The sequence below is a fragment of the Aplidium turbinatum genome, chromosome 6, assembly GCF_918807975.1.
Source record: "Aplidium turbinatum chromosome 6, kaAplTurb1.1, whole genome shotgun sequence".
Taxonomy (NCBI): Eukaryota; Metazoa; Chordata; class Ascidiacea; order Aplousobranchia; family Polyclinidae; genus Aplidium; species Aplidium turbinatum.
Genome location: NC_137477.1, coordinates 10,458,952 through 10,522,258, shown reverse-complemented (window position 1 = coordinate 10,522,258; position 63,307 = coordinate 10,458,952). Strand labels below are relative to the sequence as shown.

At 37.0% G+C, this 63,307-nt stretch overlaps 3 protein-coding genes across 6 annotated transcripts in view; all 3 read right to left on the bottom strand.

Annotated features, from left to right (window-relative positions):
* Positions 1–4,163: 4,163 nt before the first annotated feature.
* On the bottom strand, positions 4,164–21,017 carry LOC145771640 (serine hydrolase-like protein). Of its 2 annotated transcripts, XR_014289248.1 has the most exons (12): positions 20,805–21,017; positions 15,011–15,160; positions 14,283–14,396; positions 12,716–12,757; positions 11,803–11,822; positions 10,860–10,934; positions 9,360–9,466; positions 8,784–8,863; positions 7,365–7,479; positions 6,935–7,022; positions 6,210–6,675; positions 4,164–4,978 (listed from the first exon to the last, which is right to left on the bottom strand). XR_014289248.1 is itself a non-coding variant. In XM_082583365.1 (11 exons), the coding sequence occupies exons 1-11, from the start codon at positions 20,842–20,844 to the stop codon at positions 6,529–6,531; spliced, it is 978 nt and encodes a 325-aa protein (XP_082439491.1). In that variant the 5' UTR covers positions 20,845–21,017; the 3' UTR covers positions 5,582–6,528. The 2 variants fall into 2 exon arrangements, 1 of the variants encoding a protein (XP_082439491.1); XM_082583365.1 differs by lacking the exon at positions 4,164–4,978 and having other exon boundaries at positions 5,582–6,675.
* Positions 21,018–24,626: 3,609 nt separating this feature from the next.
* LOC145771639 (serine hydrolase-like protein) lies at positions 24,627–42,661 on the bottom strand. 3 transcript variants are annotated; one of them, XM_082583362.1, is made up of 12 exons: positions 41,734–42,250; positions 40,975–41,033; positions 39,130–39,279; positions 36,797–36,910; positions 36,152–36,193; positions 35,906–35,925; positions 35,006–35,080; positions 34,285–34,391; positions 27,994–28,073; positions 27,363–27,477; positions 27,135–27,222; positions 24,629–26,283 (listed from the first exon to the last, which is right to left on the bottom strand). In XM_082583362.1, exons 1-12 carry the CDS (start codon positions 41,898–41,900, stop codon positions 26,140–26,142), a joined length of 1,161 nt encoding a protein of 386 aa, XP_082439488.1. In that variant the 5' UTR covers positions 41,901–42,250; the 3' UTR covers positions 24,629–26,139. The 3 variants fall into 3 exon arrangements, with proteins under 3 accessions (XP_082439489.1, XP_082439488.1, XP_082439490.1); XM_082583364.1 differs by lacking the exon at positions 41,734–42,250 and adding an exon at positions 42,522–42,661 and having other exon boundaries at positions 25,486–26,283; XM_082583363.1 differs by lacking the exon at positions 35,006–35,080 and having other exon boundaries at positions 24,627–26,283; positions 41,734–42,252.
* Positions 42,662–56,879: 14,218 nt separating this feature from the next.
* Positions 56,880–63,307, bottom strand: part of LOC145772357 (sodium- and chloride-dependent GABA transporter 2-like) — a 13,985-nt gene continuing 7,557 nt past the window's right edge. Inside the window, exons 7-12 of the mRNA XM_082584237.1 lie at positions 60,639–60,732; positions 60,212–60,355; positions 59,409–59,546; positions 58,787–58,993; positions 57,725–57,898; positions 56,880–57,037 (exon numbers count right to left, since the gene is read on the bottom strand). Of these exons, the coding sequence (XP_082440363.1) occupies positions 56,960–57,037; positions 57,725–57,898; positions 58,787–58,993; positions 59,409–59,546; positions 60,212–60,355; positions 60,639–60,732 (835 nt within the window). The 3' untranslated portion in view covers positions 56,880–56,959. The remainder of the gene's footprint in view (positions 57,038–57,724; positions 57,899–58,786; positions 58,994–59,408; positions 59,547–60,211; positions 60,356–60,638; positions 60,733–63,307) is intronic.

Below are 63,307 nucleotides of genomic sequence, written 5' to 3'. Positions count from 1 at the left end.
AACCGCTAGCTAACGCAAACGCATAGCATGTCACTGTGTTTTGGTCGAGTTTTGTTTATAATAATTAATGGTAGGTCGAACGTAGCGATAACTCCGAGTGTGGCAATAAAAGCAATCCTAGTGTGACGACATAATTACGTCATCCATTTGCGTGACATTTTGCTGAATTTACGTTGCTGCTGATGAAACACGCTTTCGCCCTCACGGCCAAAAAAATAGTTAGGCGCCTATGCCATCAAATGTTAAATTTTGTCAAGAAAGGGAGTACCGGTAGCTATGGCGAAATGAAGAGGAAAGTAGGCTAGCTGATCCACATAGTCACAGGCAAAGTACTAACTATTATTTATAGAATGTTATAATAATAATTAATAATGCACTGCATCCATCGCAGAATACGTTGCTTCGTAGCGCTTTACAAAGCAGACAGTGTCAATGCAGCCGTATAGAGGCGCAACTGAGTACATTATTACCCGAATTTATTGCGTTACTCAGTGCCAAGCAGAAGTTAGATTCAGTACCATTTTTAAAAAGTCTTTGGTATGACCCGACAGGGTATTGAATCCATGCCTGCCAATTCAGAGGCATAGCCTACGCATTAACCACTAAGCCGATATAACAACATGAAATACATGCCTCTAGTGGATGTTCCAGTATATAATAAATGGTTATTCATACTTCCAAACAATGTTGAGTTAATTTACTGACAAGAAAAACTTAAAGCAGAAATCTATTTGACATTTCAACAGAAAACAATTTCTTGTCTTGCGGAGCCGGAGTACATAGTCGTCACTTATAACGGTGTTGCCAGATGGCTGATCAACGATGCCAGATAGCAACGGATGATCTCCCCACAACCGGCAGCGCTGAGCAAATTTTTAAAACTTACCCTCTTTTCAGTATTTGCCAGTTTTCGTTTTCTTTCCGGAGCTAGGAAATTTCTTTATTGTGACAATCTTGTCTCCAACCAAGAAAATTTATATTGTTTTTTAGTACTATCTGGCAACACTTCTTTGGACAAAGTCAGTTCAACTTTTGGGGGTTCCCCTAAATAACTACGAATGACTAAACAACAACTGTGAACAACTAAATATACAGTGAGGGGCGGTCGAAACCTGTACCACTTTTGCTTATTTGATGCATATCTTCCATGTTTTAAATATTTTTCTCTAAAAATTGGTATTGGAATGCCTTTTGACGAAACCTACTTCACAACAAAAGCACAAGTTATTATTGTAACAATTGTAGCTTATAATTTGCACAAACATAAACACGCGCTGAAGTGCCGTATCGGCCCCAACATGGAGGGAGCGATAAGACCAGTGTAGGGACCCACAAAACACAGTTGCTTTATGAACAACAGAACATAAAAAATTTTCAAACAAATCGCTATGCTATATTAAAGGCACAGTTCTAAGAACTGATAGAGCAGGGGTTTCCAACCTTTTTTGCTGTTCGTATACCCCTTTGTCAGGTCAGAGCATTCTTCGTACCCCAAAAAAATTCTGATTGAATTTTTCAGGTATATATTGCTAAATTAAATTGCTTTTATAGTTCAATTAAACGTTAAACCGATATTTCACACAAACATGCAAAAATTACCAAAAAAAATTAAATGTCATTTATTTCGTTTGTCACTTCTTTTCTTAGTGAGATATTTGTTGCTGCTTTAATGACAAAATTCGCTCAAGCGATGGTTCGATTTTACTCAAGGCAACATGTAGATCATCTTGCAGTTGTAGACGATTTCTGTACTTATTCTTCATATAGGCTACATCATGGTCGAAAAGCCACTTTCACAGTAATAAGTTGTAGAGAAGAAAACTGTCATGGCTTCCATAGCAAGACTTGGGAAGGATTTATAGCAACACACCAAAAATCTTCTAGCTTTGATTTGTCAAATTTCAATTTTTGGCAGCTTTTTATTTCGATGATGTTCTCCTGCAAATTATCCTCATCCGATATTTTTTTAAATCAAAGAGAAATTAATTTATAATCCAATGCTGGAATTAATTCAATTCACCAGTAAAAAAAGTAACCATCCAAAGAATCAACCAGCATCTTTAATCATTTTTGACATTTTGCAGTCAGGGCCTCCGAGAGAAGTCAGCACTGGTCGGAAACAATACGAAAAATGGGCCCCACAATATTTTTTAGCAAATATACCACTATAATTTGTATCTTGCGTTGCATGTTCGTGTTAAGCTGAAATTAGCCTACTTTCCTCAGCATGAAAAGAACTTCCTTGAATGTAACAATCATCAATAATAATCACTGGATTAGCCTACACTTGAAGCAAAAAATGCCATTGAGGCAAACTATTTTGTCTAGAAAGCTTTGTAAACACACAATAGGCCTACAAGCAACGAAAATAGTTCAACCAAGCATTTAATTCAGGAGTGTCCAAACTTTTTCCCACGCGAGCCAGATTTGATAATAAGTGTTCGCGGGCCAACAGCCACAATAATTTTTCTGAAAACTGCAAGTTGAATTTATATGATTTTTGTGTGTCTGCAGGCCAAAAATAACACATTAGGCTACAACAACAGGCGCGGGCCATACAAAAACGTCTCGTGGGCCGGAGTTGGCCCACGGGCCGGACTTTGGACATCCTTGATTTAATTCAACCTTTTCTGGACTTTTTGCGATGCAAAGTTACGGATCACAGCATCAAATGGTAAAATTTTGCGGCGTCTGAATTGATGCACAACATGTAGGCTATAGTTAGGCTTTTCAATCGGTTTTGAGTCATGGGCCTACTGGAGCGAAAACAATTCTTTACAAATTTCAGTAATTGCTAAATCCACGTTCTCAAAGCGCAACCGTTGGAGGTAGCTATCGGAACACAAAAAAATCATAACAAAACTATTTGGAAAAACCTTTCGAAAGTTGCGATCAATGATTCCTTGTGTAGAGATTATGGGGTGGTTCCTTCTGGTTTGCAGCTGAAGTTTGCTCTGTGGCTTTCTGTCAAAAGTACTAACTCCTCCAAAATGTCTTGAAAAATGCCGTTGTTGTAACCTACAAATGGTTTAAATTTGTCCCACATGCCGCAACTGCACAACAGACATACGATGAAATTTTCATGGAACTTCAAACTTATCGACGATAAGGTTGAGTTTGTTGATCAATTCCAACAACTATCCAATCCTTTGCAATGTACGGTAGAACGCGCATTGAGAGGTTGAACTGTTGCATGGAAACCAGGTAGGCTATTAGGAAACCCTCTGTTACCAGTCAAGTCAAGGTAGTTGTTTCTATGCTAATATTTATGATAGAAGTGAATGACTGGTCAAAATCTTTACAAAACTTACGGTACCATCGTTTGATATAAGATCAATATCAGACTGGATTGGACCATAGACTTACTAGTAGGCTACCGTAAGTCATCTGTGGTTGGACTCTATGATTGGAACATAGAGTCATCTATGATTGGACAGTCTGCCAGATCTCTCAAAAGAGGTTACCAGTTTTTTATTGAAGATTATTTGCATAAAATTTTTTAGACTCGATGCCAGATGCAATGACCTTAATCCGTCCCTTGCTTGAAAGCGAAATTGAAGCCTTTGCAGCATGCTCTGCTTCAAATCCACCATTTTCTACTTCTTGAAACATCATGATGCATCAAATGAAGATCTGCAGATTGATACTGCATTCGGAAAAGTAAACCATGACTGTTTTTAAAGTGCGCAACCTTAAAAAAGCTTTCATAATGTAGGCTAACTTAGGCTATATATTTTTGAATGAACATATGTCTAATTTCAACTGCGGTGGTCCACCATCTACATCTCAGTTGGTTTAGTGCTTGACTTTACGAATGAAGATACTCTAAGCGGTGCAGGTTCGAATCTCGGGGTAAGGAAATGCGCTTAAGCAAGGCATTTCAAGGACTGCTCTGGTTATGAGCTAATTCACAGACCACACTTCAACAAAAGAAAAACCTCGCTCTGCCAACCTCGATGACCTGCGACAATAGTTCAAAAACTCTACAAATATGCGAAACTACCAGGATTAAGCTTTCTCAGTCCAAGTAGGCTAGTCCTCAATAGGCTACAGAATATCTGTATTTTCGATCCGCTTCTGCGCATAGTCTTAAGCACAAATGGAAGTGGCCACTTGATTGTGTTTTCAGATGTAGCTGACGAAAAAACTGTTCATGGTTGTCTTCAAATGCCATAAGCAAAAAGTGGTGTCAACACAATATGAGGCAATTTTCAGAATAGAGGGGGTGAAGAAAAATTAAAAAAAAATTGTCTTAGAGTTCTTAGAGGAAGGGTCTCAAATACGCGGCGACGTTTGCATTTTTTAACTTTTAAATTTTCAGTTTGAACAATTAAAATTCACTTAATGAGGTAAAACTTACTCTGAAATTGCTAAAAAGGTCTGAAAATGCCCATCAATCTCCACTTCACTTCTAAGCGCTAGCCTATTGTCCGGCCATTTTATTAGGCTACTTGCGAGAAACTCGTATCTTCACATCACAATGCCTATTGACTTGTGCGACTATCGCAATAGCAACCTTGGTATCCTACTTGGGGCGGTCTGCTTCCGCGCTTTTTGAGAGTCGGTTGCAAAATTTCATTGAACGATGATGAACCGTTTTATCGGCATCCACAACGCACTGTTACAAAATAATTGAAACTGCAAGAGCACAATAAACACAGCAGGACCAGAGACTTAAAAAAAATGGCCTGCTACATCCACGGCTGCGGAAAGCTATAATTTTAGGATGGCGATGCAACCTGGGGAAGGTTCACCAGCTTAGGTTGCGGAGGCCAGGGTATGGAGTCGAGGTGCCAGTGGAAGAAGTATGGATCGAAAATTCGAGAGCTGTTGGACCCGTCCGCAAAATTTAGAATGGCGGAACGGGCCAGGAAGGCAGGTTTAACTTTTCGTAATGCAAACAGGTATTGCGTCTCTTGGGTTAATTCACAAGCATTCAGTTGGCCCTTTGAGAGCAGTTTGAGTTTGAGACCCTTGCCTTAGAGCAGGTGTTCCTAACCGGGGGTAAATTTCACCTACCGAGGGGGTAAATTTACTGAATCATAAATTAAAGCAAACTTCGTTTTTTTTAGTTATTAAAAAACTGGTAGTGTTGCACTAAATTTTGATTCAAATTTATGCTTAATGTAAGTTTTCGTCTTTTTCTTTTATCTCCACGCAAGTAGACTATCAGTTTCATTTCAGCAGCGTAGGCTATGTGTGCTTCAGTTTCACTGTAGGCTACACAACCTAATTAGACCACAAAGACGAGATTCGAGTTAGTGAGGCAAGAATTAGTCTTCAGCTAGACGAGTCAACTTACGTGTCGAACTGTGCATATTTTTTTGGTTTATTGTCGATATGTGCATGCTGCTGAGTTGAAAGAGGAATTCTTGATGTGCGAAAGTTTAGAGATGACTACCAAAGCGGTAAATGTTCTGGAAAAAATGGATAATTTCTTTCAACAAAATTATATATCCTGGAATCATGTGAGTTCAATTTGTACAGACGGTGCCCTTTCTATGCTCGTTGCTAAGTCTGGCTTTACAACTCTTGTGAAAAAACGAGCACCGAACATCATTTCTACTCACTGTGCCCTTCATCGACATGCACTGGCAAGTAAAACCCTTCCAGAATATTTGAAAGCAGTATTGAAGCATGGAGTTGAATGTGTGAATTTTATCAGGGCACGTGCTTTTAATCATCGTCTTTTCAAAGTGGTTTGTGATCAGATGGGATCAGAACACTCTGTTCTCCTTTATCACACCGAAGTTCGGTGGCTCTCTAGGGGTTTTGTTTTGTCTCGAGTTTTCGAACTGCATGGTGAAATCGAAATTTTTCTTCGAGAACGCAAATCCCCGTCGAGTAAGCACTTTGGCGCCAACAAATTTATTGGTGCATTATTGGCTTACTTGGCAGACATTTTTTCAAGTTTGAACCAACTCAATATGCAAATGCAAGGCAAAAGTGATACCATTATAGATGTAGCCTACATGGTAAAATTTAGGGCTTTCAGACAAAGTTAGATCTGTGGAGTAAGAGTTCAAAAAGGAATTTACGCAAATTTTCCAACATTTGATGATTGGAAAGTCAATAGAAGTCGTAACGAGATTTCTGACCTCGAAGTCTGGACACGGACATCACAAGGGGCCACCAAAACGGTGGGGGTAGATTTTACTTTTTTCATTCAGCAAGGGGAAAACGAGAAAAAAAAAGTTAAGAACCTCTGCCTTAGAGTATAAACCAAGCATAGTCCTGTCACAATAAACTTATTCAAGATAATGAAGCATCACTAAAGTGGACACTGGGATTTCTTCAACGGATGCAATAAGTGATAGTTAGATTTCAAACTTATGAGCAAAGAAGTAACAAAATGAATTCAACTAATACTCTTTGAAATTATGAAGAAAACAAAAGATTGCGATGTAGCCTAACAAATAAAACATTAACGATGTTGGCTTGTTGCGTCATCAATTTGCGAAAGAAAAAAAGAAAATATTAAAAAGAAAAGCAAAAAATGAATTTGAGATTGGCTCATTCCGTCAAACATCACAATCGTGAGAAAGTCGATGGCTGTTTTTGTAATAATCCTGATCTTGGAGGTCGGTTAAGCATGGTTGTTATGTGCTCGATCACTTTGTCTGGTTGGCACAAATGTACGAAGTGCATACCATCCACAGTGACACAACGGTAGTACTGCAACATATCGCAGAAAAAGCAAGTTTAGTTTGTTTTCAGCAAAATCTTTTCTTGGAAATATGATTGTATTTTAATTCAGTGAGCCTTGTAACTTCCTTAAACAACATTCCAGTCGAGAGATTATTCTTAACATTATGCAAATTACAGGGTTTTGCTGGAGCGTGCATCTTGCTTTATCACACTCTTGCTCGTACTCTACACAAGTCACCAATGAGATACTAAACGTTAATCTTCAACCATCGTGTATAATTCTTACCTCGCTTGACTTAAACCCGTTTTCAAATATTTTATTTGTAACCTCTTTCCTATAGTCAGAAAATGTAGTCATTATTCCACGTTTTGCGCTGAAATAAATACACATAAAAAATAGTTAGGCCTACAATGAGAATGTGTTATATAACAACGTAATCTACGGTAAACATGCCTTATTCTCAGCGCTTTGGTAGGCAAACACTTGCAGCACAGCAGTATAGATTTGGAGACCCAGTTGAGTGCACTATTTACTTAAAAGTTAGGGCTTCGTATTTTCTCAATGCGGTGTGGTACACAAAAGCAAAATTTAGTGTGTCATATTTATGATGCTTCAATGTAAGCCAACGGGGCATCGAACCAACATCCACTGACTATAAGACGAGTTCTTCTTGGCGGGCGTGGTTATGAGTTTCTACTTATTGTAGGCTACTCACATCACGTGCAATGTTTCTGCGCGAACCTTCGACATAAAATGAAATATCTCGGGTGTAGCTTGAGCAAAGGGTTCCCAGAAAGTGTGTCGGATGTCCCTGACCAACTTGCAGGTGCCTAGAAAGTACACAGTGCAGTTGTTAACAATAAACGGAACACGACTTGTATGCCTGAACATGTGGAAAGATGCTAGCAGCTAGATAGTCATCCACTGTCTAGTGCCGGACAATTTAGATACTGTCTCACTGTGGTGCCCGGATGATTGAGGCGTTATTCTGAGTAAAGTGGTTACTGGTTATTGCTTATATACTTGGGAGTGTTTTTCACTCGAAATGTAGTCTAATGCAGTCATTTGAGTTATTCTAATCAAAGTGAAGAAGCCAAGCTTCGTTGCACTTTCTTCTTGTTTATTTTAAATGATTTAAAATCTGTATGCTAATTATTAGCGGTGGGTTAGCGCAGCGGGAAGCTTTCAAATCATGCAATCCTGGTTCGACTCCCTGCTTTTGCTTGTTGTTGACAAACACCGCTTACCTCTACCCAGGGTGTAATAAATTGAGTGGACATAGTTGCTGAAAAAAAAGGCGGCCGAGAGAAAGGAACTGGCCACCCAATCTCCATAGTGCCGAAGGTTTAGTATAATGAGAAGTGATCAAAAGTGAGAAAAACTAACTGAAAAAGGTGATCAGGTACTATGACATTTCCTCAAATGGGCGATCAACCTAACACAGAAAGCAATCATTTAAAAAATAAATCAATAGTTTTTTTTACAAGTCTAAACCTTAAACCATTTGACCAGGTTAACACTCACAATAGCATTTCAAAAAAAAATTTAATATAATTTACGACTCCTAATGGAAGAAAACCGGTTCCACAACATAAATTATATTAAATTTTTTTTTGAAATGCTATTGTGAGTGTTAACCTGGTCAAATGGTTTAAGGTTTAGACTTGTAAAAAAAACTATTGGTTTATAATGAGAAGCTTATCTTCTGATACCCCGATGCTTAAATTCAAGTATGAGACTCATCTTTACGTTTACTTATTCAATCACTCAGCAAATCGACATAAAACCTTAAGTTGAACAGATGCATGCAGTCAAAAAAACACAAACTTTTGAAAATTTATCTCGGAGTTGGTAAATACTTTCATGAAATAAATTGTAACCAGGCATGTAGCAAAAAATCACATGACAATTGACACCAATAATCCTATATGAACTATAGCATTAATTAGCAAGCAACTGATAAAGCAAAAGGTCGACAGACCCTGCTTTAACGATATATTTCAAAAGAAAAAGTAAATAATGTCAAGATAAAGTTGTAATAAATCCGTTTTTTTTTTACTTGAAAAAATAAAAGATACCCAGCTCTGCTAACTCTGTTTGAAATGCGACAACATAAAATTAAAACTGAAAATACCATTTTCGAGCCAGACAAGTCCTCTTTCAAGAAGGATATCTGCACTCGGGCCATCCAGTGACGTATTTGCCTGCAACAACCTGAAACAGAATACCATTAGTTGTAACTTTTATGTGGTTATGAACCATGGACAAGCAAAACATAGTAACCTTAGCGGGTAACTATCAGGAATTAAATCTGCAATATACATAAAATGAAAATTGTAAGATAAATTTGACTTTGCACTAGTAATAACTGTAACGACACTCTGGACTGAAATGCACAAACTGAACAAATGATACAAGGATGGTTACGAGTAAATTATACGGTGGGAAACAGATCACATGAGGTGTAAACTACAGGCATTAGACAAAAAATTAGAACACACACAAAAGGAACGACGAGCCACAGGCGAATACCTGCCTGTCGAGAGATGGATTGATACGTTTGATTCTTAAGGCTACCGTGATCTTAGTCTAAAAATCATGGAAGATGAAAATTCACACAGTCGTCTACTATTCGTCACACTGCGTCAAAGAAAAAATATAGCAATGAAATGGTTAAACCAGGTAGACGAATATTACGAAGCAATGTTACCTTTTCTTTATTTCTTCATAAGAATACGTTTTAGGAGCTATATCAACCTCTTTCTGAAACTTAGCATGTTTTTCTATGCACAATCGTAGTCTGAGAGAAATGCTCATCTGCAAACAATGCAAGGATACATAAAACAATCTTTAAACCAATACCTTTTTTGCAGTCAAAGTTAGGATATTACTGCAGTACTGCGCCGTTATTGTTCTGCATGTAACATTGCACTTGGCTGGGTTACGCACTATGCTACAGAATACAGTTAATAATTCATTTGTTATACAATGCATGGGGATATGTGAAATAAATACAAATTGAGGACAGCTGAATCATCTCGTCAGTGCCACGTCATATCTTGACTACATGGTTTTGATTCTCAATCATCACCGTCGTCGCTTAAACACGCAGGGCTGAGCCAACATTGAAGAAACGCAAACCTCCTGCTCCATTCAGTGGATAAAGGATGATAAGGCCTGTTTTATGTTCTTCATAGTTACCTTCGCAAAAAGAAAAAAACACTTTCCATCGGAGCTAGCCTGAATAGGAAGCCCGAAAAAACAGCAGTAGGGAGTTAGCTTCAATTGCACTTTCCCTTTTTAGTCTGCCCAATTAATCGCGATAATGTCTTTGCCTTTCAGCTGGACTGAAAAGTGAAGCGGTTGGCAGGTATGTGTGTCTATCAGCCAAACGGGAATGGTCAAAGGACAATAAACTTGAGTAGAGAAAGGGGTTTAGCTTCAGTGCCGGTCAACCGATAAACACATACAGTTGCTGAGTGTAAAAGCTTAGCTATTTACTACCTGCAGAAACGGGAAGTTTGCCCAATTACGTGGGGCACATGCATATGGTTGCAGTGCTCCATTGATGGCAGTGTTGAACTGTTGATGTTGTGACTGTGAGCACTGTGGCACCAAACAATCAAACATACATGCCGTTCACAATACGTTGCAGAGGTAAATAAACGAGAGCCGCTGTATAGTGTGTTAGCCCCTGCACCCCAACTTGAGTAGACGTTCTCACAGCATCGGCTCAATGGTGAGAACATCTGCGCGACGTTCAAAAGGACGTGGGTTCGACACCGCTCCAGAGCACGAGGCTGTGTCTCGGCAAAAACACTTAATGGCATGCTAAAATAAGGGGTGAGGTGGCTCGAAGACTATACGTCATTTCGCTGCTTTCTGTTGTATCGCATCTGTAATCGCAGTATTATGTATGTTATCGCAATGGGCGCAAATAAAAGCATGATTATTATTATTATTATTTCAATAATGCAGCGAGAGATAACAGCACTTGGTACACTAGTGACACCAAGAGAAGGTAGTAGATAAGCGATATATCTTATGTTACCGAAAGATACTTTGGCTCAGGACAAAAAAGCATAGATTTCCGATTTCGTAACGTAGTGTTGTTAACCCTTGTAAGAACTTTGCTACTTTGTGCCTTGTTTGCTAGCGGTTGGTTGTTACGCAAATGGCGGTAGTAAATCTATATCTCGTTGTCTCTCACCTCCACACCAAGGAATGCCCCAGTACTATCAAGCAGCAACAGTTTGTCAACTCTTTCAGGAAAGGTGCCTGCAAACTAAAATTCATGAACCAAATTAACAAAAACGCTTTTTGCTGATTGGGATGGAATAGTTAATTACAGCATTTGATTGAAGCGACAAAATGAATGGCCACAAATCAAACTTGTTTACATTGATTTTCGGTCTGCAAACGTTGAATAAATATGAAAGACAATTGGTGCGGAATGCCCTAGCAAATACTTTGCCAAAAATAGCGACAAGCAACTTTAAAATTTAAGTATATTGATGCTTTAGAAAGCAAGTTAATTACAGAATGCATAAATGAAACCACTTTTTTAAAACTATAAAGTAATATTGTGAAAACATTTGAAGTATATTTCTCAATTTGCTAGGCTACATAAATAGTATAGCATGCATAATTGAATAGCGAAGTAGCAAACCCAAGAACAATGCGAAAGAAATTATTGAAGGCAACGCGTAAATGATTAACACAAGAGAGTAATCACACGAAAGTTGACATGCACAAATAGTAACACGAGGTGCCTAGAACAAGACATTAATAAGGAGATTTAAGCGCTTTGAAAAAGTCACTCGTAATGTATTTACCATACAATGATCGTTTCTACACATTATCATCATCCTCAAGCAAACTATCGACATCAAACAGGAAAAACTTCACGGGTGTTTTTTAAACTAACAACCCTCATATATTTTCTGCCAAGGTGGTTTTAAATTACAGGGAGTGAATTCCCTTTGACTTCATGACTTTAAACACCATTTGATTCTTCCAACCTTCACGCATGTTAATTTATATTCCATGAAATATTAAAAGGTGTTGAAGTGAAAACTGGATCGTAGCCAAAAACTGTCAATATTAATATGTCAACAAATGTGCAATGACAAGAGGATAATATCCATACTCACCAAAGTTGCGAAATGGCTAGCTGTAAAAATAAAGCTGTTAAGAAGAACCTGCATCTTGTCACTACTTAGTATAAAATGGTGTGCATCAAAAAGTCTATTTCATAAACCAGTCAGCTATACATGCAACTACTTACTGGCAAGGCACTTTCTGGCATAGTTGACAGAGAAAATTAGACTCTTAGCTATTACCATTTCTATGAAAGGCAAAACACCACTAGTATATTTGAAGCTTAGGTTCAAAATAGAGTTACAAACAACAAACAATAAATTCCGAAAAAAGAACCCAGCTGCTTAGTGGCAAACATGGAGGCTACGCTACACCATTATGCTGAGTAAAACGCAATGCTCGTTACTCTTGTGAATACTCAGCCTTGTGTTGACAGCCACAATGATGTTTCTTTCTACAAAAACGCTACCGGTTTATATTATACAGACATTAACCCAAACAGACATTTTAGCACTGATTGATTGAATCTTTATTCTCAGACTGGGAAAGCTTTCTTGAAGAACTTAATCCTGGCAGTTTCGTATACTTGTAGAGGCTTTGAATCACTGACACAGACCCGTTCACCGAGATTGACAGAGTGAAGTTTCCGGTTGTTGAAGTCTTGTTGCCGGGGAACTATTCTATCCATTAGATGCCGCTGAATGGAGAGCAGTCCTTAACGTGCGTTGCTCAAGCGCACACCCCGAGAGTCGAACCAGCACCGCTTGATCTTGAAGCTTCTTCGTTCCAAAAGTGACGCGCTAACCAATTGAGCTACCGGGGCGGACATAATATATGTATAATATATAAGAAGTAAAGGAAAATCACAGCATTGTTTACAAATCTAATCAACAACTCAGGTCAGTCTGCAAATGTATCATATCAGCAAAAAACATATTTAGCTTACTACAGCACTATTTGACTTACACATGCTGTGGGTAATGATGCTGAAATATCCCCATGAAAAATCTGCAAAAAAAGTGTGCCAAAGTTACCAAATTGTGTATCAACTAATCATCAACACCATCATCCTACTGCAATTCACCATGCACCTGTGGTCAGGCCAAAGTCTCAAGGAGTCTGTAGCAGAAGTTGGCAGTAGCGTGCTACTTTTATAGCGCCGCTACCTTTTTGGTAGAAGTAGCAGCTGCAGTAGCGACGCTACTTTTTTTAAATGTAGTGGTAGCAGAAAGGCGCTTCATGTCTTTCAGTTGCACTCCTGCTACTTGGCAATTTAAAGTAAACTAAATGAGTAAATGACTCGTTTCCGGAGATTTTGATACGTGAAACAATACGTGAAAAAATCACAGTACAAATCATTCGACCATTGCGGGAAACATCAAGCCATGTTGATACCGACAAGTGTGACACCAATAGTCCAATACCAGTCGCGATTCCTAAGATGAATCTTTTTGTATGTTCGTCGTCGTTCGTATGAAGCAGAAAGTTTGTGGTCAGCCAAATAGAAGGACTTGGAGCCATCTTTTCGTCAGATCGTCAAGTGACCGGAGGCCTGTTATTCCATTGGGAGGGGAATAGATGGCACACCCAAAAATGATGTGGTTTGTTGATGTCATCGCATGAAACGTTAGTCCAGAAAGAAAAGTCCATTGTGGAGGCCTTTTTCAGACAAAAGCAAGTCCTTGAGCTTTCCTAATGCCAATTTATAAGTTGCTTTATTAAATACAAACCCCCATTCCTTCCAGTGCTGCGGTAAAGAGATTTTTCTCTGTTGGAAAAGACGTGCTGATGCAGGGCTGAAGCCAAAGTGGGCAAGACTCAGCGACTCGTATCAAGAAGGCAGTATTACCGTAGACCAATATATAGCATGCTTTGGTATGAATATCAGTTTTTAAGTTTGATTTCTATCAGCGTTCTGCATTTTTGTTCTACATTCCTTTAATGGTTTAATTTTGGGTGTCAGATGGGTCATCCTCTTTTGTTCTGATGAAGTCAATTATTTTTCTTACTATAATAAACTGCTACGCAAGAGGATAGACATTGTTCTCACTTTTCAGGTCATCCTTACCACTATCGTGCTCGGGATGTCGCTGTACTAACTACAGCTCTGCATGGACGACTTACTACTAACTGCGTCGCAACTGGTCTGTTGGTAGGGTATCGTGAATCTTATCCTAGTTGTTTGCATATTACTCCTAAATTATTAAAAATTAGGCGGTACTATAATATATTTCAGTACCGTACATAGCAATGTATTTATAAATATGCATTGGTTTAACATTAGTATATATGAAAAAAATGCTTAAGCAAAGGTTGGCTATGATTAAAGTCATAGTTGCTTTTGTTGAAGTCTTTAATGAAGTTTCATGCCAAAGTATAAAAGTGACTTTTAGCAAGGGCATTTTTATTTATTCAATCGGTATCAATTATAATTTGTATACAGCAAAATAGTCTACTTCACAATCACCAAAAACTTCTGTGTTGTAAGAAATGGGAAATGAGTAATTAACCATATTTTAATTCTTAAACTCACAATCAGCAATTTTGTGTATCACAGCAACACTGTCACAAGCAACATAAATAGATCCAATGGGAATCCCTGATGATCGCCCATATCCAGGTAAGTCAATAAAAGCATAAAATCTATCTGTCAAAAAATATGCAAAACATAAATTATATATATGTACAATTGTACATACTATATCAACCAACATAAAAGTAGGCCTAATTACGGAAGAAAATCTATCCTTAGCATAAATTAAAATTTCTGCTTGTAATTTAAAGAATTCTATTTAAAATTGTCAAACAGCTAATTTATCAAATTAAAAAAATGACAAGCATGTATTGTAGTTACATCTCTCTAACAAGCTTAAATAACTAAAACAAAGTAAAGTGATGCGAAAATAGGTGGAACGCTACAGAAGTTACCAAGGTTACTAAAAAATCTACACTATACAGTAATTCTAAATGCTTTTTGTTGCACAAAAAAGTAAAATTTGAAATTACAACCATATAAATTACAGTAGAAAATTACCTATTACTGTATACTGAAAATGGCAGAGCTCATAAACCCAGTTTAATTCCACTGAACCATTAGATTTTTAACGTAAATGTTGGAAAACCTTCCTACTGCCACACCAGAGATGCTCAATAGCCTATACTTATGGATACAGGACTTTAAAATTATGCATTTTAATGGAAAATTATTAAATCAATCGTCTGGAAACCCTGGTGACTTTTGGATGCTACACTGGTATTTACCTTGGGGCAACATTGGTATTAAGGTATCAAATGTATTGCAGTTGTCCAGCCAACCATGAAGACATAGCACAGGAGGATTACAAGGTTCTCCATATGTTTTGCCTGCAACAACTCCCCATGGAACAGGGATCTCAATCTCTGTTGTGATTCCTGCATAAAGATTGACATTTTGTAATTAACAGTGTTCTGAAAGAACTTTTATTAAACCAAGCATGTAACTAAAACAATTTCTTAAATAATGACTTTCAAATTATTTTGGTCATATTTTGATAGTTTCTCACTATTGAAAACCAGTGGTATAGCAGTACCATCTGCTACACTTGGAGATTTAAAAAAATTGTACCCCGACCCCCTCAGAAATAAGGTATATATGGTAGACTGATTCCAATTTTTACCGTATGATCAATTCAATTGCCAGTACTAGCCGTTACCAAATAATCAATTCACAAATTTCCTTGGTTTATCGAGTATTCATATGGTTTATCAGCTGACTTTGGTGACCTTTTGGTCTTTCGCTGCCATCCTTGTTGTGCGAATTATTTGTGTTTATTGTGTTTTTGCTTTTTGTGTCTTTCTTTTTCGCCAACAAAACAAAAAATAAACTGAACTTATCGAGTTACCTACTGCAACACTATTATGATAACTATAGTATAAACAAAACATTTTCCTTGCTTTAAAAAGTAATGCATCAATGATCTTCATTTATATACAAGATTTTGCAATTTGCACTTATTGGTCAATGGTCAAACTGAAGTTACAGTGTGACCTCATTCTATCAATCAAAGTAATCTCCACAAACTTCTGAATTTTTATAGTACCGGTAAGAAAAATTCAGTATAAACCAGGAGTTATTAGCATTCTGTAGTGTTACAAAGTGAACTGACATGGCAGGAAAGAAAATAGAAAAAACATATTTTTATCACACCCAAAACAATGTTGGATATAAATGACTTAGCTTTCTGGATACATTTCTACTATTTCAACTTTTAGAAAAATCTATGAGAACTGGTATTTGCATTTTGCCACCCCCCAAAATCCTGCGACCCTTGGATATGTCTATGTCACTCTCTGAAGAAGCAGATGTGGCAGACCTGTACAGAAAAATATTTTGAAACTGATATAAACAAGAAAATTGATTTTTATTTGATTTTCACCAAACAAGGGCGTTTTCAACAGATGTAGTGGATGCTTTCAACAATGTGAGATAGGTATATAGCTATTTCTGAAGGTGGGAAAGCCAAATTTGCTGATTCATCTTCACTACAGCATGTAGCATCTTCAATCCCACAGCTCAACAAGTCGTCTATGTCACTGTACTGGCATCGTAATGCGAACAACGAACTTGTGCGTTTTTCCTATGCCAGATTACACCAAATCGATAAACAATTCTACTTTTGCTGTAGCGAATTTGTTGTGACTAGACGGAATGGTACAAAGTCAATCATTAAAGTAGTTTCAATTATCCGATTTCATACGCATTTTGAAACCGGTAAGGCTGCACAACCGGTTATTCTATATTCGGTATTCTATTTTGCCCATCCCTATCTGACAAGCTGTCACTCCGTTTTATCTTTGTTTTTGAAGTCATTCTTTTGAAGTTTGACTTTTGTAAATCTAGCAATTATTTCATAATGTCATTGCACAAATCTCACTACAGTCTAATTCTGAAAATAATGGAAACTAATTAAGCCAGGTAGCATTGTCAAGTAAGAGTTGAGTTATAAATATGCAATAAGTTTATATGATATGATGACTGTTCATCTTGTTTGATCACAATGACATACCAGTAATTCAAGTTTTACAATTGTAATTGTGTGTCACAATGCTCTAATTAAGTTTCATATTGCTTTTATTCTGTGAAGATTTGCGACCGACTAGAAATCGAGCCATGGCCGCTGGTTGAAAACCACTGGTACATTACTGACTTTAGCAGTCTGTTGTGTTGTATCCAGGCCTCGAAATTCGTTTTTGTTGACGGCGGACAAACGTGTCTGATCTAAGCAGCTATCTCGGCAGACAAATTAAGTCTCACGGCGGACACACCAGTTTTAGCGTTGATCGTCATGTTTAATCACTTTATCTTGATAATTCTTCGCCATTTGAGAACTACTGTATAGCTACGGTTGAAAAGGCTTTTTAAAATTTCAGTGAAGTCACTCTGAAAGGCTTTCATCAGACCAACGATGTGCGCTCGAAGAGTCAAAGCGCCGTGTAGATGCTTAATACGGTACGACGCATAACTGATTAACTTCCACCGAACGAGGTCGCGTGGCTTCTTGCATCACAATGCTCTGGGCACGAGTCGGAGAACTTCTACACTAATGCCACTATTTTCTGCTGTGCAAAGTTTCATTGGGATTTTTTCTTAAGGTTTATTTTTGCGTGTCTTGTGAGCGAAATTTACTTTTCCTTGGGCGTTTTCTTTCTTACTGTAATACCAAAACTTAACAAATTTTGCTGCATCTTGCTGTAATATAGCCTAATCGTATAATCTAATTTTGTAACCTACCTTGCGTGTTATCAATATTACTCGATCAAAGCCAGACATTGTGACGTAAGACTTGAACTAAGTTGCATGTGATTGGTGTAATGTAGAAGTACCGGTATTCCCATCGATTCTTAGCGAAGAATTTGCCTTTGTTACGCTGATTCAATGTCATCTATCGTTGAAGCAACGTAAAACTCGAAAGTTTTCCTTCTTGAATCTGAATGGAAGCTAGGAGATACAGTATTCACATTTTCTAGATGCGCGGGAAATTATATTCTTGCAACAATTGTTTGTGCTATGCAATGACGATTTGTATCCGTAGTTCCTGTGTTATTTCTCGGCGGACAAATATGACCGATCTAGAGGGTACTTCCCGCCAGGGCCGGATTTAGCTGATGGGGGGCCCGGGGCACTTTTAGATCGGGGGGCCCCCGTGCAAAAAAAATTTTCAAGCCTACGGCGCGAAAAACCATCTCTACGTCTACAGTAGCATCAGTCCAGTACTGCACAGCATTTTGCAGAAACTTTAAAGGCCAAAAGGGAAAAAATAACACAAAATCACATTTTTTTCCACATAGGGGGGCCCTTCAAAAGTCGGGGGGCCCGGGGCAACTGCCCCCTCTGCCCCCCCCTAAATCCGGGCCTGCTTCCCGCGGACATCACATGCTGTGACGGCAGACATGTCCGCCGTGAATTTCGAAGCCTGTGTATCTATTTCAATTTCATAGCTTTACTGACTAGTGACTACAACAGCATTACTGACAGAGGTTGAAAAGCAACTGATTACATATCTATATATATATAGTTTCGGGAGAGAGTTTGCTTTTTTATACCAAAGACAGGCAAGACACAACAATACCACAGGGTTGAGCATTACAACAGTATATTATATATTTTTTACATATTTACAAAATAGTTTAACATTCAAACGTTTTCGGCTTAACCTAAGCCCTCATCAGGAATCTGAAAATATTGATAAAATGCAATAAATTTCAACTTCTTGAAGGTAACTAGCTAACTAATTGTAAGCATCAAGAAATACGCAGCGGTTTGTATGCAAAGCTATATATGCAAAGCTAAATTGTTGATGTCAAAATGTCGAAATATTTCAACTAAAGTGCCTTTGCAATTGCATCCTTTGAAATACCGGTACCATCCTTACACACATGCTCTATAATATAAAGCGAAGTCATACGAGGGGCGAGGGCACATATAAAAAGGATTAATTATGATCCCATAAACTTAGCTTTTGTTTGTGGACTATGGTTGACAAAACAGACATTCAGACAATTTATGACAATCAAAGAACAAAGGTGCAAAAGGCAATTTTACAAGCTTTGGACAATAAAGTGACACCAGTGAAACATGATTCAGCAGCAATGATTGTCTTGTATAGCAAATATAGGCACAATTTATTTGAAGCAAAGGCAATATCAATGAATTAGGCAAAATATTTAGAATGGAAATATATCTATATCAAATTTTGTCATGAAAGTCTATAGCAAATATAGAGGAAAGTAGCCTAGGTACATAATCCAAATAGACAGACAATCGATAACAACTTAATAACATTGAATTGCATATTTCAAAATTAATACAGAAATGAAATAGATACATAATTTCAAACGTTTTCGGCAAAACTTTCTGCCCTCTTCAGGAAAATATCTTAATTCATCTAAACCAGCGGTTCTTAAACTGGGGGGCGCGAAAGGTTCACAAGGGGGGGCGCGAGCGTTGTCAAACTATGTGACTAAACGTCGCGTAATGAAATTTTGGGGTCGTAATGAAATAATTTAATTTAGTCTAGTGCCGGTAGGTTGTAGTCTTGCCATGATGTCAATTGACCGCAACCGTCGGTATGAAATGTCGAACGATAAAATATAACCAATTGTAACAATTGATGCTACGCTATCATTGCTGTAACGTGCTGACCAAAAGTAACTTTACCGCTCGCAGTATGATTTCAAAGTAGCCTAGCAACTAGTTTCTGAAGGAACCTAGACTAAGTTTGAAGCAGTTAGTAGTTACTGTACAAGATTAATTGAGTATGGATCAGTGGTTAGGTTCCGTAGATTCATGTAGTAACAATGTTAATTAATTTGTAATAAAAGTTTATCTACGGAAAACCTGAAAGCCTCCAAATTAAAAAGGGATATTAACGTGGATGTCCCCATAATAGGGTCGCATAGAAATATATTTTTCAAAATGGGGTCGCAGAACAAAAAAGTTTGAGAAGTCCTGGTATAAGGTAACGGTAGCCTGTCATCGAAGTAGCCTATAATTAACTTTTCGATTTTGTTAATTTTAGCATTGATTTAAATATTAAATTTTAGTAAGTATGATATGATACTCGAAATATATTGACATAAAAATGAGAGAAAAAAAGAGAAAATATGATGAACAGTATCTGAAGTATGGCTTTATAGATGCCACAGCGAATGGTGAAGTCGTACCACAATGTGTGATGTGTTTTGAAAATCTGAGGAACGATGCATTGCGACCATGTGGTTTGAAGCGTCATCTTGAGACAAAACACCCTGGTCATAAAGATAAACCTTTGGCTTTTTTTCAAAGCAAGAAAGACTCATTTAAAAAAATGAAAACTGCGAGTAGCGAGTGCTTTCGCAAATCGTCATCTGCGGAAGTAGTAGTACAAGGAGTGGGTAGCGTGGCGATACCCACACTTCTTCCGTTTTCGTCCACTTATCTGTGCGAAAGTGGCTTTTCTACACTTTTGAACATAAAAACAAAACATCGAAACAAACTTATTGATTGTGAAGCCGATCTGAGGTGTGCATTATCAGCTACAAAGCCTCGAATTAAACTTTTGGTTTCCGAAAAACAATTACATCCCTCACATTGATGAAAGCTAAATCTAAATTCCTGCAGTCATTACACTTTAATGTTTGCTAATTTTGTAGTTTGGTGGGACGCAAGTTTGGATGGCACGTCAAAGGGGGCGCGGCTCAAAAAGTTTAAGAACCCCTGATCTAAACAAAACAATTATTGGTGAAATGTTAATAATTAACATTTCACGAATAATTGTTTTGTTTAGATGAATTGTTATAGATGAATTAAGATATTTTCCTGAAGAGGGCAGAAAGTTTTGCCGAAAACGTTTGAAATTATGTATCTATTTCATTTCTGTATTAATTTTGAATTATGCAATTCAATGTTATTAAGTTGTTATCGATTGTCTGTCTATGGTTTTTAAAAAGTACCTCTCTACCAAAGCTATACTAATCCAAATAGAGAAAGAAGTAACTATTGAGTGTGTTTCACAGAATTTGATAACAACATACACACCTCTGGAAGATGTTCCTGTATGTAATAATTGGTTATCCATAATTCCGAACAATGTTGAATTAATTTCCTCACAAGAAATAATTAAATTAGACAAGAGTTTGGCATAACAATCAATGAAGCAAATGTTCTCCTGGTGACAGTGTTGAGCGGAGTGTGATTTTTGACTCTATGAAACCAGACTACCCAAAAAAAATTTATTATTTGAAAATCTAAATCCACTCCACTCTAAAATCAAATTCTGAATTAACGTGATGCCACATACTAGCCAATGCATGTAACACGAAATAGCTGAAGAGTACAAAAATCTTTGTCCACTTCAGTTACTCAGTAGCAAGTAATGGTTTTAGTGGCGTGCAGCCGGCACTAATAATAGTTCAGTTCAGTTGTTTTTATTTCTGACCATCATATCAAAACAATACACGTCAGCATAGCAGAAGCAAATAACTAAGCATTATGCTCAGTCGAAAATCATGGGATAATTTTTATTTTTTCTGGACTTATTTAATTTAGGCTAACAAAAATGCAAAATTGCTGAACTAAACTCCGCAAAAATGAATCTTCGAATCCACTCCATTTTCTAAAAATCTGGATAACTCTGGCTCTGCTCCACTTCAACCCCTATGCTACCTGGCAATCGTTCATCACTCATAACAGTGTTGTCAGATGCCACAAGATAATTTCTCCACAGCCGGGTGACGCCGAGCAAATTTCCAAAGCAATTTATTAAGCTTAACCTTTTGTTAATTATCAACAACATTGTATCAATCTGAGTGTGACCTCTAAAAAAACGTAATTCTTTTCAGGATTATTTTCATTTCAATTTTCCGGAGCCAAGTAATTTCTCAAATTTTTGCAACCAAGAAAGTTTTTTAATAATGTTGTTCATCTGGCAGTTTTAACATTTTATTTTAGTTTCAACTGTTGGGGTTCCCCTAAGCAAGGATAAATGTACCTCTTTACTTCGCAGTCTGCATTTTCGGTAGTCGGACCCAGGGTTGCCAGACTGAAATTTGTAAAAAAGGCCAAACTCACCAAGAAAAAAGGCCAACTTAAGGCCAAATATGTAGAAAAAAGGCCAAAAATCAGCCAAATTTCAACAAGATAAAATAAACATTGTAATCACGGTTGCCAGACTATGAAAAGTTCTTAATGCAAAATAATACAAAAAAAAAAAAAGCCAAAACAAGGAAAATATTAGATAAAAAAGGCCAAATGGATAGGTTATTTACCTGTTTATATTAAAAATAATGAAATATACATAATTGCATATATTTAACAAATTTACTTAAATTTTATTGGATTATTGAAGAATTTCTTCTAAATAGTTGGTTCATTCATTTTCAATTCCATTCAATTCAATTTATTTTTCATTGCTGGCGCAAACATGTAGAAAACGGCAAAGTAAACTCACGAATTTAGCACCAACAAAAGGGAAAGATGGCAAAACCAAAAGGTTTAAAATATGCAAAAACAGTGTTGGGATGTCACTATCTTTAATTTGCACAGCCACAAAACCTGGAAATGAGATAGAAAAGATAAAATTTTTTATGTGAAACGGTACAAAATAGGGCTACAATTACAATCAACACTTGCCAGTGCAACAAGGCGATTTTAAACACGAGCTGAAGTTAAACAAAACAAGCCCAAACCCTCTCTTTAACAAAAGAAGAAATAGGCCGAATTATTTCTGATGAAATATACAAATTATCATTGTTGCAGGCCCGTAGCCAGCTGGGGGCCTTCGACCCCCCTGAAAAAAATTTCGCCCCCCCTGGCAAAATCCCAACGTTCTCGAGCAACAGCTACAATTATATTGATTTTTCCCATCTTTCCCGTTTTTTCGGCCCCCCCTAAAAAAGTTGGCCTCCCTTGCTCTGCGGCTTGGCTACGGCCCTGCACTTTTGTGCAATTCAATCATATTTGGAGTTCAGTTCAGTTTATTTTTTGTTTTGTAGGCGAAAAAGAAAGACACAAAAAGCAAAAACACAATAAACACAAATCATTCGCACAACAAGGATGGCAGCGAAAGACCAAAAGGTCACCAAAGTCAGCTGCCACCCAAACATTTAAACAAAAGACCCAAAATTAAGAACATTAACACATACGGTATATAATACATAGCACAATACCAGCACTTTAATTTGTAAAAATTAACAATGGAATTAACAATACATTAACAATGGAATAACACAGGGCAACATAAAAAAAACATTCTGTAGAGAAATAAGCGGATGATACGTTTCAGGAGTGATCATTGTACAAATTCTTTAATAAACATTTATATTTAAAAACATTGTAAGACTTTTCTTTTATTTCTTTTGGTACTTGATTTCATAGTTTCACTCCATTAAAACATAGCATCTTCTTACCAGAGTTTGACGTTGTAGAAGGCAAATATAAATCATTTTTTTGGTTCTGACGGGTTTTATGATGGTGAATTTCATTTACAAAAATAAAGCAGCCAGCAAAGGCCCGGGGCAGCATTTTGTGCACATATTTGTACATAAATTTTGCAGTTTCTAATTTAATAATATCGTCAATTCTGAGCACATTAAATTGGTGATAAAGAACAGTTGTATTTGTTGACCTCGGCAAAAATAAGCAGGATTGAATGAACTTGTTTTGTAACACTTGTAGTGGAGCAAGCAATGTAGAGTTTGCTCTTCCCCAATTTATAATCGAGTATTGGATCTTGGTTGAAACAAAGCATAATATAAAGCCCGTAATACTGTTAAAGGGGCAATGTATCTCAGCTTAAATGCTATGCCGCAGACCTTTGCAAGCTGCTTTCTAAGATTAATAATATGACTATCCCATGTCAATCGCTCATCCAAAGTTACACCTAGATAGTTTATACATTTCTTCTTTTCGATGGATCGGCCACTGATTACCAGACTAAGATTTTCTGCTGCACTTTTTTTGTTGCAGAGGATCATATAAGTAGTTTTACTATAATTTAATGAAAGTTTATTGGATTTTATCCACACATCAATTTTTTCTATTTCTCTATTGACATTTTTTTTGGAGAGATGACAGGCATTTATCTGACATATGAAAGTTTGAGTCATCAGCAAAAAGTGTAGTTGAAAACAAAGACTTCAAGTACTGAGTGCACTTGAAGTCTTTGCAACACATTTTGTGGTCCAACAGGTGAGAACGAATTCTTATGACAACTTCCAATAGTTGAATTTGTGTTGTTTGTAGGCTTTGTTTTTACAGAAGGAATTAGTGAAAATATTACCATGATGATAATGATACTTCACCACATCACTAAAGTGATCAATTGGGCGAATAGAATAATAGATGCATGACACGCTATGGTTAAACTTAGATCAATTTCTGCTATTTTTTCTAAATCAGTAACTTCATGCACAAATTTAGTGAGACAATTTTAGGAGTTTGGTATTTTATTTAGTTTTCATCTGTAGAAATGTTGCTTAGCTTTGGCAATATATTCACCTTGCACATTACGTGAACACGTTACGTTTCTGTATAGGCTAGGCTACTACTTTTGAGCGTTGACATTATAATTCCAAAATAATATCTATAATATTCATATTTATCGATATTTTATGACTTGTACCGGATTTTAATAAATTGTAGCAAAAATAATTCTGAAAGTATCCCAAAAGGTAGCAATTATAAAAGGATTGTAACGGATGAGTTTTAATCCGCTACAGTGGTGACATCTGGCACCACTGCTGGCTGCCTTGGCGGGTGAGAGCAGTCTGACTCGGCGCCGGCGTCACATTACGACTATTGAACAAGCATAGAACATGTATTGAACAATGGTGAATATGGTTTCATCTGGTAAGGTTACGATATAAGTTATGAGAAATATTGATTATTATGCATTTTGAAGAGTAAATATTAAAAAGGCCAAACGTATAATTTCCAAGAGACTTCAAAAAAGGCCAAATTCGAGAAATTTGGCCTTAAAAAGGCCAATCTGGCCACTCTGGTCGGACCACCAGACAACTCTGCAAGTGCTTCAACTCAGCAAATGCATTTCAGCTACTGCCAAAGTCAGCAAATGAAATTTTCAGCTAGTATCGGACTTGCTTGGTCATCGCTTGCCAAACTGAATTTGCTAACTTGTGACATGCCAAGTATGTGACATGGCAAACTCAAGTTCATTATTTACCAACTTCGGCCACTTGCTGAAATGTTGTTTGCTCAACTGGCATGTGCTCAGTTGGCAACTGCTGACTTGTAAGAGACTCACATTTTCCGAGTTTTGCTGTGGAAATTACAACCCTTCTTGGGCTGCGTCACTACACTACTAGACCAATTGAATTGGAGTAGGCTAGGTTTCCAGACAGCAAAATCAGTCACTTTCAAATTGATTCAACGTCTGCAGAAGTATCAATAGTAAAAATGACGGATATTGCTGTCTGAATTACCGTATCTCTGTTTTCAAAGTAGGCTATGCAATTGATTGGTTTATGTAGCCTAAGCTTAAACCCATCATGTTGCAAATGATATAATGCACACATGTCTATTTTCAACTATGTACGGAGTCTTCTATCCGCTTCTATAGCTCGTCAGTTGGTTAAGCGCCTGACTTCATTGGCAAACTAAGAAACTACACAAAGCAAACAAATCTGGCAACACTGATACGAATCAATAAACTGATGCAAACTTAACATGAATAATAAGTCGGGTCATGATTCTATCGCTTTTATGGGGGTTTTTGCGAGATGTAGGGATTTTTCGACTACAGTATTGCAATCTGAAACCAGACAAATTCTTTGTTTAAAATTTAATCGACAGGAAAAATTTGAAGAGGTGGTGTAGGCTTAAGACGGTCATGCAGAGGATTATTTTTACACAGTAGGCTATAGACTACAACACTTGTTCAAATTGAAAATCGGAAATTCGTTTCAGACAACCCTGGCAAGTTGTCTGCAAATTATATAGTCAGAACAATTTGCGATTTTTTTAAAACTGAAACAAGAGTACAAAATATAAAAATTAGAAAGCGACAAATAGTTGCAAATATGAACAAAAATAGGTGCTTAATGATGATTTTATTTTGCGCTGTTGTGATAACATATTACGAATTACAGATGCAACACATTAAACAACTGAAACCAGCGAGAGTGGAACCATTCTACAGGACACACACAGTCTTGTCAGCTGCTTCCAATGTTGTAATGTTAATATACATTATTATGAAAACAAGATGATTGCATATCCAGAGACATAAGCAGGGGCGTAGTCCGGAGGGGGCAGCTACACCCCTGGACGAAAGACTAATGTTTATTGGAAGTCATGTGGTTATTAAAGAAGGCAATTAATTAGGCTACAACTTTCTCAGCGGTTAATGTTATCATCAGCTGGAGGTGGTCGATGAATGTTCTTTTAGTAACCCTGATCTTGGTGGTCGTTTAAGCATGGTTGTGATGTGTTCGATGACATTGTCTGGATTGCACAAATGCACATGATGCATACCTTCTACGTTAATATAAGAGTGGTGCTGGAAAATATTAACAATTTGCAGTAAAACAGCATTAACACTGTAATTAATTTAACAGACTAATAAAAATAATAACTTTTTTTAGATAAGGCTGTATCTTCACAGTTGCAGATATCCGTTGCCCCCCGCACTTTCCAAAGCAGACAGTGTCTGTGCGGTCTGATGTCATCCGTCTATTTTTTATTGAAATGGGTGATATGGACCATTAAATGTATTCACTCACACAACGATGTCATTTTACTTACAAGCCAGGCATGCAGTGTAAAATGACATAACACAATAAATTTATGATGTCGATAAACTTAGTCACTATCGCAAGTGTAAGCAGGGTAACCAGGTGAAAACCTTATTGTGCCCAACGTTTGTAGCCAGACCATTGCGCTCACTGCTTCATGACCCTGCTATCCTTGAAGTTTTTAAAACAAACAACGCAAATGTTGTTTTCATTTTTTTTTGCTTTTCTGTGACGTAGCAGATGGCGTCATGTCAAGAGAAGAGTTTACTTGTAGATTTCTTTGCATTTTTCTTTGGGTAATATGAGCCACATGTCTAAAACAAACACACATCCAAACAAAAAACTACGCCTACAAAACTACGCCTTGCACTACATAGGGAAAATTACGTTAACACTACGTACTTCGGTCAAAAAAAAAACAAGACAAAAAGACTAAACTATGTAAGAAATTTCTGAAAACCGAAAAAAATGCTCTTATTGCCAAACGAACAAACTTAAGCTAATCACGATTTTGCAAGCTGTTCCTTCAGCAACACTTGACCTTTACATGCAATGAGCTATTTAACAAGGGAGTTATCAACATATCACCCGATTTTACCTTAAACATAACACTCACCTCAGACGAATTAAAACCATCTTGAATAACTTTGGCTGCCAACTCTTTTATTTCATCCGTTAAGCGCTGAAATGGCCCCTCGCTTGCACTGAAACGAATTGACATAGGATAGTAAGTCATATTTCATATACACATAGGCTACGGTACTTCGGAAATACCTTTATATGCAGTGAAAGATTCAAAAACTAGCTAGTCGTCCATAACAGCTTTCCAAGATTAGATACTCACACTAAATGCAACGTTTCGGCGCGAATGTTGGACATGAATATTATACCAGAAGATACACTTATAACTGTCGGGTTGCGGAAGATATGCCTGATGTCCCTCGCATACTTATAAGTACCTTGAAAATGCAAAAAAAAAGTTTGTCATAAAACTATATTAAAAAAAATCTGGCAACACTGAAGCCGGAGTTGGCGTGTTATAAACCGAGGAGTGGGAGTCGTATGTTTTTCGCCCGACCCCACAGTCCTGCTCTGAATAGAAGGTTAGTTGGCATGTTTTAGTTCAATTCAATCCTGGCTGAAAGAAGTTTAATGTGGTGCTAACTTCTTAACTTTTACAAGTACATCAGATGACGAAATTTGATTCCTTCTTTAATGAAAAAACGTCTGCAAATCAAACGTGGCTTTAACTTGATGAATCGATCCTTGATAAGTGACGCAAGATTTTTGATTACGGTACGCCTAAAATGGGCAGCAAGGATACAGTAAGATAAGATTGCAGTGAGCAGTAAGATAAACCAAGTTCTGTACTTCATAAAAATGCTCATCCACATCACTATTTTTTTATCAGACGAAATACGGTTAAAATTAAGAACAAGCATGCACGTCGAACGGGCAATGTTTTAAGTTATTACCATCTTCTTGCTTGATGACCCCTCGTTCCAGCAGTATATCTGCACTTTGACTAGTCAACGACGCATTCGCTTTCAATAACCTGAAACAAACCTCCAGTTACAGTTCGATTTATTGTTTGCATGCATCATAACAACGTTTCTTTACAACAAGTGTGAATTTGCCGCTTTATGAGAATAATGGGGTCTCTAGAAAATGCATAAACACTAGGGTGGTCCAAAAAAAAAATTTTTGGAAATGTTAATGTCTCACCCTAAAATATTGTTACCATTAATGAGAAAATGACATAAGTGAATTTTCATAAAGATTGGTTGATATTTAGAGGTTGCTACCGAGGTTCAAAGTTTTGTCGTTTGGAGAGGATATGATACAAATATGATATAATATGGTACAGTACCATGGTATATTGCAAGAAAAATACAGTTTAATAATGACTCTAGTCTATAGTCTGTTTATAAACTCATGTGTCTACATATACAAAATGTGCGACTTTGTATGAGGTAAAGGTGAGTCCCATACTTGAATCCAAGCATCGGGGGATGAGAAGATAAGGTGCTGATTATACTAAGCCTTTGACACTAATGACAGTAGGGTGGCCAGTTCCTTTCTCTCGGCCGCCTTTTCTTCGGCAACTACGCCCACTCAATATATTACACCCTGGGTAGAGGTGGGCAGTGTTTGTCAACAACCAGCATAAGCAGGGAGTCGAACCAGGTTTGCATAATTGGAAAGCGAGCGCATTACCCGCTGCGCTATCCCACCGCTGCGACTTTGTATACTTGTGTTTAAAATTCAGAAACTAAATTGACATTCAATAACAACTTTAGAAGACAGTAAATGAACTACATGTACAAATGTACATGATGTAAACTAATATACATAGTACATAAGCTACACACAGAAATTATTGCGCGAGGGTCTTTCTACTACAGTCTGGTCTAGTACTGTCAGTCCTACTACAGTCAGTTCTATTACAGTACAGCCAGGTTTTCTACTACAGTCTTCTACAACAGTCTATCGGTGACTGGCGACGACACGCAAAAGATACTGTTTTTGTTCTTCGTCACATGTGTGTAATGTGTTGTATTCCGTGATCAACGCCACTCCGCGCTCGGCAATGTCATTTACAACCTTCATTACACTCACAATTGCTCTCGCTCTTTGATACGAGTCATTGATTTCTCAGTTATCTGGGTCTATCTCCAAAAATGATGAAGACAAACTCAGAGCCTTAAAAATCGGTTTGTATTTGATGTAACAAAATCAATGAATGACCATTTTATTTGAAACCCAAAGACTTGTTGTATTTGGCCTGCTGTCATCATATTCACGAGATAGTTCTCGAGGCAATATTTTCAAGCGCGATGTGTCGCTCGACTGGTCCGAACATTCTACTCTTCAAGCATTTTCAAATGAAAGGGTCATTCATTGCTAAAGATGATGTACAATGTGCGTGAACTGTCGAAGAGGCTTTAAACTTAAAGCATGTAACACTTGTAACAGACGTAGCAGATGCCATAATAACCTTCGTTAATGAAAATTGTTAATACAGCAACATTGTGACGACTACAGAGAGATCCTTGAGTTGACCATCATATTCTTGGGTAGAGTTCCTCTTCGTGCCATCAAAATTATGGCTCCTGGTGCCCTTCATTGTGCCAGGTGAATGGCGAAAGCCATCTATGCACTCAAAGTTTGGATGTACTGAAAACAGTACACGTTGACTAAAAGGGAGGATGTCACTTTGCGCAATATCTGTGTGTTTGTTGTGAGACTGTACGTGAAAGCTTGGGTTTGTCGCCCCATCGCCGATTCTTGCACCATCTCGCATTCCTCAACAACTCGATCAGTACAAGGATATTCATTCAAAGATGGCGAAGGCTGCAGTGAACAAGATGTTGCGTCATTTGTGGTACCTGGGAGAGGAGCTTATCGCGTTGGCATTCTTTGAGAATTCTGTATCATCAGACACTAAACGGAAGATGGTGACCGCAGTAAAGACATGTGACGAAGGTGTAGAGCCTAGTAAAAAAGCTGTAATTGGCCAAAGAAATTGCACACAAAAGTTTGGAAGATTTTGTTACATCAAATACAAACCGATTTTTAAGGCTCTGAATTTGTCTTCATCATTTTTGGAGATAGACCCAGATAACTGGGAAACCAAAGACGCGTATCAAAGAGCGAGAGCAATTGTGAGTGAAAGGAAGGTTGTAAATGACATTGCCGAGCGCGGAGTGGCGTTGATCACGGAATACAACACATTACACACATGTGACCAAGAACAAAAACAGTATCTTTTGCGTGGCGCCGCCGATCACCGATATCCAGATTGTAGTAGAAAGACCCTCGTCCCTCGCGCAATAATTCCTATATGTATGTACTAAACAATAAAAACTATTCATACTATAAAAAGTGCTCAATGCCAAGCAAAAAGCCAAGCAGAGCAAATTAAATCAAATATAGTTATTAGTATCTAAACCCTTGACAGCCTGTTTCACCCTAAAAGGAGGATCATCAGAAGGTCCTTATTCAAAAAGAATCTATTTGAATAAGGACCTTCTGATGATCCCCCTTTTAGGGTGAAACAGGCTGCCAAGTGTTTAGAGAGTAATAATTATGTATGTACTATATATATATATTAGTTTACATCATGTACAGTTGTACATGTAGTTTATTTACTGTCTTCTAAACTTGTTATTGAATGTCAAATTTAGTCTCTGCATTTTAAACACAAGTAGGTACTGTAGACACATGAGCTTATAAACAGACTATAGAGTAGACCTCCCCAATCCCCGGACTTTCTTTTGTTTTCATCTATATTGTGACTTTTCTGCATGGGTTTTCAATGCTGATTTCAAAAATATGCATAAAATTTTTTTTTGATCAACGTCTGGGAAGTTATTTGCTGTTGCTTAGCAACAACTTTTCAAAAAAATTACAAAAATCCCCTTTAAAACCCCTTTACTTTTAACCTAGTATGCTGATATCTAGATTATCTGAAAGCATTTCTTCTGCTGAAGAATTAAAAAAAAAATTTATTAAAATTGGACAATCGGTACCAGAGTTATGACCGTTTAAGTACCCAGATTATGCAGTCACGCATGACTGATTTTTGTTAATTTACTGCCAAATGATACTAGAAAAATGGTGAAAGTTGCTGTCAAGGGGTTTTTGGGGGTAAGGAGTTCAAAAAATATATTAAAAAGTGTCTCAGAGCAACAGAAAAAAAGTTATTAAAAAATTGATACGAACAGTCATGCATGAATGATTTTGTTGCTGTCGCTTCATTCCTGCAACGAGATGTATTCCTTAGGCACCACAAACGTTAAATGCCTGGAGTCATATACATTATATAACATGGAACCGATCATCTCAATGTAGCTAACATCTGGGTAACCATTGCACTTGATGTTAAAATACACGCTTCATTGCTCGGAAAGAGCTCTGATCAAGTGCAAGATGGTCACGGTCCGCCACAATTTCAATAGCATCTCTCACCCAGCATAATGTAGTCTATGTATCTAAATCATGTGGCAAAAAATGGATTAAGTCAGCTGAACTTAACGATAACCTTCTGTAATGCATTTCAGGTATCACTATTGATCAGTTAGCATTTTCTACTTGTATCTTGTATGAATATAACGTATTGTATACACTTCTACTGTCTAATATTCCATGTGTATTGTGTATTCATGTATCCATCATGGAGCTGAGGAAGAGTAAAATGAACAATGGTGGTTTGCTTGGTAACATTTTAAGGAAGGACAATTTAGACCAACTACTGGAGATGTTCTTCAGAAATACATATATCATCTTCAATTAAATCCTCGTAACCACCAGAGTGGGAAGCTCGCAGCTTGGGATACAGCAGTATGTCTAGCAAAAGTATGGCAGCCTGCTTGCATTCCACTGATGACAAAACAAAATATCCAAAACAAAATTATTCGTTTGGTTGATGAATACAAGAAATACAAACATGCCAAAAAGGAATCTGCTGCCTTAATTAAATTTCGAGAAACACTGACAACACGATTTATGATATCTGCTAAGAATGCCAAAAATCTTATTAACAAAAACAAAACATTGCTACCAGAAGGTAAGGCAGAAGGTATACAGTTTCTTAAATTACTTGAAACAAACCAACCAGCATCTCTTGGACCTTTTGATAGAAAGAGGTTGAAACGCTTCAAGAATTATGCATTGAAGAATCGAATAAAGTATGATGTATGTTTGTTCCCAGTATGTTTAACAGCCCAATGATTTTTAAAGTAACATACCTATTAATTTTTGATACGGATGCATAAACAAGACATTTTTTACAGATAAATGCAGAATCTCAGCCATCTACCTCAGGACTTCATTTACTCTCCTCGTCATCTTCTGATATCATCTTCCCAATAAATTAAGTCGAATCTGCACTGAGAATCTGCATTTATCTGTAAAAAATGTCTTGTTTATGCATCCGTATCAAAAATTAATCGGAATGTTACTTTAAAAATCATTGGGCTGTTAAGCATACTGGGAATAAACATATACAATATACATCATACTTTATTACCTTTATTCGATTCTTCAATGCATAATTCTTGAAGCATTTCAACCTCTTTCTATCAAGGGGTCCAAGAGATGCTGGTTGGTTTGTTTCAAGTAATTAAGAAACTGTATACCTTCTGCCTTACCTTCTGGTAGCAATGTTTTGTTTTTGTTAATAAGATTTTTGGCATTCTTAGCAGATATCATAAATCGTGTTGTCAGTGTTTCTCGAAATTTAATTAAGGCAGCAGATTCCTTTTTGGCATGTTTGTATTTCTTGTATTCATCAACCAAACGAATAATTTTGTTTTGGATATTTTGTTTTGTCATCAGTGGAATGCAAGCAGGCTGCCATACTTTTGCTAGACATACTGCTGTATCCCAAGCTGCGAGCTTCCCACTCTGGTGGTTACGAGGATTTAATTGAAGATGATATATGTATTTCTGAAGAACATCTCCAGTAGTTGGTCTAAATTGTCCTTCCTTAAAATGTTTTAAAGGCTGCAAATTACCAAGCAAACCACCATTGTTCATTTTACTCTTCCTCAGCTCCATGATGGATACATGAATACACACGGAATATTAGACAGTAGAGGTGTATACAATACGTTATATAATCATACAAGATACAAGTAGAAAATGCTAACTGATCAATAGTGAAACCTGAAATGCATTACAGAAGGTTATCGTTAAGTTCAGCTGACTTAATCCATTTTTTGCCACATGATTTAGATACATAGACTACATTATGCTGGGTGAGAGATGCTATTGAAATTGTGGCGGACCATGACCATCTTGCACTTGATCAGAGCTATTTCCGAGCAATGAAGCGTGTATTTTAACATCAAGTGCAATGGGTACCCAGATGTTAGCTACATTGAGATGATCGGTTCCATGTTATACTGTATATGACTCCAGGCATTTAACGTTTGTGGTGCCTAAGGAATACATCTCGTTGTAGGAATGAAGCGACAGCGACAAAATCATTCATGCATGACTGTTCGTATCAATTTTTTAATAACTTTTTTTCTGTTGCTCTGAGACACTTTTTAATGTATTTTTTGAACTCCTTACCCCCAAAAACCCCTTGACAGCAACTTTCACCATTTTTCTAGTATCATTTGGCAATAAATTAACAAAAATCAGTCATGCGTGACTGCATAATCTGGGTACTGAAACGGTCATAACTCTGGTACCGATTGTCCAATTTTAATAAATTTTTTTTTTAATTCTTCAGCAGAAGAAATGCTTTCAGATAATCTAGATATCAGCATACTAGGTTAAAAGTAAAGGGGTTTTAAAGGGGATTTTTGTAATTTTTTTGAAAAGTTGTTGCTAAGCAACAGCGAATAACTTCCCAGACGTTGATCGAAAAAAATTTTTATGCATATTTTTGAAATCAGCATTGAAAACCCATGCAGAAAAGTCACAATATAGATGAAAACAAAAGAAAGTCCGGGGATTGGGGAGGTCTACTATAGAGTCATTATTAAACTGTATTTTTCTTGCAATATAACATGGCACTGTACCGTATTTTCTACTGTACCGTATCATATCCTCTCCAAACGTTAAAAACTATAGGGGTAAACGACAAAACTTTGAACCTCGGCAGCAACCTCTAAATATCAACCAATCTTTATGAAAATTCACATATGTCATTTTCTCATTAATGGTAACAATATTTTAGGGTGAGACATTAACATTTCCAACAAATTTTTTTTTTGGACCACCCTAATAAACACTAAACAGAGATCACATACCTTTGTTTAGCTTCCTCATAGGAATACGATGACGCAGATCTACCAAGCTCTTTCTCAAACTTGGCATAGCTTTCAATAGAGGATCTCAACATTACAGCATCACCACCCTAACAACAAGCCACATGAAATTTAGTTGTTTTACCACCTGACAAAGTTCTATGTTGCTAGCTATGTGACCAGATAAAGACAATACATGTTCCACGTTCGGTTCAACCTTGTTTCGAAGTCAGTTTGAATACAAAAATTTCAGTTGCATATTTCTAAAGTTTCTTACTAAAAAGAGCATGAATATATACTGAAAAGTTTGGGTGTTCATCAGAACAATTATCGTTTCTATCACTAGTTGCAACGTTCATCTGATGAAAATGAAACTGAAAGCCACAACAAACAGGTTGATTTAAACGTCAGTGAAGCAATAAATCAACCTGTTTGTTGTTGCTTTAACTTTCATCAGATGAACGTTGCAACTAGTGCTAGAAACGATAAAAAGAGCATGTTGATCGATGATCATACGATGCAATATCAGCAATGTCTGATAATACGGGTGAAAAAACCTGGAGCGCACCATGCGGTAAAGGTAAACATTGCATGAACGAGACAAAAGAACTTGTACTTCTTACTTTTCAAACTTATTTCAACACAAAACTTTACTAGAGCAACGTGCTATCTCAGCAAACCAAGTTATATTGATTCAACGTCTGCGGGATGTGAACTTTCTTACCGGAGGTAAGACATAGATCCCAGCGCAATCCAGTAAAATCAGTTTGTCAACTTTTTCAGGAAAGGTGCCCGCATACTAAACGAAAATGCAAATTTGATAGCTATCTCACTACAAGACAAATTATGAATAATAGTCAATAGATAACCGTAGTTTTATAAAAAAAAAATATTGTGAGTAGAATGTTGCTCATGGTAGCTCCAAGCTGCAAGTTTTCGTCTGACTCTCTTCAGGAGCAATCGTTAGAATAAAACAAGCCTAAAAATGGTGAAGTATTTATAGTAGAAGAAAAACGAAAGGCATAAACCAATTTGTTTTGGCGGCATAAGATTGGACCGAGAGTCTTTATAAAGATTGCTTCCAGTGCTGCGAGGTGGAACGAGGAACGACCTTCGGCAAGACTTGAAAACATTTCTAGTCTAAAGTTCAAAGCACATTATATTATCCAGCAAGTGTTGTCCTAGTGAGAGTCACTGGATATGTTTTTGTCATTTAGTTTTGCGAGCACGATTTGATTGATTTCTTGTTGTATATATTGTTTCCTTCTCTAATTATTTTACGGAACATGTTCGATTCTTTCCTCCAAGCGTTGAGACGTGCGGCCTCCGTACCGACTCTCACAGTGGCACTTAAAACTGATAAATCATGTCACTAAATTTTATGGCAGACAAGCGGTCTTTATTGGTAGAACGAAAAATTTCGTTGGAGGTGAAGAATATTGACGGTAAAGAAACATTGATTGACGGTTTAATAAAATTAGTCTACTTCACTTCCTTGAAGCCACATGGGCTTAAAGTAATTATCCCAATCACTGGTATAACTTTCAGTATCAAATGCGGATTATTTATTTTTGTAGTATAATGAACAACAACTGTCACAAAACAAAGAATAAACAATTCTTACCAGCGCACTGAGATTGCCTCCTGAAATATGCAACAGTTAAACATAAAAAGTTTGTCATTGCTTTCCACCACAAAGTATGAGCAGCTACAAACTTGTATTGAAAAATTATTATGATCAACAAGTTTATTATGTACAAAATACACTAAAAAGCAAGGTAAAACATTAATTTCTGCTACGAAATATTGTAGCAGTAGAGAGTAAAACGTTTCAAATATCATTTTTTGCTAAGGAAGATGCTGGACTTACCTAAACTGTGGGAAAGCAAACTGAAAAATGGCCAAGAAAAATCTGTAGAAAAAAATTGAAATTTGTTCATATTCAATCCACGAAATCGAAATTTTATCGATGATATGACATAGTGATTACTGATCACACATAGCATCATCCAAATTTGTCTTCATAAAAATCAATCAGGAGACATGAACGTCAGAAAAATGTATTCTAGCAAATTGGTTAAGTATCTCTGAACACTGCGTATGTGTAATCGGCGTTGTAAAAATCCTGCAAGTCCATTAGTAAGTAATGAAACTCCTGCAGTGATGATATACTACAGTTTTACTTTTAGTGTGTGCACCTTTTCCAAGGCCATCGGCCTGTGTGAACTTTAATGCAAAACTAAACCAATAGCGACTAACTATTTCTCAAAAATAGTTATGTAAGATATTTTAGGTTGATGCATAGACTGCTTGATTGACCATTACACAATTTGTTTAAAGGTCAACTAAAGATTTATTGCAAACCAAACATGGCAACTATATATACAATTACAATACAAAATCAAAGGGCTCAAAATAAGTGGATTTGGCAATAACCCAGAGAAATTACACACAAAATTTAACAAAGAAAACAATATGCATTGCCAAAGACATAATTGGTGCACAATTTACTCACAGTCAGCTATTCTATGAATGAGTGCCAAGAAGTCATAAGACGAATAGAAGGCGCCAACTGGTATCCCTGATGATCGTCCATGTCCAGGTAAGTCAAGAAAAACATAGAATCTGTCTGAATAATACAATTTACCAGCTACAGCTCTAACTAGAACATTTCAACGCAACAAAACTACAAAAATTACCAGGCTAGCAGTACAAAATTTGTTGAAAAAAGAAAAATTGAATAATGAAGAAGAGTGAATAAATAGATTGAATTCTGATAGCATTCTAACCAGTGTTCTAACCTTGTCAGATGTCAGAAGTTGACAGCCTCTACTATGCTGCCAAAAATAAGCAAGAGGCATTTTCTTTAGTAAAACTATATTCTTTTCAATTGGATTTTTCAACGTTGTGTGTGCCAAATGAAAAGGACTTTTAGAAATATGCTGTGTGTGCCAAACCAAAAACATTTTTGGAAATACAGATGACTACGCATAATTCGGACACTGGATAACCGCTTTATTTGGCCAAAATGCCCGGGAACGGAACAAAAGTAAAAATTTGCACATAAAAAACTCCTGCTAATTTGGATAGTTCTCCGCTTAATTCGGACATAGGACACAGTATTTGAAGAATTACTGTACCTACTATTTCAACCCTATATGTGTGTGTTACACAGTAATATATTTGTTGAATCGCTTGGTATCGAAATACTGTAGGGGAGAGTGGGGCTAGTCGAAAAGATTTTTTTTTAAAGCAAAATTTAAAACAATTGGTGCATAACCTGACAACTTGAAGCGGCTTAAATTATCACCTAAGGTGTCCTCTATCATACAACCAAAAATAAGTATTGAGTCAATTAAGCTTTTAATAAAAATTTAAAATAAACAAACATACAATTGATTTTTCAACTAACCCCATGCCTGGGGTTAGTTGAAAAACGTCAGTTTGATGCCCACCAATGAACTGGATACAATTTTTTCAACCAATAAACATTTACATGGGGTTGTAAGCAAATATGTTAACTTGCTTTAAAATCAAAATGCAATGAATTCTACATCAAATCATCGTAAAAACATTTTTTAATAAACGCATTGTTAAAACTTGTGATGCTGCATATATAGCACTTTCCAAGTTATTCAAATTAAAATTTTACAATGTATGTCTGCTTAAAACAAGTACATTGGAGATTATACTACTTATTATCATACCACGACGATGTACTCGTATCATACTACATAGTCATACCGTTATCAAAACGTTTTCCAACTAACCCCACCCACTATTTTCCAACTAGCCCCATTAACATATGACAAACTATTTTCTTAAAATATTGAAGCATGGTGCGTTGGACTAAAATTTGTTTATTTCTTAGTGTTGTAGAACACCTACAGCTGACACACACCAAAAAACTTCTGCCTATCTTTAACGATATCGACGCATAAGATGATTTTCAATACGCCAAAAATTTTACTTCGAAAGTAAGAAAATACAAAATTGTCAGCCAAACAGGTATACCTTGACTCAACCAATCGAAACTAACATGGATTATGTGTTTTTATAAACTACTTCACATGTTGGCAGTAAATATTTAAAAAAGTTATCGAGAGTTAAAAAAATGACCACTTTTCAACTAACCCCGCCTTCCAACTAACCCCACTCTCCCCTACAATACAACTAATCAGAAGATATAATTCTTGTGAGTTTTATGCGATTTGTGTCAATTACTGCAGTATAGCGCAGCTGCAATTCATTTATTACACAACAGAACGGTATTTTTAACGCGTTGTCTGCCTTTACCCCTGGGTTTTTTTTTTCGGTCATTTATCGGTCATTGACTAATTTTTTAGCAAAATGTCCGAAAAAAATATAGTCAATTCGGTCAAAATGTCCGAAAAAATATATAGTCAATTGACTCAAGTTATAGTCGATTGACTATATATAACCAAAAATGACTAAAAATGACCGAAATAAATAAAAAATGACCGAATTTTTTCAAGTCATTTCGGACAAGTGACCGAAAAGTCTCAGCGAAAAAAAAAACCCAGCTTTATCCATACCATGAAACAAACAATTGATTTTCCGCTTAATTCGGACAAAGCCGTTTCTCCGCTTAATTCGGCCAAAAGTGAGCGGAAACAAAGTGTCTGAATTAAGCGAAGTTGACTGTATAGTGTATAGTGTATTATGCTGCTTAAACTTCACATAAAACTGTACATTGAGTTGGATCATGTTATTTGATCTTTTCTCTGCCGTACTTTGTTTATGAAGCCAAGCATCATGTTACTTAGACTTGCAGTAAAAAGAAAAATATTCCATTACATAAGAAATCGTGCAGTGAATGATCGTCACCTTTAGGTAATAATGGTATTAAGGTATCAAATGTATTGCAGTTGTCCAGCCAACCATGAAGACATAGCACAGGAGGATTACAAGATTCTCCATATGTTTTACCTGCAACAACTCCCCATGGAACAGGGATCTCAATTTCTTTGGTTATACCTGGGCAAGGAATTTTTGTAAAATTAAACTTACATTGATATTTACTACATTACAACATACTAATGCAAATTCCTCAAAATTTTATATAAGTATAATAATTTATATAAGTATATACTAAGTAAATAATTTATATTTACTTGTTGTAGGCTACTAGTCATGTTCAACATAAAACCGAACTTGTGTTTTACTGTAAACGTACTGATAACACTGCCAACATCACACACTTTAAAAGATAAACATGTAAAAGTAAATCTGCCATGAATCCCTAACTAGAGTTAAATTATTTTTTCTACACCCAGCAAAATAATGACAAGTCATGTTAGGTAACACTGTAGCCTAGTTAAAAACAATTATATAGCTGTTTGCACTGAAAATATCCAACAAAAATTATATATATACAGACGAAATCGGTTAATAGTATATCATACTGCTTAAACGTATCAATCATTTATTTGAATCAAAACCTGAAATCCCAAACCAAATCCAATCTAATGTTAAGTAAAAACATCGGTTAACCGTATACCGCTTAAAAGAATAAGTCGGATAAAAGCATCAGGATTTGCTTCTAGTTTGCCTACTTCATTCATTTAATCGTATAATAATTGTACCCAGTTAGCGAAAAGAGAATGTCTCTTTTTTGCTTCGCATAATTGTCTGCAATGTTCAAAGGCGAAATGAAGCAAAGGTGAGACAGACGCAAGCGATCAAAACAAAGACAAGTGTCTGTAATCCAAGGCCATAATCTTATGTGCTAGACATTGCACTACAAAGAACCAATTTTCGCACAGCTGGGCTTCATTAAAACAGAAGAGCACACAAAAGGAATAATCACACTTCCCAATAAAGAAGTTTAAATGCTTTTGATGTCATCGGTCGGCGACTGGCCTTGCAAGGAAAGGACATGGACAAATTATTTCGGCTTGAGAGGGAAGTGTTGAAAAGAATGTCTAAAAGTTTAAACCAGAAAACTGTGGAGAATTTTTTTTTAAATTGCTGAAAAAAAGTAACCTATTGTTGTGAAATGCAGTGCGTAATTTCATTTGTTGCAGTATTGTTCAGTTGAAGAACATTGCAAATTAATTATTTTACCAGACATGGCAAAACACTTGAAAAAAAACCCTTTGCGATTTCAAAACAAACAATGAGTGTGAGCTGTGTTTTTCCACCATACCACTATTTTCGTAGGCCCTTTTCCATACTCAAAACTACACAGCTGGTACAGAGCTAAAAATAGCCCGCTTGATTCAAAATCTTCAACGTCAAAGTTCGCGTTGTGACGTCACAGAGATCGGTGATATGAAAGATTGCCGATTTGCAGTCCGATTGCTGCAGTTTGCAGAAAAATGCTTTGATGGTTCTCCCAGTCAGCAAAGCTGATCTTTTTTACATTGTTTCAACGTCTGCAGACAATAAATCAATGTAAAAAAGACCAGTTTTGCTGGCTGGGACATACAGCGTAGTGGTATGTTAACACAGAACTAGGAAATTCTTTAAAGTTTAACCAGAATTGTAAACAGTTGTAGGAAGTATCAGTGGTAATGTGCGTTGCAGCCTAGTCAGCACAGACATCTTCTCAACATTACGCCCATTCACAATAAACCTTTTTTTAGTAAATTGGTTAAACGAATCAATCGTATAATCGTATCAAAATGTCTGACAAATAGGTGATTCGATTAACCGATTTCGTCTGTATACCTCTAATAGATGTTCCAACATACAATGAATTATCAGCCATAGTTGCAAAGTACAATGATCTGAAAAATAAAAAATCAGATAAGCAAAACTTCTCAAGCTTGCAAAAAAAAAACACTTTGAAAATGGATCAAGATATTCTGGCTTGACCAACTTGGCTTAGGACAATTTTTGAAATGCTTGCTGAACATGAGTTTAGTTACTGGTATCCATATTTTGGGATCTTTACCTCTTGAATAAATTGAGTATATAACTACTTCACAAAGTACAACAATTTTTATTTCAGAATATGCATCAAATACCTACATCCAGGGGTGCCGAAAGTGGGGGGAGGGCAAGAGGGGGCAATGGTGCCCTTTTAAGATCATGTAAGCTACTGCACATTTTGCAATACGATATAACAATTTCAGCTATTCACTTTTAGCCTAATTATAATCTTTCATTTCTGCCTCAAAATATTATTCACCACACAAAATTCTGTATATATCCCAATAGGCTAGCCTACATCATTATAGCATAGCATGATGCCCTTCCGTGCCATTGTTCTTTGTATACCGGACACTTGTATTATTACTCGATGACGAGCTGATGGATGAGCATTATTGCTACCGTATCTTATCTTGAAATTTAAAAAAAATTGCCCTTTCTGCAATAAAAGTGCCCTTTTTTCATAATCCTGCCCCCCCCCCCCAAGTCAAAAACCGTTCTGGCGCCCCTGCCTACATCTGCATACATTACCGTCGTACACTAAATAAGACTTACCGATACTTAGATAAATGAAAGAAAGTTGTGAAGTCTGTATTCAAGGTTTTGAACAGACCACTTTTAGCTTGTGATGCACATAGAATTGAATAGCTTTTATTTGTTGTAGAAAAAAGAGGAAGAAAATAATTACTTAATCTCCTAGGTAATTTATTTAAAATTTTCATGAAAAGTTTATAAATAAGTTATCACGTCCTTAAGTTATGGTAGCCTATTATCAGAAAGCAGATAAATTTAATCTAAAAGAATAAAATAAGATCTCTAACAATAGCATGGTTACCATCATAGCATCATGTGTACACGAGACTTGCAACGTGCAAACCTACCGTAATTACTGAAGAGCAATGCAATTTTGATTGGAAACATTTTGGGCTAAATGTAGCCTACTTTAATTTAATTTCAATAAATAATTGTGAGAATCCAAATTCTGAAAGCATGATCACTTCATTTAAAACACCATAAAACTCGTTTTATTTTTACAATATTGAAAAGAACGATCGTCAGACCGCTCGGCATGCGACAAGTCAGACAACACATTTAGCTACTGTATTACCAAGTCAGCAAATGGGATTTGCTTGCTTGGCCATCGCTTGTTAAACTAATTTTGCTGACTTGTGGCATGCCAAGCTTTGGCTTAGACACCCAATTTGTATGTACTTTTTGTTTGTTTATTGCCAGCAAAACAATAAACTGAACTGAACTTGCTTAGTTTTACTATTATCACTTGTCAACTTCAGCTACTTGCTGAAATGTTGCTAGGTCAGTTGTGACTTACTCAGAATACTCACTTTCACTTGCTCAACTTTCGTTCGCTCAGACGATCGATCAGTTCACAACCAAGGTTGCCAGGTTCACTTATGGAAAAAATGCCAAACAACTAGTCAAAAATGCCAAATGACCTAAAAAAATGCCAAATAGGCAAAACGCTGTAAAATCAAAAGTTTCTTTATTAATAAGTGATAAATTTGGTAAAAAATGGATAAAACTGCAACAAAGCTCTGCCTACACTTGCTGCTATTGCACAACCTAGCTATCTTCATTCTTGAAAGTACCGTATGCTACAGAAAAAAGAACTTTGAAAAAATGCCAAACAGGATATCAAATAAACACTAGTTCATATTTTCAGCAATGGAGTTTATCTTATTGAAATTTTGTACAAGAATGTCATCCGCCTGCAGTGAATTCAATTCAAGCTGGATTTCTACAGTCGCACAACCTCCCAGTGATGTATGCGTATACAAAAAATATTGACGACGTTAGCGTAAACGCAAACGTTCGACAAAACAATACGGGGTAGCCTATGTGTCAATGTAACTTGTAAAAAAAGTTGGCGGGGTCAGCGCATACATTAGCGTAAACTCATTTTGTTTGCTAGGTGCCAAACATTCTCACGGTTGCCTATAAACCACTCGAAACAAACAAGTTTTATTTTGAATTTCCACGAAGAAACACAAGCATCTGAAAGTGTTCATCTGAGATTTTGCTGCGTGTTGGCTTCAATATGTCTTTGGGAACGTTCAAATATTACGTAACGCCTTCGAGGGGGAGGGGGGTTTATGCAAAGCGTTACGTTAGCGTCACATCGGGGGGGAGGGGTTTCAAGCAAAACGTTACGTAACGGTTTCGAGTACGGAATGGTAGTTTTTTTGTGCTGAATTCGTAGTGAAAAAGCGTTACATGGGAGAGGGGTGGGATTGAAAAAAGCGTTACGTTGGCGTTACATGGGGGAGGGGGGGTCAAAAATTTGGAAGAAAAGCGTTACGTAATATTTAAACGTTCCCTTTGCACATTGAAAACATTCTTTGAAGTGCAGCGCTGGAAAGTATTGGCGTGTTTAATAAAAAAAATATTTTGCAGCTTGATAAAAAAAAACTGCATACAACAGCTAAGACATTAAAAAGTATACGTTGACGCTATACGCTAAAAACCGCGAAAACTTTACGGCGTAGCCTCAAGCGACAACTATCCAAAATATGTGGCCGTAGCCTAAGCGTTAGCGTAAACAAAAAGTCTACGCCGCAAGTGTACGGCGTAGTATTTGCAGCGTAGGCCTATAGGCTGTGTAGCCTGCATCTCTGGGTACAGGGGGGTGAAAAGACGGTCATATCACTTCTTAAGCTTCGAAATTGTGTAAATCGAGATGAAAATAGCCTTAATTTAAATAGCCTTATTTGGGGAAAAAAAGCTGGAAGAAGATGAGCCGTACAAAAAATAGAAAAGGGCCGCATGCGGTCCGCACGTTGCCCACCCGTGGTCTAGCACAAGTTTCAAAATATTGTCAATTATTGGTATTTATACAATAGCACACAATAGAACTAAAATCAAACAAAATATATACAAAAACTATATTTATCAACTAGCCTACTACTCAGACTAATAACTTATAGCCTACTAGAGACTCTGACTGCTGCCAAGCCCAGCAGATCGGTCACCAGTCAAACTTCAAGCTTGTGCGTTGGGATGGCATGGCCTTGTTAGCCTAATATAATATACCTCGGAAAGTAATTTTAGACAGAATCAAAAAGTAATTTTATACATAAAGCACAAGTAATTTATTACATGATCAGAAAATGACAACATCACAATTAAAAGTCTATTCGTCGCTTCCCGCCAGGGGAACGTTCAAATATTACGTAATGCCTTCGAGGGGGAGGGGGGGTTTATGCAAAGCGTTACGTTAGCGTCACATCGGGGGGGAGGGGGTTCAAGCAAAACGTTACGTAACGCTTTCGAGTACGAACTGGTAGTTTTTTTATGCTGAATTCGTAGTGAAAACGCGTTACATGGGGGAGGGGGGGATTGAAAAAAGCGTTACGTTGGCGTTACATGGTGGAGGGGGGGGTCAAAAATTTGGAAAAAAAGCGTTACGTAATATTTGAACGTTCCCCAGCCATATATTCGTACCGGTAATCAACTCACTTCAGAAAAATTGTAGGCTACTGAAGCAAATTGCTTCCAAGCAGATTCTGTGAGTTGACCCTATCTTTCCTAGGTGACGCGCTGTAAAGAACAACCTCAAAACATGACTTTCCAGACTATGTCTATATGATAGTGACTCTAGTTTCTAGCTGATGATAGTTGAAACGATTCTAGGTTGTTGATGACTAGCTAGACAATCGCTGAAGTCAGAAAGTAGCCTACACTTTTGTATTGCGCAACGTGTTGAAGCTAGCACAGCTACAAACGTCACGGCCTTCTGCCACAAGTATGTTGATCGAAAAAGAAAGATTGATGCTACGCGAATCAATATATATGTTCAAGCGATGTGACGTCATAATGGCTATGATTGAACCAGTGCTGCCAGTCACAATGAAGATAAACTAAACTTGAAGGTTACAAGTTGAATGTGAGGGTAGGCTACTGGACTGCATTGAATAATAACTAAAAAGTGTACAAATGCAAAACTGCAGTCGATACAAACGTATAAATACGTCTTAATACGGCTCAAAAATCAAAATTGACGATGTAATCTTACGTTCCTCGTGGTCAAAGTGCTGTCTCTTGACTTTGCGAACGAAAAAACTTTGTCAAGCACCGCTGGTTTGGCTCTCGAAGTGTGTGCTTGACCAATGTAGCCTACTCCAAGGACTACTCAGCGGCACCTAGTAATTTAATAATTCACAGAGAACACATCAGCCACAATCGAAAACTCAACTTTGTCAATCACGGTGACCGGGCCGCGAAAAATTTTTTCCCACCAGATTTCTGTCTTATTTACATATTTTGGTAAAAGTTTGTATTAAAACCGTGTGAATGCAACATTTTCTCGTTGGCACGGTTGGTTCAGTGGTTTCATCCTCTGCCTACTGATCGGGAGAACGGGGGTTCGACGCCCGTCGTAGTCAAACTTTTTTTTTTCTTTAAATTAATTTTTGCGGTGCACAAGAGCTTTTCAAAAAAGTAGGATTAGGGAAAGCTTATATTTTATTATCATTGCACAATTTCATTGGCAAGTAGTTATTTCGCAATCTGAATCAACCAATCTCTCAAAACACTTTCGGAAAATCTTACTTTTAGAGTGACTAGAATCAATGAGACAAAAATCTTGTGGGAAAAAAAATTTCGCGACCGGGCCTGTGCCAGTCGTTCAAAGCCTCTACAAGTATGCAAACTACCAGGATTAAGCTCTTAAAATAGCTTGTCCAAGCTTTGCCAGTCCAAAGAAAAAGATTCAACTAATCAACTAAAAGTTTTCTTGTTACAAAAGAAAGCATTTGTTATGTTATGAAGTATTTATGACGTAATGGTTTTATTAAAAGCTCAGAAAAAAACAATAGACCTTTCCCGCAGCCAACCAATGAAGCGTGACGTTGAAAACAAACCACTATTAAGAACTGAAATCATAGTAGTGAAGCACAGTTTTTGAACGTTTTGATGGAACAATCGCTTATTTTAGTCGTACATTTTGTACTAAAAGTACTTTTTTGATGGGGTGGTGGCTGACTAGATGACTGCTTATGGTCTTTCGCTACCATCCTGATTGCGCCATAATCTAACCAACAGTTGTACAATGCATTGTTTTGACAATTACATTTTACTCTGATTATTTGTTAATATATGGCGCTGTTAAAACAAAATAAATTGACTTGACTTGACTTGACTTTTGACTGAGTATTACAATTAAGTTATTTATTTTCAGAAAAAAAATTGAATTTACTACAGGGCCTTAGCCCATGGGCCTAATTACCGCCGGCACAGCGCTATAGCCTACTGCACGGGACCACTGAACGAAATGACCTCGCATTGCTAAATTTTATTTCAAAAATATTTGAGTTAACAACTAAAGTAGGTATTAGCCTAATCGTGTTATCATTTCATTTAGAATCTACACTTATATTTTTTTCGTGCAGCATTTCCGTTTATTAATTGATGTTTTTGTCCTAGCTTACCCTATGCTTTTGGTCACTCCAGGTTTCTAGCCACTTAATGTTTGTGTTTAGTTCGGCTTCTTTTATTCCTATGGAACTAATACATTGACACAGAATGAGACAGCATAGGCCTATGTATTTTTGGCAATTATTACTTTTTGTCGAAATAGGAATAATCACATCACAAGTTTGCAACACACACGCATTTATTTTAAATTGGACTACAGCGCAAGTGAAATCCCCAATACCATACTTTTTGGTTAGAATAATGCAACTTAATTAAATTATTAGCCTACTAACTGTTGTCAGTGGCGTAGCAACGCAATATACCGCCCTTGGATCTTTGCACGAAATGCCGCCCCCCCACCCCCACTTAACACCGACGTAAAAGCTGATTAAAATTCCACAAAGCAGAAGAATTAAAGCAGTGTTTGTTTAATTTTATTGACAGTTTAAAATTCAATACGTCTAGCTTTCATTGAAGCAAATTCATAAATTATACGATCAAAAGATGATGTCTCGACTAAATCACTTTCAATGGACAGTAGCCTATTCTTTGTTAGTTCTTCTTCTCTAGCTTTCTTTCTAAATAAAGCTCCACTTTCTTTTACTCTCTTTATAAGAAAAATTAGCTTAAAAAAATTTGCAACTTAAACCTTGTTCTGGAATCTGTAGCACAATACTTAAAAAACAATAACCATAATTTCAAATTTGCTGAGTTAAGCTACGTGATCTATTTCAGACCTAAAACTTTAAACATTTCACAAACCTAACCCATCTTCACACATGAAGATGGAGGACTCCCGTCTATCTGCCACAAACAGACAGGGCCTATGAGAGGGGGGTACGGAGGGTACGGCGTACCCTTGAGAGCCCAGGCCTGTGATTGTTGGGGGGCCCGGAATTGTGATTTTATAGTTTACGCGCAAAAATGTTTGGTTAAAACCATCCTAAGCGACTAAATTCAAGCATAAAAGTTGTTATAAGTTTTCCTGCCTTTTACTAAAGTTTCTGTAATTTTCCATGCTACTGCTCCCAAAGAAAATAGAAAAAAGGGCGCACACAATAAAATGGTTTGTTCGTCCTTTGACGAGAGCTCTATCACATCAAACCAGCTCAATTAGACAAAGAGCTCTATCAAATCGGACCAGCTCTATCACATCAAACCAGCTCAATTAGACAAAGAGCTCTATCAAATCGGACTAGCTCACATCAAACCAGCTCAGCTAGACCAGTTCAGCTCTCAGAAAAACATTAAATTGATTGTTTAGTTAAAAATGTAATGATTTGTAATAATGTTTCCCTGTTCCGTATGTAGTTCTTTGCAGGACAGTACAGCGTCTTCCAGTATAGCCATCTCAAGTACGCCTACTTCGGAAAGAGATGCATCTCAGCCAATTGGCAATTCTTTTTCAAGTCTCTTGTAGGATACAAGCTGGCCAACCTGCTTTTCAAAAGCTCTTGCCTATACACTGTAGGTTATATAGCTTCATCGCAAGAAAAATGCAAATATTGCATTGATACGAAATCGTTGTCTTTTTCTCCACTGTCTGCATCTTTTCCAATGCAGATACAGTGGTTGTCTATTTCAACCTTTCTCTCTTTATAGGTTGTCTGCTAAGCGTTTTTGTTTATTGTGTATGGTTGAGTATGACTGCAAGTCTGCAACTGAGCGTGTGGCATGCAAATGCACATATCTAACGGTTGGCATGGCATGTTACTAACCTATTTAACCTATGTTGGGCAAGCATGCTTATGTCCACAAAACATTACTTTCCTTACTGCATGAAACAACCGCATGGTGTTGAATCATGTAGCCTACTGTATCTTTTTTTATTTCTGTGTTTTGTTTGCAGTTGCTGAACGACTGTTCAAACTTATCAACATTTACGATTTTGCGAATGGTAGTTAGACCTGTCGATGCCTATGTTCTTTTGTTTTAATTAGTTTTGTTCGCCTTTCAAATCGTATCTTTACATGTTGTACAGGTCGACTTATAAACCAAGTCGCTCAATATTTTAAAGTTGAACTTGTAATCAATTTGCCTTGCCTTTTTCAGAAATCTTACATCACATTCATGAACACCAGAAGGACGTGATTATGCGCACTGCCGCCTGAAACGAAAAAAAATGCTCCAGAGCCACCTGCACTCGACTCTCTAGCGCCTCTCAAGGAATACAAAAAGCCAAATGCCAACAATTAAATGCTACGACTACGTCAATGATCTCCAACTGCGATGATCTCTAGCAAGCAAAAAGCAAGACAAGGCTACATTTGTATCAAGTCAATCGGCATGGTCTGCTTTGCAACAGAAAAAGTCAGACAAACAATGAATGCCTGCTACGGTTTTCAACTGCGCTTACAAAACAATTAATGTTTCTACGAGGTGGACTCTTCAACACAGCACAAACTCAGACATTCCTTTGCGGAAGGCGGTGGAATCACGCAAAATCACTTCGCGACACGATATCACAAACACAACACCACATTATTATCATAAACACTAAACATACCTATTTCATACTATGTCTGATACAATTGTGTTAACGTTTTTAACTCCTTAAATTTGAACTAAACTTGGTACGTTTGGTTCCAATTTAGCCCAAATTTGGGGGGGCCTCTGTAGCGATCCATTATTTTAACATATAAGTTTTCCTGCCTTTTACTAAAGTTTCTGTAATTTTCCATGCAACTGCTCCCAAAGAAAATAGAAAAAAGAGCGCACACAATAAAATGGTTTGTTCGTCCTTTGACGAGAGCTCTATGACATCAAACCAGCTCAATTAGACAAAGAGCTCTATCACATCAAACCAGGTCAATTAGACAAAGAGCTCTATCAAATCGGACTAGCTCACATCAAACCAGCTCAGTTAGACCAGTTCAGCTCTCAGAAAAACATTAAATTGATTGTTTAATTAAAATGTAATAACTCGTGATAATGTTTCACGATCCTGTAATTTCATTATTCTGTACTGTTTAAATTCAAATTGTGTTAGAGACCTACAATATTATACGAACACCTTCTGATAACTTAAAATTATAATTTGAATAACAATTGTGTGGAAATTAGTTCATGGAGTCAGATAGCCAAACTAGATAAATTAGATAGATAGAAATTTCACCAAGCAGTTAGACAGCCTTCATCTTAATTCAACTTATAAACTATATCCTCATACTTAAACTCATACTTAAATATAAACTAAACTTATACTTAAATAACCTAAATAAAATATAACCACAATGTAGGCTACAAAATACTGCTTTTGGTATATAATATAGTTGACATGCAAGCATTGGCTAAGAGTTAAAGAAGACCATGACAAAGTTTATTTTAGCCAAGTTATAAAAGTTTTTGAAGGAAAAGTCCAGACAAGCTGTTATGCTAACTAGTAACTAAAATAATACTGATCTTGAAGTTATTGTAGTAGGCTACAAGTATTGTCTTAGTTTTGATTGCGGGCTGACTTGCAATCATATTATACTACAGCTACTAGTTTGATGCTTTTGAGCCTGTTGAAGCGTGAACTTTTGAAAGTGCTTGAGTTTTTTTGCTTTTGGACGGTCATTGTCATTCTCAGCAAAATTTTGTACATGCTCAAGTTAAATGGCGAACTGAAAGCTTAATAACTATATATGAAGAGCTTGTTTCCAAAACCGCTTACATCCACTTTCGGTGATTTCGAGAAAACCACGAAAAACGTTTATGACAGTTTCGCTTGGTAATGTAATGCGCTTTTGATTTCTAACGATGTATAACTACCTACTGAATTGAGCCATGACGTTTGTCCAGATCTAAGGAATATTAGAAGGCTTAGAATCGCCTTTTTATAAAATTAGAAATGTGGATATAAGCGGTTTTGGAAATAAACTGCAGAATAAAAATTGCCAGAATGACAGAAACCAATTTTTGAAACCATTTTTCCAAGCTGACCACCACTAATTCATCACCACAATCCAAATTCACTTTAAACAAAGCAAAAAAACACAGTTATAAAGCTCAAGTAGGCTACTAAGCAGTCTGAGCACCGTTGGTAGCTGCAACAATAGGCTGCAAGCCTATAACAGTGCTTATCAGTGTTGCCAGATAGTAGATGCTTCAAACTACCAAACACATTTCAAATTTTGCCAAACTGACCAGAGACTGACTGTCAACTCACCAAAAATGTTTGCCAAAGTTCTGCCAACTCAAAATTTACTGCCAAACAACGTAAAATTCTGCCAAATCTCGAATTTGGTAGTGAAATTTGCCAAATGGTAACACTGCTGCTTATTACGAAACGATGACGAAAACGGCTTAACAATCAGCGATATGTCACGTTATACAATGGCTTAATATGATTGGTTAATTGTGGATACAAGTGGTTTTGGAAACAAAGTGTGATGGCGCGTAAACGGTTTTGGAAGAAAACGCAATTTTTAGTGTCGAATTTGAAGCAGAAAGAGAAGGTTTTGGAAAAAAAGGAATGGATAGTAGGTACCTATGGTAATACTCTACCTAATGACACTCTAAACTCAATTTTGGTAAAAGTGGCGCCTAAGCGGTTTTGGAACTGGGCTCTTCATATATATATATAAATAGTGAATTTTTTATGTACAGCAGAATTTGGATATAATGGACTATTCATGGGCAGCATTTTTTGTCTTTTCATATATCAGAAATCTGACATCTGTTTTGTTTTTGTTTATTCTATTTTTAACTGTTTACACCTTCACTATTATAGGGTTTGTATGCTGCAGTGAACTTTTATTGCCTGCTTACCAGCTTAGTGCTGCATTCTACACTGTTTAGTTGGACTTGCAGAATGTCTTAATATATTGTGTTTGATCTTCATGTTTTGCTATTTGGTCACAGCGGTAAACCATAATCTCTTCGTGGGAAAATTGTAACATAAGATTCCCGAATCCGTTCGTCTGTATGTAATGACCGAAAGAGAAACACTCTTCTGAAACGTCTTTTCAAAATTGTATTTCTGTAAAATTAGCCCGCGGCTATCGAAAATGGGACGCAACACGGTACGCCACTAAAACCTGTCACTACAGAACAAACTACTTAGATAAAGACGGAATTTTTGTCCAGCTAGCAAGCACTAAGCAAACAGTTAAATGTGCGACTAACTCTCAAGCAACCATTTCACGAATGACCAGAATAGATATCAATATCTCAAACTCACGTACGCAGTACTGTGACGTAATAGTGAAAGACATTGTCACGCAATTCAAACAGGTGTTCAAAGGCGGTGATGCAATGTTTCATGTTTAAACAGGTTTGACACAAGTCTTACGAACGATGGTGCAATTTTGGCTCATTTTCTAGCAACTTCCATGACGTAAGATGCCAGCTAGGTTAAGTAGACCATAACGGTTTTTATATGACGTTTGATTAGGGGAACCATTGTCGGGAACACTATTTTATATAACATACAAGTGCATTTTTCTGCTTTTGTCTTCAACACGTGCATCTTCTTTTTTTGGAAAGTAAGAGGAAACATAATCATGGATGACATAATTTACGTCAGGTCAATTTTCTCAGTTGGTGTAGCACAGCAATGTTGTTCTAGTTTCACACTTGATTCAAAGTTTTGGTATTTCTACTCATTTTATCAGCACTGTGTTACTTACTGTGTATTCACAAACCTATGATATTCTTTCTTTTTCATGCTTGGCATTTCTTTAGTGTAAAAAGGACAATTTCAAGTTAACCTAAACTTTATATTATGTCATTATATCAGACCTGATGTCATCTGATTGTTTTTATCGCTCTGAATACTTTCAATTCTTCCAACGCTCATTGTATATAAATTTGTAACAGTAGATAGCCCATTTAGTGAGCTTTTAAACCGATGGCATTCAAGGTGGCTCTCTGTGATCTTTGTGCATTTTCAGTTTGTGTATTATTTCGTTGTTTTTGTTTTGGATATGGACAACTTTGTTTGACGCAAATAAATAATAATAATATTAATTCAGATGCATAAAAATAGAATTTAATTTAGAATAGGCCAATCCCATTCTCTGTTCTTATAAACTTGTATTTTATGATGCTCAATCTTATCTGGCAGCAGGGTAGGCCTATATCATATGAGGTAAGTGATATATTTATCTTTCATATTCAATATTATTGTGCATAGCCTTTAAATAATAGTTTTTATGTAGCTTGATACTATTATTTCGCTCAGATGTCTAATTCTGCAGTAAAATGTTGTATGGTGTACAATACGCAGGGTTGGAAGTCGTTAGTCAAAAAGCAATGACTATTTCACTATTCGATAGTGCCCAAAACAGCAACGACTTTCCGCTATCGATACTCAAAAAAGCAATGAATAGCAATTACTAAAAATAATTAAAAAAAAATAACGAGCAGCCCGCAAACTAAAAAAAAATACGCAAACTTGAAAAAAAAACAAGCCCAAACTTGCGAGAAAACTGCAAGGTTGGCAACACTGTTAACGACTCTCACTGGCATGGTTTTTCTGAACTGTGTTTCCGCAAAATTTTCCTTAATCCTTTAAAGTTTGTAAACCGGAAGGGGACTAGGTCGAATAGTAATCCGAAAACTAAATCTCGTAAATTCGTTTTGACGACGAAGTTAGTGAACACCAAAAAATGATTCAGCAGTTCTCCTAAATATCGATTAGTGAATAACGAATAATGATTTCGTTGCTTGCATAAAAAAGCAGTAAATAACGCGCATTTGATATTTATTTTTAAAAGGAATGGGTATAAGCATTCGATATTCAGAAAGCAACAAATAACGCTATCGAATAGTGACAACTAGTCGTTACTTCCAACCCTGGCAATACGCTTAAGCAAACATCACGCGCTTTGCCCAAGACGAAGGGGGCCCGGAGTGAGAGGGGGCCCCGGAATGACTCTTCGTACCCTTAGTGAAAACTTCTCTCAGAGGCCCTGCAAACAGAGGATAAAGGTGGCAGTTGATTCGATGACCTCACGGTCCGTTCCTCACGGAAGTGAAACAAACTGAAAACTAATCGAAACTTAAGTACCAAAGATAAATTGGCTGAACAATGCTAAAGCTTACAAGTTACAACCGACATTCTATTATGGCTTCAACAATCACAAGCAATTTGGTGCTTGCCTATGAAGCAGCCATCGTGGTTGTTTTCAACGTCACGCTTTATTGCACAGAGCACATCAAATGAGGCAGAGGCCGTTGAGAGGATATTTTGGGACCGGTACTAATGATATTCTTGGGGTTCAAATCAAGATATTTTTAAGAAAAAACGCATTAACTTACATCCCATAAATACGCGATTGCTTCAGGTTCCCGGGCCCCTAAAATCATCCTGGACCTCTCTATCAACGCTGCTAGTCATCAATGGCCACCATATTTTTTATAACTCATAGTTCTTTTAGCTCAACACCACAGATATCAGTGCTTGGAGCTTTTTAGACACCTTTTATTTCGGCACGTGAAGGCTCTCCGTCTCAAGAAAAGAAATTGACTATACTACAAAAACATCCTAAAACCCAATTAACTCTGAGTTATGCGGTACCAGATGATAAAGACTCTCCTCTGCTTCAACCAAATCTAGAAAAGAATTGATGAATTTAAAGTGTTTTCGTACTGGTAACATCAGGGCCTCCGAGAGAAATCGTTACTGGTCGGGAAACAATACTAAAAGTGGGCCTCAAAAAACATTTTTTAGCAAAAACACAAGTAACGAATTTGTATCATGCGTTGCATCATGTGTCTTAAGCCAAACTTAGCTACTTTCCTCATCGTGAAGTTGAATTCCTTTAAAGTTTCGATGAAAATCAACAAAAATCACTCGATTACACTTGCAGCAAAATTCCTATTGTTACTCAATATTTTCTCTAAGAAAGAATTGCAGTAAAGTTATACGATGTGCACATGCACACCCTATACATGGTGCCTTTGGCCACGGCCGTTGAAAGGAGAATTTTGGTCCGGTATCAAAACGATTTTCCGGCCCCCAATAAAGACACTTTCAAGAAAAATGCACCGTATCCAAAGAATGCAGTATAGTTTGTTCAAACTCTCTATGGTTAAGGCAGTGCGGGCATGTTTTCTGATGAATTCTTGTCTGTTCGTTGTGTGGAATCCTGCAAGAGCCGCTTTTGGGTCGGTGATAACGTCTCCTCCCTTGACAAGTCTGCATCGCGTTGGTACTTGGTTCCAGTCATGTTGTGAATCGAAATTGCTATAGGTGGTAATTTTAGTATAATCTACAGTAGATAAAGGAAAAATTGTTAACACGCAATGCGGGCAACGAAAATAGTTCAACAAAGCATTCAATCCATTCGGAACCTTTTGCCATGCAAAGTTACGGATCACAGCATCAAATAATAAAGATTTGGCAAGGTTTAAATTGATGCACAACGTGCATAAACTGTTCACTCGGTTTTGAGTCGTGGTGGTGCGTAAACAAATTTTACAAATTTCTGTGTACTAAAACCACGTTTTCAACTCGCAACCGTTGGAAGTAGGCTACTGGTTTAGGCAACAAATTTTCAAAGCAACAAAATATCTGGAAAAGTGTTTCGAAAGTTGCAATCAATGATTTCCTTGTGTAGATATCATGAGGTGATGCGTTCCAGTTTGCATCTCAAGTTTGCTGGGTAGCTTTCTTTCAAAAGTAGCTTACCAACTCATCCAAAACGTCATTGTTTTACAACTTGTTTAAATTTGTTCCACATGCCTACAACTACACATCAGACATACAATGATATTTCCATAGGACTTCAAACTTATCGATGATATCTGAGTTTGTTGATGCATTTGTGAATAAACCACCCACAGCTAGCGAATCCTTTGCAACATAGCGTAGCCTACGGTAGAATAAATTTCGTTTGTAATATTGAGCTGGTGAAGCGGAGTTGTTGAAGCGTTCCGTCGCTAGAAATTTTTTTTTTCCAATTAATAGTTCCTATAACAACTTAAGCTTGCGAGTAGCCTACTTTCCAGCTTTCTGTAACTTTGATTACATCTTCCTTTAACTTCATTAAATTCATCAGCTTATTGTCCATTCGTCGTCGTCGTGCGAGCCTCCTCTGGGGCCGAAAAACATTGAACAGTTCTTTATCGCTGCATAAATAAGTTAGAGTGAATCTCGCTTAGGACTGTGATCTACATAATGCAGAGAAGCACAGGTTTGAAACTGCTCAAGTAGGCTGCTTGGAAACGGTAGGCTATAGCTTTCTTTAGAATTTCCTATCTGACTTGGCTGCAATTGAAAATGACATAAGCTTAGTCGATCAAAAATGATATAACATTTGGACAACACTGCACACCATGAACTCCAACTCTAGTGCATTTAAGCAATGACATCCATAAGCAGAAAATAGGCAAGAAGGGTTTACCTTTTTCAATCTTGCTTGGACATTTTTCCAAATATGTTGGATCCACTATCATATGCCTGGCAAACGCAGTTTTTCATGTCAAGGTACAGTTGGTCAAGCAAACATAATACACGCTTAGCCAAAGCAGCACTAGTTTTCAAGTTAAAACAACATAACAATGATCGACTTGTAAAATTGTAACTACCGTACACATTTCATTCAAAAGTTTGTTTACTTTTAGGTTGATAAATTTTTATTTTAGTAGTAAAAATGGGCCTCCCTCAAAAGTGACAAAACGAAAAACTACTCGTTTTTCCTTTACAATGTTATGCTAGGGGGGAAAGTAGCCCGACTTCCCCCCCCTCTCGGAGCCACTGGGTAACATAATCCTACTGGTCGCTTTAAAAGTTAGCCTACTTGTTTCTATAAGGTGTGAGGGATGCATCATCTGGTTCTGCGGTAATCCTCTGAGACACTGTACATGCAGAGTGCTGTATGAATGGCTTCCTCAAACGCAAGAAGATTAAAAAAGACCCACCGACTCCCCACCACAGGAAATAGGGTTAAAACAAACTTAAAGCAAACAAATCTGTTTTAGAAATTACTGAATGGAAACACTGGGCCAATCGTTTGATCACTATTTATGATGCAAACATAAGTTTTAAAAACAAACTGATTTCGAAAATAAAAAATTTACTTGATAATATGCACATGTCATTTTTTTTCAAATGTGCAATAGGCCTATTTTCTGGCTTAGTCATCTTACTTAGCCTTTAGGCACTCCTGATCTAGTGACCGAAAAGAATTTTTAAAACTGTTGAAATATCAGAACAAATCAGAAATCTAAATATTGAACATACAACCATTTTTTTCTCCTTTTTTGGATAGGCTAACACTGAAATATATAAACTGTAGCTTGAACTACATTGAACCATGTTGACGTGTATTGTTTTCGCTTAAGATGATCAGAAAAAAAATACAACTGAACTGAAATTTATCACTTTTATTATGGATTTAAACAGATGCAACGTCATTCTGCTTCAAAACTTGCTTCTGTTCACATCTGACCAGGTTTCTTCGAATTTCAAATGTTGAATTTCAACCATAGGACTGAGTATCTGCAACAATTGTATAAAAAACGCATATATTTGTTAAATTAGGTCATATTTGTATTTACATTTGTATGTACATTTGTATTTCATATTTGTTAAATTACATGCAAGAAACTGCAGAACGATACAATGATGTAAAAATTTCTTTGTGCAAGTAAATTGCTGTGCATGAAGTTGAAAAGATTTAACAAACATCAGTTAATAGATTTTAAATTAGAATTTTATTGAACTTTTTTCTTAAAATATCACAATAGCCTTCTGTAGGCTACACCGTCAGATTTATCATTCCTGTATATAGGCCTGGGCAATTCTTCTTTTTTATTTTTCATTAGTAGCATCCAACCCGTTGTACCAATTGACAAACTATTTGGTTTTCAGAAGAAAAAAACAAGCAACCAAGTAGGACACTTCATCAAATATCCTAGCTACTTTAAAAATAATTTGGAGATTGATATTTGATTGAACTAAAAGTAAAATTTTCTACAGGTATTAACAAAGCCATGAAGAGCAATTAGATATATACGAGATCAAGCTTAAAGGGGGGGGGGGGGAGAGTTGCCTCACAGCCCCTCTTCCTCTTTACGTACCGTACGCTACTGTGTGTGAAAGTAAACTACAGCCGCCACTGAACGGTTTTATTGTAGTGAAATATTTGCACATAATATTCAACCAAGTATGCAACATAGATGTTACCTCATTAGACTTATAGTATTTTGTTTTAACGAGATAATACAATGCATATCCTGGTATCCACACAAACCCAGCCATCGATATAATCCATCCAATGGCTATTGCCCATACGGGGTAAATGTAAGTTCGATTATAGACAAGAGGTTTGTAAAGAACAAGGCAATAAACGAATAAAACCTGCAACAAAACCCAGTGATTATATTGTTAGTCAAAACACAATAGTACTGGTAGCCTACCTACCGGTAAACTTAGCCTAATTATGCAGAATTTTTTTGAGACCTGGTTTTACCATATTCTTAAATTTGTTGACTTGAAATCCAAAAATGGCTCAGAAACATTTTTAAAACTCGCAAAAATTTGCATCAAAAACACTAAAGCACACCTCAATTTAATAAGCGCAAGCTTTTTTGAGCAACAACGCTCCACATATGATTCTTGGCTCTCTTAAGTGTTTGGTGTAGTTTGGGATACGGTATCGTAGGAGTCTCTTGAATAGATAGGATAGCCTATTCACGTCTCATTTTTTAGTATTGCTGCTTATTGATTTTGATTTTTATGCTCGGATTGCAAAAGCTTCTTTGAGAGCTCAATGATGGCGGTTTCGTATATTTGTGGAGGCTCTGAAGCACTGACACAGGCCCGGTCACGGAGATTGAAAGAGTGGAGTTTTTGATTGTTGAAGTGTTGTTGGCGGGGAATTATTCCATCCCCTAAATACGCTTGTGTTTCATTTCATTAAATCTAACCTTGACGGTTACTTTTGATAGACACAAATAACAATAAGCTAGAGAAATGTAGGTAACTCTTTGCTGTACAAGCACTAAGAGCAGATTAATTTTATCTCATCACCTCTGATAATGTTGTTCACTCGTTCGGTATACAATGCAGTAGCCTAAAAGTATATTTGTTTGTTCTTCTATAGGAAAATTCTATTCTTAGACTTTAACCACTTTTTAATTGTAGCGATTGTATTTGCTGTAGTTTTTAAATTAGCCTTGTGAAAGTAAAACTGTCGATCACTCTAAGTTTTCCTAGGTTCTTTTTTATTAGAAGAATTCTACATACCAGTGAAATGAACGGTATTACAAATTTCCAACAATATTTAAACCAGGGAAAGTATGGACGGTATCCCAGCATTTTGCAGAATTCCTCATAATATTTTTCTGAGCCATATAACCAAGTTATTGCTATGCACTCGCAGGCTATTCCAAAAAGCATAGACCAACTAGTACTTGAAAAGTTGTCAAGCAAATACACGTAATACATTCCACTCTAAAAAGAAAATATTTCTTTACTTAAATCTGAAACTGTTAAGTTTAAAATCACAAGCTTCTTAGTACAATTACGAAAAATACCACGGAGAATAACGGTTTTGGTATGATACACGCTTAGCTAAGCTACCGAAATTGATAAAATGTTTTTTGCTTCTACTAAAATATTGTGTGCTTGTTTCTCTTTATTTTATACCTATCAGATTTTAGGGAAAGCGTCAAATACGTAGGCTACGGAATGGTAAACTATTAGTCACTCTAAATTCGTAAAATGGTACTCAACAGTCAACAATCAGCAAGACTTTACCCTGTCGGTTGGTTCTTTTATTTTTAATCAAATATAATTTATAACAGACAACTTTACATACTTTCTGTAACGCAAAACTTGACCCAATAATATTTTTGTTTTACTTTACCTGCGTGACTGTAATAAGTCCAAGCAGCAAGAGTGAAATGCAAACTGCCAAATTCAACAAACTTTTCTTCCATCTTTTTTGAAAAAAGTTAGGGACAAGATCAACAATTGCAGCAACGAATGCTTCCACAGACACAAACTTTTAAAAAAAATATTAGAATTGTTAGTTTCTAAAATCATAATTTATTTATTAGGCTACATTCGCTTCATGATGCTGAGTGAATAAATTGTGAGTTCTCAAACAGCAAAATCCGTCATTTTTACCTTGATGTCTACAGACGTTGAATCGATGTAAAAATGACAGATATTGTTGTACGGGCTGTAACTTCCAGTTAAAACACGTGTTTGAAAAGAGTATGGTTTCATTTCCGCATCATTTCTGCAGCAAGCTTAGGTTACGCCTAAAACTTTAAAAATAAGCTCAACTTAAAAATTCGTGACCCGACCTTTCTTTAAAACTACAGCTAAAGCAAACACTAATTGTATGGTTGGCAAAAAATGGGAAAAACACAATCGCAAGCAAAAAGTACATTAACAAGCATACATCTTCAAGATTGATTTGATCTTTATTTTCAGACCGAGAAAGCTTCTTTAAGAGCTTAATCCTGGCAGTTTAGCAAGCATGTAGAGACTTTCAACCATTGACACAGGCCTAGCCATCGAGTTTGACAGCGCGAAGTTTGGAAATGAATGTTGCTCAAACGCACACCCGGAGAATCGAACTATGGCCACTTGATCTTTCGGCTTCTTTGTTCGTAAAATTAGGCGCTTAACCAACTGAAACATCGGGATGAACTAGCTTACCAATGAATCCAAACCAAGCATGAGAAACATTAGGAAGAATACAGCTGACCACAACTGAGGCAAAGGCATCATGCCTACAGCTTCGGGATAGGCTGTAAACGCCAAACCAGGTCCTGCTTCAGCAATATCTTTCACAGTTTTGTTCTGAAAACCAGTAAATGAGCGCATTGTGAGTTGTGGGGAAGTTATGGTAATAGTGATGACAAATCTTGAAAAAATATTACGTGCAGTTCTGCGCAGTGAGAAAAACGCTTTTTTTGTTTGAAAGAGCCTAAAAAGTTTATTGTTACCACGATACTTAGAATGATACGATATTCACAAACTGGATAAGATAGGGTAACCTACTCAAGAAATTAATAAGGCTTTGGTTTTGTCTTTAAAAGTATTAGTTTGTAATACAATCACAATACTCTACTCTTCTATATACCTGCTGTTTTGCCATAAAACCTAATGTAGAAAATACAGCAAACCCTGACAAAATACTCGCGCCACTATTGACACCCGACAGAATGAGACAATCCCTGCAACAAAACGTTTACAATGTTGAGGAGTAGAAGTATTTGTATAGAAAGGTTCATGAAGCAGGCTGATTTGAGGCATGAGTTAACATGACTTGTCATAGAAGTGAAATAAAATGTGATATTTTAACATCAATTGGCAGAACAAAGTATAGGCTACTATGGAAAGATTCTAAAAATAGAACTAGAAGATAAGAATCAAACCTATTTACCAACAATTTTATCAATTGAGTTTTACATCAGTTCATAATAATTCTATTGAATTATTTAATTTAGACTTTTGATTGATCGGTTATCAGAGTCTTTTTCTTCCGATTAAAAAAACACTTTAAATTCTTAATCCTGAAAGTTTCATATTATGCTTATACTGTATGTAAACATAGAAAATTCAAACCAGTGATAATAGGAATTTGACAGAGTTTGTTCGGAGAAGTGTTGTTGCTTATAAACAATCATTTAGCTTATAAACAAATTACAGTAGGCTATTAGGATGGACGTTTGGTCTCTATTTCTATTTTTTGTTTTGTTTGGTCTAGTGTTTCTTATATTTATTCGAAAATAGAAACATCTTCGTAAAAAGTTGAGTTTTAAAAAACTTTGTTTCCGAATTAGGCTGATACCAGTTTTTAAGGGAAAAGCTTTCCAGAAACAATATACAGTATTGCAATTGTTCTTGACATTTTTATATAGCAGGCTTATGATAGCTTACTGGGCCTGAAGTTTTATTGCTAATGACCACTTTAAACAATTATGCTTTATAACTCGGTCAAAATGTAAATTGCCGGTAAGCTGCTTGATGTTGTGGTAGACTATCGCGGTGACGACGACGTCGCTATAATAACATCTAGATTCTAGACCAGTGGTTCCCAACCTGGGGTTCACGGACCCCTTGGGGGTCCGTGAGAAAGCATTTGGGGGTCCGTGATTACCTTGATAAATTTTGGAAAAAAAAATTGTTCTATATGCACGGATAGAGCACCAGCTATGCTCGGGAACAAATCAAGATTTGCTGCTTTAGTAAAAAACAAAGCTCCTCGAGTGGTTGTTACCCATTGCTTCTTGCACAGGTACGCCTTAGCAGCAAAAACTTTACCAGCAAGTCTCAAAGAAATTCTGACGAATTGCGTGAAAGTTGTTAATTTCATCAAAAGCAGAGCTGTAAACCACCGTACTTTTAACGGAATGGCCCGATTCGGTGAGTCCGATTCGGTGAGTCCGATTCGGTGAGTCCGATTCGGTGAGAGCCTTTTTCGGTGAGAGCCTTTTTCGGTGAGAGCCCTATTCGGTGAGTTTTTTTTTTTTAAATTATTGCGCGCCGTAGCCTAATTATCATTGCCGTTATAGGGTTAGGGGATAGGGGTTAGGGGATAGAGGTTAGGGGGTTTTTGGGGTTGGGGTGGGTTTTTGGGGTTTGGGGGTTTTGGGGGTTTGGGGGTTTGGGGGTTTTGGTGTTGGGGGTTTTTGGGGTTGGGGGTTTGGGGTTAGGGGTTTGCGGTTTTGGGGCTTTTTTTGGGGTTTGGGGGTTTTGGGGGTTAGGGGTTTGCGGTTTTGGGGTTGGGGGTTAGGGGGTTGGGGTTTTTTGGGGTTTGGGGGTTTTGGGGGTTTTGGGGGACTTGGGGGTTTTGGGGTTTGGGGGTTTTGGGGGTTTGGGGGCTTGGGGGTTTTGGGGTTGGGGGTTTTTGGGGTTTGGGGTTAGGGGTTTGCGGTTTTGGGGTTGGGGGTTAGGGGGTTGGGGGTTAGGGGGTTGGGGGTTTTTGGGGTTGGGGTTTTTTGGGGTTTGGGGGTTTTGGGGGTTTGGGGGTTTTGGGGCTTTGGGGGTTTTGGGGGTTTGGGGTTTTGGGGTTGGAGGTTTTTGGGTTTGGGGGTTTTTGGGGGTTTGGGGGTTTTGGGGTTTGGGGCTTTGGGGGTTTTGGGGGTTTGGGGGTTTTGGGGTTGGAGGTTTTTGGGTTTGGGGGTTTTTGGGGGTTTGGGGGTTTTGGGGGGTTTGGGGGGTTTGGGGGGTTTGGGGGTTTGGGGGGTTTGGGGGGGTTTGGGGTTTTAATTAGGCTACGGTACCCGATAATTTTCAAACAAAAATTCAAAAAAAAAACACAAAAACCCCCAACCCCAAAAACCCCCTAACCCCTATCCCCTAACCCCTATCCCCTAACCCTATAACGGCAATGATAATTAGGCTACGGCGCGCAATAATTAAAAAAAAATAACTCACCGAATAGGGCTCTCACCGAAAAAGGCTCTCTCCGAATCGGACTCACCGAATCGGACTCACCGAATCGGACTCACCGAATAGTAGCAGACCCACTTTTAAAGCGCTCTGTCAAGAAGTAAGAGTTATTACGCATTGAATTTCATTCAAAAACTGTGGAAGAAATTTGGTGCTCACAACTGCAAACCTACCCATTCTTGGCAAAGCAAGCTATTGTTATTTTGTTCAGGGGCGCCGGAACGATTTTTGACTGGGGGGGCAAGATTACAAAAAAAGGGCACTTTTGTTTACTAAATGGCCAATTTTTTTCAAGTTTTAAGATAAGATATAGCGACAACGCTAATCTATCAGCTCACTATGTATTGAGTAGGC

Coding starts and splice junctions, on each gene's coding strand:
- LOC145771640 (XM_082583365.1), bottom strand. CDS start 20,844: ATGGATAACCAATTATTACATACAGGAACATCTTCCAGAG. Junction 14,397..15,010: donor AATACCAATGTTGCCCCAAG/GTAAATACCAGT, acceptor ATTTTTTGACAG/ATAGATTTTATGCTTTTATT. Junction 6,676..6,934: donor ACGGGTTTAAGTCAAGCGAG/GTAAGAATTATA, acceptor GATATGTTGCAG/TACTACCGTTGTGTCACTGT.
- LOC145771639 (XM_082583362.1), bottom strand. CDS start 41,900: ATGAAAATTTTAAATAAATTACCTAGGAGATTAAGTAATTATTTTCTT. Junction 34,392..35,005: donor GGATCTATGTCTTACCTCCG/GTAAGAAAGTTC, acceptor GCTTGTTGTTAG/GGTGGTGATGCTGTAATGTT. Junction 26,284..27,134: donor ATGGTTTTAATTCGTCTGAG/GTGAGTGTTATG, acceptor AATATTTTCCAG/CACCACTCTTATATTAACGT.